This window comes from Odocoileus virginianus, chromosome 6 (genome assembly GCF_023699985.2).
Source record: "Odocoileus virginianus isolate 20LAN1187 ecotype Illinois chromosome 6, Ovbor_1.2, whole genome shotgun sequence".
Taxonomy (NCBI): Eukaryota; Metazoa; Chordata; class Mammalia; order Artiodactyla; family Cervidae; genus Odocoileus; species Odocoileus virginianus.
In genome coordinates this window covers 14,708,239-14,777,925 of record NC_069679.1, presented here as the reverse complement: position 1 = coordinate 14,777,925, position 69,687 = coordinate 14,708,239, and the positions used below count along the sequence as shown (strand labels likewise).

The 69,687-nt window shown below is 47.4% G+C and overlaps 2 protein-coding genes and 2 non-coding genes across 4 annotated transcripts; 2 read left to right on the top strand and 2 right to left on the bottom strand.

Moving 5' to 3' along the window:
• Positions 1–5,060: 5,060 nt before the first annotated feature.
• Positions 5,061–6,689, bottom strand: CEBPE (CCAAT enhancer binding protein epsilon). The gene is made up of 2 exons (XM_020909995.2): positions 6,180–6,689; positions 5,061–5,605 (listed from the first exon to the last, which is right to left on the bottom strand). Exons 1-2 carry the CDS (start codon positions 6,687–6,689, stop codon positions 5,270–5,272), a joined length of 846 nt encoding a protein of 281 aa, XP_020765654.1. The 3' UTR covers positions 5,061–5,269.
• An 8,215-nt stretch (positions 6,690–14,904) lies between these two features.
• Positions 14,905–68,892, bottom strand: SLC7A8 (solute carrier family 7 member 8). Its single transcript, XM_070468852.1, has 12 exons — positions 68,804–68,892; positions 68,208–68,391; positions 53,552–53,756; positions 52,395–52,546; positions 29,181–29,306; positions 27,437–27,590; positions 26,706–26,829; positions 24,717–24,820; positions 21,381–21,477; positions 19,420–19,569; positions 17,498–17,675; positions 14,905–17,061 (listed from the first exon to the last, which is right to left on the bottom strand). Exons 2-12 carry the CDS (start codon positions 68,347–68,349, stop codon positions 16,910–16,912), a joined length of 1,584 nt encoding a protein of 527 aa, XP_070324953.1. The 5' UTR covers positions 68,350–68,391; positions 68,804–68,892; the 3' UTR covers positions 14,905–16,909.
• LOC139035746 (U6 spliceosomal RNA) lies at positions 34,178–34,283 on the top strand. Its single transcript, XR_011488465.1, has one exon. It is a non-coding gene; the product is annotated as a U6 spliceosomal RNA (small nuclear RNA).
• LOC139035756 (U6 spliceosomal RNA) lies at positions 46,320–46,421 on the top strand. Its single transcript, XR_011488474.1, has one exon. It is a non-coding gene; the product is annotated as a U6 spliceosomal RNA (small nuclear RNA).
• Positions 68,893–69,687: the final 795 nt, after the last annotated feature.

Below are 69,687 nucleotides of genomic sequence, written 5' to 3'. Positions count from 1 at the left end.
CTACTAAGTCACTTGCAGTCACTTCTTCTATCATAGTGAAAACAGAAGTGCTGAGAGGGGAACAACCTCAGCGGACTGCAGACCTGTTTGGGTCTGTGTCTGCCCCTGTGTTTCTCCTCTTTCACCTTAGGAGAGAGGAAATGTATTCTTCCTTTGGAAGGTGGTTCCTCCCCATGATGCTCTGCATCCCCTCGGAGCGAGATCTGGCCTCAGCTCTTCTTGGACCTCACCTCTCCCTCAGTCTAGTCTGTTTCCAACCCCACCCCCTGTCAATGAGTGGGAAGGTCCTGCTTGGGGAGCTCGTACCTCTGCTGGGAGCCCTCAATTTTTGCCACAGTGATTCCTACTCACCTTCGAGGTATCTGCTTACATGTTACTTCCTCCAAAAGCCCTTCCTGACCCTCACATGTTAATCAGATTCTCTTGTAAGCATCTGTCACAATCACCCTTTATTTCTGTCCCATAGCACTGCCTGCAATTTAGAACCATCTATTTATTGGTGGGGGTATGTTTGTCTGTCCCCTTTGTGAATCTGTAAACCCCACAAGAGCAGGGACTGTCCTTCTTGCTTATCCTGTAGCTCCTATAACAAGCAAAATGCCTTCAGGGTTGTAAGTATTGTTTGAGCAAATGAATGAATGAGAGTGATGAGAAAGAAGGGAGGTGGGAAGGTAGATGGAGAATGAGGGGAAAGGATGCTGATGAGGACAGGGTGCGAAGGTGAGGCTGGGGATGAAGGGGAGAAGAGGTGGGAGAGGACAGGCAGAAGGGGTCATCATGCTGGGTCTGGTTAAGGCTTCCAGACCCTGAGTAGGCTTCCCTGGAGCTCTGTCTCTTGGCCCCGCTGCCTGTAAGGTTTGAAGGCAGAGCCGGTGGGCGGGACTAGACTTTTATCTTGGGGCGCAGCCCTAACCTCAGATGGTGACAGAGCTGGAGCCAGCAGGCGTTTTGCAAACCGTCCCGATTGCAGCAGGCCAGCAGTCTCACTCGGGACGGCGGGTGGGGCCTGGGCTTATCTCCTGAGCGCAGTCCTAACCTCAGATGGTGACAAAGCGGGAGCTACAGGCGTTTTGCAAACCGTCCCGATTGCAGCAGGGCTGGATGGTCTGGCCAGGGGTGACAGTGCTAGGTGTGGGGAGCAATCGGGTTTTGGACAGTTTGGGGCTTTGGGGTGAAGCTTGGCTTGTGGGGTGTGGGGGATCCATGCTATGTACAGCTTGCCTCTACCTAACTCAGATCTGGGTTTCTGAAAGAGAAGGAGAGGTTCCAGCTCCACAGCAAGGCGAGGGGGGGGGGGGGTCCTCTCCCTAGTAGGAAGCCTTCCTTCTCCCAAGTCCTAGAACTCTTCTGCTGCTCCCTGAAGTCAGAATTGATGGCCAGATGCAGCCATTTTCCTCTGAAAATACCCATCATTTCCCCATGGGGTAGCCTCAGGGAGTTTCTGATGGGCCTCCTCAGAGAACTTCTCACTGGTGCTTCTTTGGGGCCAAGCCAGGTCTGCTTTTGGGGGCAGCTGACAGGCCAGCCTGGAGTCCTGTCCAGGTTGGATCCTTCCCATCGGGGACCAGCTCCAGCTGAAAGGAAAGATCTGCCGGCTGGTGGTGATGGAAAGTGACCGTCCCGGAGGAGTGCACAGGCCCTGGCTACTGTCGCCTCAGCATATCCCACATAGCCCCCTCCATCCCATGGTCCCCTCACTGGCTTGGGGCAGGGTAGGGTAGGGGGTGGAGGTGAAGAGGCCCCTTTCCACCCCCACAACCCCAACCGGGATCTTGCAACACTGGGATGGGGGCCCTGGGGGCCCAGGCATGTGGCAATCCATGGGGGGTGGGGTGGGGAGGTGTGCACCAAGCAGGGGGAGCAGCTTTCACAAGCAGCCGCCACCTCGGACTGACCTTGGCAGGCTCTCACCTTGGACAACTTCCTCCCTCTTGGTGTGTCCAACATCCTCCCTTCTCCCCCTTCCTTGGGGCCAAAGATCTGGGCTGTCAGCTCAGGACTCTTACACTGGTCCCAGTTTTGCTCATGAAGGAAAAGTGGGCCAAACTGTGGATTGTAAAGCCAAGGGAATGCAAGTGTGTGCTGTTTGGATCTTGATTTGCTGGTTTTCAAAGTTCCCATGCCCTTGCCCCAGGACTTTGTACTTTCCCCAGGCAGGGGTGAGACTAACCACCCTTCCCAGGGGTGCCTTTCTTCTGCCACCTCTGGACGCAGGCATCTCTGTGGCGGGGTGGTGGGGGAGGAGGGGCTCGGGGGTGCAGGGAGCCTGCTCCTTCAGAGGGGATGAAGGCTGTCCTGGAGGGAGGGTGGTGCAGTTCTGGCCTACTCTTCTTCCACGTTTCCATTCCGTCAGCCTCACCTGCTCTCCTTGCTTCTTCTGGACCAGGAGAGCTCACGGCCTTGGCCTTTGCTCTCCCCCTGCTCCCCTTCCCCCCAGTTTAGCACATCTGCCTCCTCTAAGACATTTTTAAGGTTTCAACTTCAGTGTTACCTCCTCCTGCTGTGTTACCTGCTGCAGGAGTGGTAAGCTCCAGCAGCAGCAGAGAGCCTTCACCCTCCCAGGCTATAAGGCAGCTGCAGAGAGTCCTTGTCCTGTCCCCAGGCGTTAGGGGCTAAGCACTTGACTTCACTCTCCTGCGGCCCACAATCTCCTGCACTGCCTGAACACAACAGGTGGAGGAATTATTCAGCTAAGAGTTGGACTTATCTTGGTCACCACAGTGTCCTCAGAAACTTGCAAGGGCCTGGTATGAGAAAGATGCTCAACAAATACTTGTGGAATAATTTACCAAACCAGTTGAAAAACCTCATTCTGAAAGTGTGACTTCTGGCTACCTGTCTTCTCCCCGGGATGCAATCTACCACAGGATTGCAGTGTGCCCACCACTCTGCATCAGGCAGGGCCCAGGTATGCGCTTCTCTCACCTGGGGCTGTGGCTTTCCTCCAGACCCCATGGCAGGCAACTGCCCCGAGGAGCCCCGGGTGCTGGGAGCTGGGAGGAGACATGATTCAGAACTGTGGGAAGGAAATAGGACTGATACTGAAGCAATCCAGGTCCCATCACCCAGAACCTTGAACATCAGTCCAGGGGCAGTGGTCTTGAGCTGAGAGGAGGATATCCGGAGGTTGAGTCACTTACCATGCTCTGTACAAACCCCCCTTATGCAACCCATCCCCTTGGGCTGAAAGGAAGGTGTGGGATTCTCCCAGGCATCCACTGAGATGGGCACCTCCTTCTTCCCAACTCAGGTAGACTAAACCATCTAGTGAGGTCCAGATCTGTCTGTCCAAACCGGACCTGGGGCAGGGGGATCCAGGGCACAGATGTGGTGGAGATGGTGCCTGAGCGGCACGGAGGCAAAGGCAGGAAAGAGACTGAGTCCTGAGGCAGGCACGGTGCACGCAGATGTCTGCAATGTGGAGGCTCTAACCTGGGGATGTGGAGGAAGGGGGAGAGAGAGGGGACTGGGAGGATCTACACCCCAGACTCTCTCCCCCTCAGAAGGTTTTTTCCTTGATGTCTAGCACTGCTATCTCAACAGTGGCCTGTAAGTCATTGGTGACCTAGGAGAGACTGTAACCAGCCTCTATAATCTCTCATGTTTCTGATTCTATCCGACAATCCTTGATTACTGACTGAACGGGACCCGTGTGCCCTGCACTGTTCCATATGCCTCCAAGGCGAGGGTGTGAGTGTAAAGTAGAGAGACAGGTGTGTGTGTGGAGCCAGCAAAGGGCCTGGGTGAGCTTCCGGAGAATGCCTCTTATCCCTCTGGTCCTCAACTGCTTTATCTATCAAATGTGGCTCACACTATCTTCTTGTCTGAGGGCAAAGCCTACCAGATGATCTCTTGAGGTTGCTTCCAGCCCCTTTGAGATCTGTGATTTTATGGAGCTAATTTTGGTTCTGCATCTAACTCATCTCATGACTCTATGAGTGAGTCCCTTCCCTCTCGGAGGCCTCGGTTTCCTCACCTGCAGAATGAGAAGTTTAGATGAGATCTCTGAGGTCCTTTCAGTTGTAGCAAAAGGAAACAATAACAAGTATTCGTGCTCACTGTGTGCTAGGCACTGTCTGTGAGCATATAGCATTACTACTCCTCCCATTTTGCAGATGTGGAAACTGAGGCACGGAGAGAAGTAACTGGCACGAGGTCTCACAACTAGCAAGTAGCAAAGGGAAATTCAAACTGAGGCTGTCAAGCACTGTCATATTATGCCTCTCAGGCTAGAGTTCTACGAAAAAACTGCTTTCCACATGGGGTTCACTGCACGGGGTGGGGGTGGGGGTTGTCATCCTCCTCATTATCAATTTTCTTGTATATGAACAGGTCTCGAGGCCTTTCCCAACTAATATGTCCCCCAAACACTCAGATTCTTTAAGAAACCTAAGCGCCGAGGAATGGAGGACAAAGGTGGGCACGGGTGGGTTGGAAGCATGCGGGTCTGTCAGTCTGGTAGACTGAAGTTTGGGAACTGGGGAGAAGGGATTGAGTCTCAGATCAGTTGCTAATGTGCTCAATTGCGGCTGACTCTTTGCGACCCCGTGGACTGTATGTAGCTTGCCAGGTTCCTCTGTCCATGCAATTTTCCAGGCAAGAATACTGGAGTGGGTTGCCATTTCCTTCGCCTCAGATCAATTGCTGAGTGACCATAAATACATCAGAGCCATCTGGAATTTTCCCTTGGTCTCCTGGGGCAGGAAGTCCCAGAGCTACACGTCAAAGTGAGGGAGGGCAGGGCGAGAGTCGGCAGGCCTGGGCAGGAGGGCCGGGAGATACTGGGATCTCCCGGCAAACCACAGAGCTCTGCTAATGGAATGTCCAGAGGCCACTCCAGGTCCTCTAGGGTGGGAGTAGAGTAGGCCGGGTCCAGGAAGAGAAGAGCAGAGGGACAGATACCAGGCCTGGCTGTGTGGTACGCTGGGGGACAGCTATGTGCAGCTTGTCTGCTGAATTTCCCAAGTGTTTATTTGGGCCTGGAATCAAGAGGTATACAGACTTAGCCTCGTGCATTCCCTACCCCCACACCCCCACACCCCACACTGTCCCAGGCCCAGTGCACAGTCCCAGCACCGAGTCATAAGCAGTTTTATTCAGCCACAGAATCATCATGCCGGGCCTGCCCTCCTTGCCACCCGCTGCCACTTGTCCATGGTCTCTGCCTCTGGCTGGGCCTGTGAGGGGCTCTGGGGCCCCAGCGAGGTCGGGGGTGTCCGAAGGGTCAGGCTGAGCTCGGGAGCTGGGGCCCACAGTCTTCCAGGTGGGCTCAGCTGCAGCCCCCCACGCCCTTGATGAGGTTGGCGGCCTCAGGGATCTGGCGGAAGAGGTTGCGCAGCGTGTCTAGCTCCTGGGTCAGCTGCTCCACGCGGCTGCGCAGGCGCTCGTTCTCGGTCATGTACTCCAGCACCTTCTGCTGTGTCTCCAGGATGCGCCGCTTGGCCTTGTCCCGGCTTTTGCGCACCGCGATGTTGTTCCGCTCCCGCCGCAGCCGGTACTCCAGGCTGTCTTTGTTCACCGCCTTCTTGCCCTTGTGTGAGGGGCCCGCGGGGGAGGGAGCCTTGAGGAGCGGGCTGCAGGGGGGCGCGGCAGCGGCCAAAGGGGCCTGGAGGGGGAGGCATGGGCGGGGGTGGGGGAAAGGAGTGAGGTCTGTGGGGCAGGGATCCCACCAGCCGGAACACAGGAGGGGCGTCTGAGGAGTGTGGGATTCAGGGCTAGCTCCTGGCCCCGTCAGAACAACCACTGCCCTGCTAGCGGCACAGGATCCGCTGCTTGGACCCAGACTGCCTTTCATGTCCCCCACACGCTCTGAGGCCATTTTCCTTCCATCTGTCTTGAGTCTCCAGTTCTACCCTCAGCAGGCATTTCCTCTTCTAGAAGCAGGAGGCCGCACAGAAGAGGAGGGGGCTGGTGGGCAGCAGAGAAGCTGGAGGGGGATGCCCTTAGATCAGGGCAGGCCAGCTGGTCACAGGTCGACTGCAGGACACATGGGTTCCGGCCACACAGTGGGGTCCGGGTGGGAGTGAATTCACAGAGAGGCCAAGCAGGGTCGTGGCTGGGTGGCGAGCACAGAGGGCTTGGGTGGGTGGACTCCACACAGCAACACCACACACGGATCCCGTCCACACGGCCTCCCTCCAGCCCCTGGGTGGTGGCGGGGAGAACTGAGCTGTTCTTACCTTGAGGACGCGCAGTGGCTGGCTGGGTGCCGCCAGGGCCGGGGGCAGGTGCATGGCTGTCTGCCCACAGTGCGCCACTTGGTACTGCAGAGGGTTGTAGCCGCTGCGGCTGGCCCCCCGGCTGCCCTCGGGCCCCCTAGGCTCCTCCTTCACGGCCACAGCCCTGGGGTCGTAGCTCCCTGGGCTGCTGTAGATGCCAGGCCCCAAGGCCTTCCTGTCGGGGCCGAAGGTATGTGGGGGATAGGTGAAGGGCCGTGGGTCAGCCGGCAGGTAGTGGGGGAAGGCAGGGGTCCCGGGGCCCTTAAGGCCTCGGGCCTCAGGGGCCGGCTTCACGGCGAAGAGGTCGGAGAGAAGCTGTTCTTCCCCAGACTCGATGTAGGCAGACAGGTCGATGGAGGCCTCATGCTCACACATGTCCCCCAGCTCCCCAGGCCCCGCGCGGGCCCCTGAGAACTCCAGTGGCTGCTGGCCGGTGCGGGGCTCGCACTCGTAGTAGGTCCCGTGGGACATGGCCGGCCCGCCCCCTCGGCTCCCCGCCCCTGGCCGCCCTGCTCTTGGGGCACCCTCCGGGATGCTCGGCTGTCTGTCTCCCCCTGCCCTAGATCTGCCCTAGATCTGCCCTCTCCGATCTCCGCCGTCACCCACTCCTGTGTGGCTTCTCTCCTCCCTCCTCTGCTGTTTCCTTTTCCTTCCTCTCTAGTCAATGCCTCTTTTCTCTTCCCTTTTTTCCCCTCTCTCCCTGGGGTGACTCAGGGAGGGGCAGGGCGCACCCAAGAGGGAGGGATGTAAGCCTTAAGAGAATCGGGGCCTCTGGCCTATTTAGCAGGTGGGGGCTACCCTGGTCAGGCCCCAAGACAGGGTTTCTAAGATGCCTGGGAGCCGATGCTTCTGGGAATGCCTCCCCCTCCCCGTCGAGTCCGGGGGGTTCCAGAATCCTCGTTGAGGGCAACACCTCACTCTGAGTGTCCTCCTCCCTCTGACTTCCAAATGTCCTGTGCAGAATGAGGGCCCAGGCAGAAGGAAGAGAGGAACCCTCTTCCAGTGCTGACCCCCAGCCTGATCCGAGCTCCTCCCTGGACACACCTCCTTCTCAGTACCCCCCCCTCCCCGCCCCCTCAACAGTGCTGGGCTCCACCTACCCCCAGAGCCACTCAGTTCCTTTTGTAGCCCTACCTCTCCAAACGACTCACCTGGGTGCAGACCAGGGGTGTTGTTTGAGGGGTTTGGGAAGTAGTGATGGGCTTCCTAGATGGCTCAGTGGTAAAGAATCTGCCTGCAGCGCTAGAGATGCAGGAGATGTGGGTTTGATCCCTGGACAGGGAAGAACCCCTGGAGGAGGAAATGGCAACCCACACCAGTATTCTTGTCTGGAGAATCCCATGGACAGAGGAGCCTGGTGGGCTACAGTCCATAGGGTCACAGAAAATCGGGTAAGACTGAACACACCCACACACACACCCACAGGAAGCAGCGATAAGTCTGGGACCAAGCCATACACTAGGATCTGTCTTCTGGAGCAAGGCAGGCTCTTCTGCTAAGTTTTGCATGGGGTCTGTGCGATAGCCCAAGCTTGCACATGTTTCCAGCCCAGGTTACCTCTGGCAACCTGGCACTGTCCCTGACTGCCCTGTCTTGGCAGGGCTGGTCAAGGCTTGGGCTCCATGCCCCAGACCCGGCGGCCTCAGCAACAGCTGCGCTCCTCTGGTGGCTCCAGCGCCTGGCCTGTGCTGCCAGAGCTTCGGGCTGGCGCTCTGCCCTGTACAGGTCCTGAGGGCTCTGCCCGTTTCCTGTGGCCGGGCCGCAGGGCTCAGGAGCTCGCTGCAGCTTGGTTTGCTCTTTTTCCTTCTGCATGGCCGTTCTCTGACCTCGATGCGTGTCTCTTGGGTCCACTTCCTCTTGTGAGGCTTGACAAAAGCCTTCTCTTTTGTCATCACCTCTTCCTGGGGCTCTGTTTCAGGGTCTCAGGGAGAAGCCCACGGCTCGCTTTCTGCACGTTTGGTCTCAGACCGGGCCCCCTCTCCCTTCCCTTTTCTCTTTTCTCTGGGAACTCCCTACTCCCTCCTGTCAGAGACACTGGCTTTTACCTGTTACATTTCATCTGCAAAAGGGACTGTGTTGTTGTTTAGTTGCTAAGTTGTGTCTGACTCTTGCGATCCCATGGACTGTAGCCCATCAGGTTACTCTCTCCATGGGACTTCCCAGGCAAGAATACTGGAGTGGGTTGCCATTCCCTTCTCCAGGGGATCTTCCCGACCAAGGGGTTGAACCTGAGTTTTGGCAGTTCAATCTGGCAGGCAGATTCTTTACCACTGATCCACCCAGCTACAGTGAAAAGGAAAGGACACACAGAAATGTGTCACTGATTCTTTTGTCACCAGCAAGTGCTGTGAGTGCCCTGTGGAGGCCAAAAGTTTTCGTAAATTGGGCACAAGGGCCAGACCTCAGTGGTCAGATATAGAGGGGCTGTGTACCATATTGTAGTTCAGGTGTTCAGGTGTGTCTCACGGACTGGAGCACGGCAGGCTCCCCTGTCCTTCACTGCCTCTCGGAGTTTGCTCAAATTCATGTCCAGTGAGTCAGTGATGCTATCTAACCATCTCATCCTCTGCCACCCCCTTCTCCTTTTGCCTTCAATCTTTCCCAGCATTAGGCTCTTTTCAAATGAGTCAGCTCTTCATGTCAGGTGGCTAAAGTATTGGAGCTTCAGCATCAGTCCTTCCAATGAATATTCAGGGTTGATTTCTTTTAGAATCGACTGGTTTGACAGTCCAAGGAGCTCTCAAGAGTCTTTTCCAGAACCACAGTTTGAAAGCATTAATTCTTTGGTGCTCAGCCTTCTCTATGTTTCAACTCTCACATCTGTACATGACTACTGAAAAAACCATAGCTTTAATTATACAGATCTTTGTCAGCAAAGTGATATCTCTGCTTTTTAATATGCTGTTTAGGTTTGTCATAGTTTTCCTTCCAAGGAACATCTTTTAATCCCATGGCTGCCGTCACTGTCCCCAGTGATTTTGGAGCCCAGGAAAATAAAATCTGTCACTGTTTCCACTTTTTCCCCTTCTATTTGCCATGAAGTGATGGGACCAGATGCCATAATCTGTTTTTTTAATGTTGAGTTTTAAGCCATCTTTTTCTCTCTCTTTCACCGTTATCAACTGTGTACCACATTGAACGCTAAAATAAAATGTGCAGATGTAGGGCTCCCTGCAAGTCAGGCAACTACCCCCTCTAGTTAGAGTGCCCCCCGTTTCTGTGCATAGCTTGAGGCACTTTCTCCAAAAGCTCTGACCTAGCATGAGGAATCTGCTAGCGTCCAGGAGACAGATCTCCGGTCCCTGACAGGGAGATTTCTACTTTCTCTTCATTTCAGAGGATCCTGTGGCAAACACTACCAGAGGGGAACTGCTTCAGTTTTTCAGCAGTGCCTCAGTTAGCCACCAGGTGGTAATATTGGTCCAAAATTCAGGACTTGAGTGGCTTCTTTGCTCAGGAACCAGGTGAACAGTAGAGGGCAGGCTCCCACAGCCCTGGCAAGGGCAAGACGCCCAGAATGAGGAAGAGGAAACATGGCCGAGATGGAGGTTTGCAGGTCGGTTGCAGGGAGAGTGGGCAGGCAGAGAGGGTTGTCTCAATGAGGAGGCATTCTACCCCTCCACCCCCACAATGAAATAGTCATGATGGTTAGGGCATTGCATTTTCTGGTGTTATGCATTTTCAATAATTGAAACATACACTCTTCCTTGCAGACCATTTCCGTGCAGACCTGTGAATTAAATAGGCAAGTAAGCAAGACAGATGGTATTTTTTTTTTCTTGTCCAGTTTTATTATTTTTTTTCCCATTTATTTTTATTAGTTGGAGCTAATTACTTTACAACATTGCAGTGGTTTTTGTCATACATTGAAATGAATTAGCCATGGATTTACATGTATTCCCCATCACGGTCCCCCCTCCCACCTCTCTCTCCACCCGATCCCTCTGGGTCTTCCCAGTGCACCAGGCCTGAGCACTTGTCTCATGCATCCAACCTGGGCTGGTGATCTGTTTCACCCTAGATAATATACATGTTTTGATGCTGTTCTCTTGAAACATCCCACCCTTGCCTTCTCCCACAGAGTCCACAAGTCTGTTCTATACATCTGAGTCTCTTTTTCTGTTTTGCATATAGGGTTATCGTTACCATCTTTCTAAATTCCATATATATGTGTTAGTATACTGTAATGGTCTTTATCTTTCTGGCTTACTTCGCTCTGTATAATGGGCTCCAGTTTCATCCATCTCATTAGAACTGATTCAAATGAATTCTTTTTAATGGCTGAGTAATATTCCATGGTGTATATGTACCACAGCTTCCTCATCCATTCGTCTGCTGATGGGCATCTAGGTTGCTTCCATGTCCTGGCTATTATAAACAGTGCTGTGATGAACATTGGGGTGCACGTGTCTCTTTCAGATCTAGTTTCCTCGGTGTGTATGCCCAGAAGTGGGATTGCTGGGTCATATGGCAGTTCTATTTCCAGCTTTTTAAGAAATCTCCACACTGTTTTCCATAGCGGCTGTGCCAATTTGCGTTCCCACCGACAGTGTAAGAGGGTTCCCTTTTCTCCACACCCTCTCCAGCATTTATTGCTTGTAGACTTTTGGATAGCAGCCAGACAGATGGTATTTTTATCTCTGCTTTATAAAGGAGGAAAACGAGGCTGAGAGGCTGAGCTGCCCAAGGTCATGTAAGGATGCAGCTTTGACCCAGGTAGGGGGGCGGGAAAAGCAGTGGTCTAGTTCTAGGAACCCCCCTACCCCCCACCCCCCAGGGGAGAAGGGATAGGGAAAGGCCGAGCTCAGTGATTCAGCGAGAGCTCCTTTGCCCTCAGACGGGCACCCTGTAGGAGGGGGAGACTGCGTCAGGCACGGGCGAGTCGGCCCTGGAGGAAGCCGGGAGGTGTGCAAATAGGCCGGCAGGAAATGAGAAAGCTCGGGAGCTCAGCCTGGGGGCGAGATAAGCGGTCTCGGCCCCTCACCTCCCCGGTTGACGTCGCCGTGTTTCCTAGTAACGGGGCGCTCTGGACGTCTCGCGCCGGGTGGTGAGGGGCGGGCGCTGGACGGGAGGCCGGTGGGGAGGGCAGTGGCAGCCCAGCGCCGGGGGGCGGGGCGGGGGGGGGGGGTCTGGGATTCGGCGGAGTTGAGCAGGAACGGATGGAAGCCCTCCGTGGCCAGCTGGAATCCTTTTCTCCCTGCTGCTGCAGTTGCTACCTGGGTGCCTTGACTGAAACAATGCATCTGTGCTATCTTAATGACTTTGTATCAGGCTTCAGTTCAAACACCACCTCCCTCAGCCAGTCTCAAAGCTCCTTCTGTCACCTACCTCTAGGTGACCTTGAGCGAGTTACTTAATCACACTTGTAAAAAAGCAGTAGCAATGCCTTTGTCGGCTGTTTAAACTTTGAATAAGATAATGTATAGAAAGCAACTGGGCTTAGCCGGTCAGTCTCCTTCTAACCCTCCTCTGACCACCCTCTAGTGGGGATTTCTCTGTGTCTCTGTGTGTGTTAACTGGCTTCAGTTAGCTGTGCGACCCCATGGACTGTAACCCGCCAGGCTCCTCTGTCCATGGAATTCTCCAGGCAAGACTACTGGAGTGGGGTGCCATGCCCTTCTCCAGAGACATGCTTCTGCAGCCTTGTCTGAAGCTTCAATTGGACAAGATTTTTTTTTTCTAATTTTATTTATTTAAATTTAGACTTTTTAACTTTCCATTGGGGTATAGCCTGTTACCGATATTGTGATACTTTCAGTTGAACAGTGAAGGAATTCAGCCATACATATATGGACAAGCATTTCTGACCTTGTAGGTCCCAGGCACCGCACAAACTTCAGGGAACTGGCCGGTCCAGTCCTGCCTGTAGAAGCTCAGAGCCCAGAGGTGTGGGCAGTGATGCTGTGATGTGCACATACATGTACCATGTGCATTCTTGTCTTTTCCCCATAAAGACTATTTGCTCCTTAAAGGAAGGTCAGACACCTCTTCAGCTAGGGTAACCAGGCTACCTGAACTAAAATTAGGGAGAGGTGGGTTGACATATATGACTGTTCTTTTTTTTTTTTTTTAAATAAAAAGTTTTATTGGAGAAAAATAGAACCACCACGTACACAGGGAAAAGAGCACAAAAATTCAACTGATACAGAACTGAAAGTCACAACTACCCAATGTTGTTTGCGATTACTTTTCAATTTCTTAAATGGCTCCATCAATTTTTTAAATAGCTTTGCCAATTTTCAGCTGAAATAGAATCAAGTTTTCAAAAAATTAAGAGCCTCAGCGAAGGGACCAGCTTTTAAGATAACAAAGGTGACACCAAGAGTCTCCTAATAGGACCAATTCTACCGAAAAATTCCTGAAGCACATAACTACTGAGTCTGGTAGAACAGTAGCTCAGAGACCATCAGGGATTAGTTAGAACACTGACTCAGATGGTCCAGTATGCAGAGAGGGCAAACAAAAAAGCTGCATTTCCCTGTCAGATGAGTTCACATAAGAAAACCAAGGAGGTGCTAAGAAAATACAGGCAATGGCTGCTCAAAATAATTAAGAAGGCATTCTAAATACCACATATTATTAGACAACAGTATGTAAAGTGATGCAATTAGAAAACAGGCAACTTAAAAAAATTATGGTCACAGGTCTTTGAGAACTCAAGAAAACAATCAATAGCAAACACAAGAGCTGAAAGTCTCAGCTGAGGGTTGAAAGTGAAAGTGAAGTCGCTCAGTCATATCCGACTCTTTGCGACCCCGTGGACTGTAGCCCACCAGGCTCCTCCGTCCATGGGATTCTCCAGGCAAGAATACTGGAGTGGGTTGCCATTTCCTTCTTCATATATGACTGTTCTTATGGAGACAATGAAATAAAATAGTTGAAGTCTGTGCTGACTTAGAAAATTCAAGGGTAAGTTTGCTATTCCCACGGCGCATAGCAAAATCTTGGATACTGTGGTTAGAGAAATATTTACTGACTACATTAATAAATGAATGCATAAATAGCTGTGATTTCAGTGCTCTCCAAAGGCTCCCAAGTTCCCTAAGGTCAGAGCATCTGAAATTCCCCACATTAAAGTGACTGACATGGTTAAGACAGCATAAAGGCCCAGGTTAAAAATAAATGCATGTTGCCTAGGAGGAGACCCACATTTGCCCTTTTGAGCAGGTTGAAAGATCAGCAAGTGTCACCTTACAAAAGAGAGGGGGCTACCAGGGACAGGTGTCTCTAGGGACTGAGAGGGCTGGACTTGCTGGAATGGGGTGACATGAGGAAGCCTTGGGCAGCCTGGGAAAAGAACAAGCGTGTGTTGGGGAATTGGGGGCTCCCCAAGGGTGGATATGAGGCTTGGAGAAGGGCCTCTTGCACAAGACTGGCCTCTGCCCAGTTTGCCCTCACTCTTTTGGGACAGCTGTGGGCTGGGAGATTCAGGAACCCTTTGAGATTAGGTTCGATCTTCTTTTTTCATCCCTCTGAAAGTGCTAAATAAGCTAAGCGACGTGCCCAAGGACACACAGCTGTTTGGTGGCTGAGCTGGGCCTCAGAGCCAAGAGTCTGTACCGCTGTGAATGGCAAGCCTCCAGCCTCAGTCTAGAATGCCAGCCACAAAACAGTTATGTTGGGGCTAGGCCGGGACTGGGAATGGAGGCATCTTGCCTGCCAGTGTCCTCACAGCGTTCCAGATGGTGAACAGTGATGTCCTAACACCCCCGTCTCCGCCCCACCTCCGCGTGTCTGTCAGCAGTGCCAACTCTGGAATGATGCAGTCTCAGGACAGGCCGCGGGAGGGCTGCCCGCAGAGGAGGGACCGGATCTAATCCTGTCAGCTTCCTCCAGAGATTAACCCAGAGCGCCAGGAGGTACTTGTCCTTACCTTGACTGCTTCCTCCTCTTTCCTGGTCCCTCAGTCCTCCTCTTCTTCTACTTGGATGACTGAGTGGACCCCACCTCACCTCCCAGTCCCTCCCATCAGACCTCTGGCATCCAGATGGGTGCTTTCCTAAGCCTCTTCCACTGGAGGGGGGTTGTTTCTCCACAGGCTTAGCCTGTTCCTTTCTGATGCCTTTCCCTTTGTTGACTGGGCCTTGGGAGACCACCCCTGCCTCCACCTCCCTCCACTCAGCTTGGCGCTGTCTGTCCCTCGCCCACTGCACCCTGGGTAGGGATGAGGTTCTTCCCATATAGTTTGCTGGCTCTCAGCACAATACGGGCTTCCCGGGTGGTGCTAGTGATAGAGAACCTGCCTGCCAGGGCAGGAGATGTAACAGACGTGGTTTCCATCTCTGGGTCAGGAAGATCCCCTGGAGGAGGGCATGGCAACCCACTCCAGTATTCTTGCCTGGAGGATCCCATGGACAGAGGAACCTCGAAGTCTACAGTTCACGGGATTGCAGAGTCAGAGACGACTGAAGTGACTTGGCACGCATGAACAGTACAATACATCAGTAGGAACAATAATACTCATGACTTCACGAAAGTAAGGAGTTTTTGGTTCAAAAGGAGAGGGAGCTGCTTGAATGTGCTAGCACTGGGCCCCAGGACACCTCAAAGCTATGGAATGCAAGGGCTTTCAGGAATGCCATCCTGGGAGGAACCTGCTAAACAAAGACCTCCCTCCTGACGAGACAGGGAGTGCCTGGCCACTCTGTCTTGGAAGGTCATTGAATTATCAACACCACCAACTTCATTTCCATTTAAAATTTTATTACATCAACAAAAAAGAAAACAAAAAACCCTCACAAAACAAAATTCTAAAACCTAAACAAAGACAGAAGACTATTATCCAGGTATAACTAAAACCCTTCCTGAAGGGGAGAAAAAAACCCCAAAAACTTAAAAATCCCAAAGAAATAGAAATGCCAGCTTCAAAAATATTTATCCAAAAAGTAAGGCATCCACTTTACAAAAAAAAAAAACAACAAAACAATAATTGGAGGAGGTTGGACGAATGACAAGAGGGAACAAGAGGATGGTCCCCTGATCTTCCAGGGGCCAGCCCCAGTCTACCTGGAGTCCACTCAGAAGGGGCCACAACTTGGAGCAAACCAGCATCTCACTGATGCAGGTTCAGGCAGGCCAGGTGAGGAGCCAGAGGCCAAGTAGGCCAGAAGGGCTCCCCAGGTATTCCAGTTGCAGCAAACTGTATGAGGAGTTGGGGTGAGGGGGACTTCTGCCTGGGATAAAAGAATCCCAGTCCTTAGCCCAACAGATGAGGTGGGGAGGCTCCAAGGGCCCCGGGCAAACAACAGTACCTTCTCTGGAGCATGGGGAACAACAGTACTTTCTCTGGAGCAGGGGGAATGGCAGCCCTGCCTGCAGGACAGGATACCTGCAAGTCTGCAAACCACAGAGAAAGGGTTTTTCTGAGCCCTCCACAGTGACTTTTTGCCATGGCCCTCTCATCCTGACCTGGAGGCTGTCCAGACAGAACCTTGATGGGAGCAGGAGGAGGGACGGATGATCTGAGTTGGGGGAGGAACTGGCCTTCAGAATACACTTTCTTCCCAGTTTTCTACAAGACAGGCTAGGCACCTCTGGGGAGATGGGAAAAGCCCTCCCCCCTGGGAAGCTGTGACTGGAGGGCTAGAAGCAGGGGGTATTTTTAGGTTCCAGTTCTTGGATGGGAGGTGACTTAAGGCTGATTTGGCTCAACTTTCAGGCATGAAGGGCTTGGGGAGCCTTCACACCATCAGTCCTGAAGCTAAGGTCCAAAGAAGAGAAGAGCAGGATGGGGGTGCCAAAAGGCAGGATGGGGGTGCTGGCATTGCTGGCTGCCTGGGGCTGTGTAGGGGCATTGCTGTGGGGGGGTTACAGGGTGGTGGGCTCCTTTCCATGGAGGTGGGAGGGAGGAGGAGTGGAGCTGCTTTGTCATTAGGAGAGAAATGTCCACTACACTGATAATAAGCAAATTTCTGGCTTCAGGAAGCTTTGGCACCGAGTTGGGGGGAGGATACAGGGGCAGAGGCAGGGCTGGGTTTCTGCAATCTGAGCCTTTCCCAATCTGTTCCACAGGCCTGGCTGGGGGAGGGGGAGAAGGCAGTTCTCCAGCCCATTGGTCCTCAGCTCAGTGGGGACCTGCTGTCCCGAGGAGCCTTACTTTGCACAGGGGGCCCAGGCCAGGGTGGTGGCCGGGAGTCGTGGGGCAGAGGGAAGTATCACCTCTGATTTCTTGGGTCCCTGGTGAAGGGAGGGGGACTTGGGTCTCTCCAGCTGACCTTTCATGGTGACAGATTTGGTTGGGTCTGTCCCGCCCAAGTGACTCACTATTGCTGCCACTTCTCTTGGAGCTGAGGCCTCCCTTGGGCTCAGGAATGGGGAGGGAAGGCAGTACTGAACTCGGGTTCCTGAGGAAGCGACTGAGGGTGTGGACCCCGGAGGGAGGGCTGTGGAGGGCACCCCTGGCAGCTCCTCTAGCAGCCGGAGCTTGGGCAGCTCAGGGGAGGGGGGGCACTCTAGGAAGGGAGAGGTGGCTTTAGACACAGGCCTTGGGGGTGAGAGGAGGCTAGATCTTTGGGTACAAACGTCAGTATCTTTGTTTACAGTTTCTCACCACCCATATCCAGGTCTTGTGTCTGCTTGACAGAGGCAGAGGTGTGTGTGAGTTTGTGAGCGAGTGTGTGTGTGTGTTTGGGGGACCTGGGCAGAGGGCAGAAAGGGAGAGGAGGGAGGCAGCTGAGAGGGGAGGGTGGTCCTCAGGGCTCCACGTCCTTGTCCTTGGAGGCAGGGGGCTGGCAGATGGGCTGCTGCTGCTCCATGTCCTGGTTCCTTTCCTCCATCTTCGGATCCTTATCCCCCTTGGGGTACACAACTACACACATCTTCTGACTCACCAGGGTCAGCAACTCTGTAGGAGGAGGCCACGCAGAAGCCAGGTCAGTGCTGAGCATCCCACGAACCCACCCAACCAGGCCATGGCCCTTCCCACTCTCCTGCCTCAGCGTCTGGCCTCAGCTAGGCTCCTCTAGGAGACTCCCTCTCCAGGAGACGGCCACCCTGCCTGCCTCCTCCATTTCTGGGATGCCTATTTGCTGGCCGCTCCACCTCATCAAGGCCCCAGGCCCACTGACCACCAGTTCTGGGGTCTCCACCCAGCCCATGCCAGCTTCTCCAGGATGGCCACTCTGGCAGGCCTAAGGTCTGTGAGACCTTTCCTGTGGTAACCCTTCCTCCAGTGCTCTGTAGACAGCCTCCCGATCCTGGTGGGGCTCTCGAGCCAGACCAGTGACCACTATACTCCAGACCAGGGGCCCTCTGGCTGCCCATAATCTTCAGCAACTCACCAATGAACTTATTGAAACACCTGGGCTTGTGCTGCCAAGAAACACCCAGGAAGTAGACCGGCACCCCTGTCAGCATGATGGCCAGGCCAATGCCACACACCACGGGCTCTGACCACAGGCTGAAGACCAGCAGGAAGGCCCAGAACAGCAAGTAGATGATGGGGAACAGCAGGCTGACCTGTGGATCAGAGTCGCTGTTACCTGTGTGGACCCTGTGGCCCCCAAGATCAGGACATCTTCCCTCTTCTTCCCAAAGGGAAGCATTTGGAGGGCAAAGCTGGGCTTCACTCAGCTCTGTGGCTCTCCCACCCCGAGTCTTGGCAGGGCAAGTGCTCTGTCGAGAGATGTTGGTGAACATGGGCAGTGGGACAGTACGAGGAGTTTGGGCGCCTAGGGAGGGGGCATTCCTCATTGTTGTCCCAGGGGGGATCAAACAAGGCTTCATCATGCAGCTGCATGCCCACGGTAGTCACAGAAGCCCATGGGGGTTGAGCTAGATGGTATATTGGTATAGGTCTGCTGAGGGCTGAAGGTGAAGGAGAGCAGAAGAAATGAATGGGGGCAAGAAGGAGAGCTTCTGTCAACCAGACCCCTATCCTCTCCCAGCTGGCAGGATGTGGGAAGTGTCCCTCCTCTCACCAGAGTCAGTTCCAATTTGTTTTAAGCCATTTGAGAGGATAAACCTCAGACCCAAGAAATCAGGAAAGCTAGTACGGTATAAGGCAGCCCGGGACCTTGTTTACTTCAGGAAGAAGCAAATTCTACAGGCCCAACATCCTCTTGTTGACCACAGGTGGGAAGTCCCCCATAGAGTCTTCTTCAAGGTTCTAGACTCACTGCCTTTCTCCTCCTTGTCCTCTCCTCTCGGAGGGTATGCAAGTGGTAGGGAGATGGCGTTATTCTGCTTCCTTTTCCCTCTAGCACATTTTCTAAGCATGGCAGGAAAGTGGCAATGGAAAACAGAGATGTGAAGAGCATCTAGTCTCCCTGTGTTTCCAGAATGTGTGTTAGCTGCTCAGTTGTGTCTGACTGTTTGCAACCCCAGGGACTAATGTAGCCCGCCAGGCTCCTCGATCCATGGGATTCTACAGGCAAGAATGCTGGAGTGGGTTGATGGGCACTCCTCCAAGGGGTCCTCCTGACCCAGGGATTGAACCTGGGTCTCCCGCATTGCAGGCAGATGTTTTTACCACCTGAGCCACCAGGTAGGCTCATTTCCAGAATAGGATTGTTCAAATAGCTCAGGGATATGTCCTCTTCTTCCAAGTTGCAGGAGAACCTACAGCACTCTAGTGTATGTTGTTCTGAACAATCCCATTTATTTCTATCACAAAATTATTTCTTGCACAATCAAGAGATTTAACAGGCACCCTACTATGTGCAAAGCTATAGTAGTTTAAAAAGGGAGAATCATGGAGTGCTGAAGGGGACTGGGGAACTTCAAGAAAGAGAGGCTCTTGAGTATGGAAAATGGTTAAAATTTGGAGAGGCAGATGGGAGAAGGAAATGCATTCTGGGATGAGATGGAGAGACTGAATGAGTAAAGCCAGTCATGCGGAGGGATAAGGAGGAGACTGGTCAGATTAGAAGGTCCAGGAAAAGTCAGCTGACTTTTTAAAGACTTAGAGCCATAGGAAACAAAGGAATGACATGATGGAAGGAATGACATGATGGAAGGAATGACATGATGGAAGTTATCAGGTCATCGAATCTATTCCTCCAGCTGCAGTTTGCTCTGGTCCCGTGGAGAATGGAAATGGCTGCCCCCTTCACACATGGCCTTTGCTTCCCAAAGGGTCTCCCACCATCATGGAGATGATGAGGCTTGGTCAGCAGTGAGAACAAGGTGATTTAAAAAAATCTGAGCTCAGCTAGAAGCAAGTGGAGGAGGAGGAGGGGGCCCCACAGGGAGGTTCTAGCACCTTAATGGGGCGGTTGATGTCCGGCTTCTTCCAGCGAAGAACTATCTGTCCAGCAACCGTGACGCCATAGAAGAGGTAGTTGATGAAGCCCACGTAGTTGATGAGCGTGTATATGTCGCTGGTGACAAGCATCAGCAGGGTGGAGATGCACTGGGGGGTGTGGAAGAAGTTCATCAGTAATCAGAAAGGCACTGGGAGACCAGAGGAGCTGTTTACTGGTGGCGGGCTGCTCCCCTGCCTCTAGGCAGACAATGCCATTCCACAGTGGATCTCTCAAAATGGAGACTTTATAGCTTCTCCTAGAAACCCACGTCATTGCTAACAGCTTCATCACCAGGAAGTTCTTTCTTACTGCAGGAGTGATAATCAAAACATTTAACCATGGGTACAACATGGGCACTAACCACTCAGAACAGATGCTGGCTGTATACACCTGGACTGGCAACGCTGGTGGCACCCAGCTCTATGCCACTCTGGTCTCATTTATATTTCTCCCTGGTTGTAGCTCAAGCTAATTTTGTCTTTTATCCCTTAGGGAAGACTGTTAACTGGAGATTAAGGTTTATTCTTGCCCTCATCCTCTCTTACTGGTTGAGTCATCTAATTTATTTTTCTTCCTTCCTTTTTTTTTTAATTAAAAAAATGTTATAAACAGTTATATAGCACTTCCTAAGTATCAGGCTCTATTTTTAGCATTCTACAAATATTAACTCATGTAACCCTCATAACGTCCTTCTGAAGTTTTCTTGACAGAGTTCACTTCCCAACTTCAAAATCATCTCAGTGGCTCTCTCAGAAGCATATTCTCTCCCTCTGCTAATTTGTTAAGGCCAATAGAAGGCTCAGTTCTCCTGTAAGATATGATGGTGAAAATAATCAAGAATTTAAGGGATAAAAAAGCCAGATTCTTACTGTAGTTGCCTTGTAGTCATAAAGAAAAGAAAGAAAGTGAAGTTGCTCAGTTGTGTCCAACTCTTTGCGACCTCATGGACTGGAGCCTACCAGGCTCCTCTGTCCATGGAATTTTCCACGCAAGAATACTGAAGTGGGTTGCCATCATAAGCCCGCACCAATGGCGAAAACTGGGAAAAAGCTTGTGGCTTACTGGGAGTACTGAGTCTTCTCCAGCTGCCTTTCACCACTGACCAATCAAGATGACCTTCTTCCTGTATCAGAACATTCTGAAATTTCCCCTAATGTACAGTGAATGCCCTTGACTCTTGAGAGCTCTGCTGTCTGGTTTAATTGCTTCTCTGTTATACCAAAGTCATTTTTGATATTTTAGTTGGGATCTAGAAGAAAAAAAGAAAAAAAGAAAAAACCCAAAGCCTCACTGGGGATAATAAGTCTTTTCTCCTTCTGTATGCTCTGTATAAATGATTCTACTCTGGTGTAATTCTGCCTCCATTTACCAGACACCCCCCTTATTTCCTTTTCTCCACTTTCAGTTTACCAGTCTTCCCTGCTGATTTTTCTTATTTGGTGTGACCCCAGATTTGGTGAACACCAGATTTATTTCAGTGGTGTTTCCCCAGAGACTGGCAGAGCCTCCTCGGGCAAGAGGATTGATGGGGAGGGGTGGGAGTGTGCTGTGATCAGCCAGGAGCAGAGGCCCAAAGCTGCAACCCTGTGGGTAACAGGGGCAGGAGGAGCCAAGAAAAAAAGCTTCTTTGTGAGCTTGTAGAATCTGGAAGCAGCTACTTCAGTCTGACTCAAAAAGATGGAAGAATGAGATGAGCCAGCCTGGGAGCCTTAAGACATTTCAGGACTCAGGCTCCTTTCTTGCTATATCTCCTGATACTAATCAGGCCCATGTATACCATTTGCTAGATCATCAGAGACCCCGAGAATCCTAGGAGCACAAGGGTAATAGCGGCACGTGTGGGAAGTATGAACTCCCAGTTCAAAATAGCACAGAGAGGGAGGGCGTGTATAGGGCTGGCAGAGGGAGGGACTCTTACTGTGAAGAGCAAGGCTGGGATGGGGGTGCAGCGCTTCACGTGGATCATGGCCAACACGCTGGGAAGGTGGCCCTCCCTGGCTCCAGCAAAGAACAGCCTGGCAGAGAGAAAAGCAGGTCAGCCCGGGATGGCCCATGGACCATCCAAGGATGCTCCCTCCCGAGCCCAGCTCCCTCATCCAGGTCCACCTCTGCCTGTACAGGAGCATCTCCACTCTAGCCAGGTACTTCTCGTGCATACCTTCCAGCCCACTAGTCAAAGGACCCACATTCACAAATGCAGGTGCAGGCAAACCAGAGGCAGTCAGTGGATACGTGGATGGATTCAGGGGTGCAGAGACCTTGAGTGTGGTCTGGGGTTCCTGATGATGTGCTGTCACTCTGAGATTCTCTCACAAAGCTTGGAGAGCTGTAGGAGTAGCCCCTTTCCTTTGCTTAATGCCTTAATTCCTTAAAAAATGTGCCTCCTCCCTCAGAGGATATAGGTTCTTTGGGGCATGGGGAATAAACTGTACATGAAAACATATATCCTGGTCAAGAAGCAGTTGCCTTTGTTGGGAGTGGGGAATGGATATGGATGAGGAAGGGACACATGAGAACTTGGGGGGGGGGGTGGGTGGGGTGGAATATGTGGAAATGTTCTATATCATCATGTTGTGGGTGCTAGTTACATGGTTGTCTACAATCGTCAAAATTCATCAGTCTGAACACTTATGATCTGGGTATTTTGTGGTATGTAAATTATACCTGAAAATTTATATCCTTAAGCTATTTATTCTAATCCCAAAAAACCATCCTAAAGAACTGCATACAGCTAGTAAAAGGAGTACATACAAAGATATTGTAAGATAAAAAAGATTGAAAAAAAAACAGACAAGAAACTTAAACTTTTTTTTTTCCTGCACTGTGCCATAGCTTATAGGCTCTTAGTTCCCTGACCGAGATTGAATCTTGGGCCCTTGGCAATGAAAGTATGGAGTCCTAACCATTTAACTTCCAGGAAATTCCCAAAAAATTATTTTTTAAGTTTAAAATAATGATAAATTTTCTTTTTGAGATACTTGTAGGCTCACATGCAATTGTAAGAAATAACGTGACCTTACGTAGACTTCATCCAAAACTCTCCCATTGGTAATATACCGCAAAACTATACTACAGTATCATGACCTGGATATTGATGTTTACAAATTATTTTTAAAAAGAGATTTTAGGGAGTTCCTTGGTGGTCTAGTGGTTAAGAATCTGCCTTCCAATGCAGGGAACACAGGTTTGATCCCTGGTTGGGGAACTAAGATCCCACATACTGTGGGGCAACGAAGCCCACACACAACTAGAGAAGCCCATTTGATGCAGCAAGACCCAGCGCAGCCAGGATAAAAAAAAAGAGAGAGAGAAATTTTAACATGAAGAGCAGCCCTTCCTCCTCTTTCCTCTCCCAAGAAAAAAGAGAATACTGTAAGCTGTTAGGAGTCATTTACATATTAGTAGAAATCAGACCACTTTTTCTTTTTTCTATGATTTTGGAGGGAAAGGATCAGCTAAGGGGTGAGAGGAAGGGGATGTGATGGCGGGGGGAAGAATGGCACAGAGTCAGCACGCTGGGTGGTCTTAAGAGAACTGTCACTTTGTCATTTGGGTATGGGGGAGAGTGGGGCTATCAGCAGCGGCTCCTGAGGAGTGTAAGGGTTGATTATGGCCCCCAGTACCCATATGCACACCATCGTTGCCACCATCAGCAACCTCACCCACGTCATGGTTTCATGCAGCTACACGGCATTGCCTCTGCAGGGCAGCCTCATGCACCCAGCGGGGCCCCAGGTGCTCTGGGGGCCTCACCATGCACAAAACCAGGGTGTCATGTTCACATGTCTCCTTCACATGCAGCCAGGACCAAGGGAGTTGACAGGTCCAACAGCACTGGCAAGTCAAGTTCACAAGAGACAATCGTTGCCCGGCTAGCCAACCACGGAGCAGACGTGACATTAAGTGCGACACACGCCTACTCCTCAGGAAGAATCATCTTCTCCCTTCCACCAAACACAAAGGAGTAAGAGAGAGGAGGGAAGGGAGGAAGGAACTGGAAAGATGAGTTGAGGAGGCCTGCTGGGTGAGCTGTGCCTCTGACTCCGAGGCTGAGCGCACCGGGCCGCCGCCTCTGCATGCACACACAGCTGGACTACATGCACGCAGACCGCTGCTCAGCCTGCCCGAGGGACAAACCCCACTCTAAAGCGACTGGGGCCAGTCACTCTCCTCCAATAGATCCCAGAGAGCCTCATGGGTCACTGATCTTCCACCGCTCGCCCTCGGCTGAGGCCTCCAGGTGGCCACTGCTCCTGTGTAACACGCATACGAGGTTGCCGCGGGTGAGTGCCAGAGGGTCCTGGGGTGCAGGGGACGCCCACACGCCCTCTTCCCTGCCCTGCCCTCTTCCCTTCCCTGTCCTGAAAACACGACACTCGTTTGTCATTTCATGGGAACTCCTCCCTGATGTGACTGGTGGCTTGGGAAGCAGCTGAACTCAGGGGCTCACTGCTAGCGAGTAGGACTGTGCCCTTGAGGGAGAGGGGTTTCCTAAGAACCCTGGGAGGACCCTGAGCCACAGCAATGGAAATCGTCCAGCATCTGCTGGGCCCAACTGCCCATTCTGGAGACAACAAGACGGGACATCAAAGAGGGGGCCAGGTGTCCAGGTGTGCGGAGGTGGGGGCTGGGGACTCCTGGGCCCACTCACACCTTGGGCTTCCCTGAGAGTTTGGGGTGAGGGATATGGCTTTGGACAAATGTTTCCCTTCCGTTCTTCCCTAGTTGTCTCACTTCACACCCCTACCCGAGTCTCATGGTGGCCACACAAGGGCCTCTCACAGCTGCCTGTCTGTTCAACAGGGAGGAGCCTGCACCCTCAGGGCACTCAGAGATGAGCCGGTTCCACCTGCAGTCTGGACCCAGGTCTTCCTCGGGAGGTCAGCCCAGAGGCCCCAGGCAAGGGTCCCTCCTGGTCCCTTTCAGAGTGGGGTTCCTTTCCAGCCAGTATGGCCCGTTTCTAGGCAAGTGGAAAAGGGACTCCGAGGCTGCAGGCAAGACGCTGTCCTGCTGCCAAGCACACAGCCCAGGCCTCCTCAGCCTTCTGCTCCTCTGGACATGAGGTGGGAAGGCTGGTTCTTCTTGCCACCGCATGTAAAGCCACACACATCGTGCGTCATCACATGAGCAGCACAGGCTCCTCCGCCAGGCGCCCACACAGAGCCCCGTTGATGGAGACAAGCCCCCCACATATACAGAGCAATACGCACGGCAGAGGGGTCCCTGGCCCTGGAAGGGCCTGGATGGCACTCACCGGGAGGAGGTGAAGAGGGACCCATTGACTCCTCCAAATGTAGACAGGGCGACAGAAATGGGCATGATCCAGGCCATGACTCCCAGGAGTTTCTCTCCAAAAGTCTAAGAGGGAAAACAAGAGGGTGAGTAGAGAAGGCGAGCTCACAGCCTCCACATGCGTGTCACTGCTGAGAAGGCTCCATCCCAAGCCCACTCCTGCTGAGTCTCTCGGGTTAAAGTCCTGGGAAGGAGGGACAGCGGAGTCCGTGTCCTGGCCCCTCATGCACCCCCAGTTCTCTTGGTGATGACTTCACAGTGGGGAGTCAGTAATGTTTGGGACTGAATATCGAACAAGTCTGTGTGTGGTGGTGATAATAAACATTTGTTATCCTTGCTGTATGGATAAGGAAACTGAGGCACAAAGCAATTAAGTAGTTTGCCTAAGATCACACACCCAGAAAGTGGAGGGTGAGGACCGGAAGCCAACTGTGTGAGTCCAGGCCTCGCGTACAAGGTACGCTAGTGAGTCAGGCGGGCTGGGGTTCAAATCATAGCCTAGCATTTAGGAGCTATGAGATCTTCAGCAAAGTTCTTAATTTTTGAGCCTCAGCTTTTCCATCTGTAAAACAGAAATAAATCTTAATTCATAGAAACAGAAGATATTGCGGGAGGGTGGGGGGTATAAGAACAAACCACTACGTAGGCTAAGGAAGAAAAGGTGGTGAAGCTATACACTAATCTTCATGTATTGAAAGGATATAAAATGTTGGGGGAGCAGCTTTTTCCACATTCTCTGAGCCAGGGACATACTTGAGTTACAGCATTTGTATTTATATATAATTTATAGCAATTTGGGGGAGGGGTTGTTTAGAAGAGCTGTCCTATTGGGGAGGGTTGGATGTCTGTGAACTGACTACCGCCTCTTTCTTTACGGTCTTCAGAGATGAGACATGTGATAACAGTGGCGGGGTGGGCCGTGGTCCAGGTGAAGCCACATGAGGGAACTACATGGTTCCCAGGTCTTTCCCAGGTAACAAGGACCACAATGCCTTGGACCTGCAAGATCTCTTTCCCCAAAGAACACAAACTGCACACGCTTTTCCCTGATGAGGGAAGGAGTCAGGATGTCCAGGTGCGGTTATAGAGGCAGAGGGAAATGGCCTGTCTTGTGAAAGATAGTGACTTTCTGAGGAGGAGCCTATCTCCTTTACAGTCATCACATATCGAGTTTAAAGTGTCCTCGGTCAGCAGTTAGCTCTTCCCAGCTGGCTCACTGGTAAAGAATCAGCTTGCCAAGGAGACTCAGGAGATGCTGGTTCAATCCCTGCGTTGAGAAGATTCCCTAGAGAAGGAAATGGCAACCCACTCCTGTATTTTTATCTAGGAAGTCCCGTGGACAGAGGAGCCTGGTGGGCTACTGTCCATAGGATTGAAAGAGTCAGACACGACTTGGTGACTAAACTACCACCACAGATCAGGCGTTGGCAAACTTTTCTGTCAAGGGTCAAATAGTAAATATTTTGATTGCTCCTAGGCACCTGAAGATGTGGCTTCTGCCCTGAGGACTTGACTTCCAAACCCAAAGTCATGGATCAGGGGAAAGTGAGTGGGACTAAAGCAATGAGGCTATGTCACCGTTCCTGGTTTGAGGGCATATGAGAGTTTTTGCTTTTAAATTTTTATTGGAGTATAGTTGATTTACAATGTGGTGTTAAGTTTTGAGGACATGTAAGTCTGATTTCTATCCTTTTCTTAAGTTGAAGTATAGTTGACTTACTGTTTCAGGCAAAGCAACTCAGTGATATATATATATGTATCTTTATATATATAAATGATATATATATATCTTCCTTTTCAGATTCTTTTCCATTCCAGGTTAGTACATGATATTGAATATATTTCCCTGTGCTATACAGTAGGTCCTTATTGTTTATCTATTCTATATATAGTAGTGCATCTCTGTTAGTCCCTATTCCTAATTTATCCCTCCTCAAGTTTAATTTCTTACCACAGCGACTGCATTTGATGCCAGCAGCTCCTGGGGCGACATCGCAGTGACGTAAGCCACATTGGCAAAGACATACACAAATGTGACCAGTGGGATGGAGATGAAGATGGCTCTGGGAAGGTTCCTGTGGAGGGAGAGGAGGTGAGAGGGGCAGGTCTGGCACCTGGACCACCTGCCTCGTCAGGGGGTCCGGGGAGTGCCTTCCGTCTCCCTGCAGGAAGCTGCCTGTGCAGGCTTCTGTGATGTTCCCTCTATTTGGGGAGTGGATTTTGTCTCCATATGGGCAGGACAGTTGAAAGGAAACTAGACAGCTTAGGCTGGAAATACACTCCATACCTGTTTATCTCTTCCTGATCAGAGTCTTCACAATGCACTCCCCCACCCCCCATAATTCCTACACCTCAAGACAAAGACCTGCCTGTTGCAAGACAGGTGAGTAAGATGCCTGGAATTCTCTCAGGACACATTTCATTCTCTAAGGCAGTGGGGTTATCTCAGCACCACTTTCAGCTTGTAATCTCCTCCAGGGAAGTCACTGGATTGTTTTTCTCCTGCAGGGTGAGTGATAAATGGTCTAAGTTCCTGGAAAATGAACCATTTCTTCAGGCTAGACCAGGTCATGGTTGGAAGGGGGCTATGGGGAGAAGTGGGCGCTGGGCACCTGGCTCCCTCTTTCCAGTGGCAGGTGCCTTGGATATTGAAGGGGGAGGGGGAGAGCTGTTGTAACTCACTTGTAGGGATCGACAAGCTCCTCAGTCACGTAATTTAGAAAGTTCCAGCCTCCATAGGCAAAGGAGCCCTGAAGGAAAGCCAGTGCGATGAGGCCGATGTCCGGTTCTTGGAAATTATCAAATGCATTCTTTGGCTCCAGCCAGAAGTACTGTCCTGTGGACACACGGACAGGAGGCTGCTCAGAGAGACACATGTCAGCGCCCGGCAGCCCCAGGTCCCTGGTCTCCAGCTAACCCCACATATTTTTGAAATGGGGCCAAAAATGGGCCGAGAAGTTCAGGACCCCCCAGAACATGATAATGATGAGTCCAAATCAGGGCTCAGGTCCAAAGCACAGCTCTGAATGTTCCTTTGTCAAAAGGCAGGGTTCCTTGGAAGGAAAGACCAGGAGAGGTTACTGGGCAGGGCAGGGCAAATGGAGCTGGCTCGCTAGGACTCAGAGATGCAGGAGTGGAGTCACTGGTAGTCTTCTGACCACCCTCCCTCATATCCAAGTTTGTACATTTTCATGGAGAAAGCAGCAAGAACAACAGACACTCAAACATAAGCTTCTGTGATGCTATTAGCTCAAGCTTGCTGTGCTTTCTTTGTCAATATCCTCCTGCCTCTTCCTAGGGTGTGTATTTGGTCTATCTTTTCATGGAATAAATCTCCTGAAGACGGGGAATCTTCAGTGGACAGCTTTCCAATTGCCTTCTCACCCCTCAGCACAGTATCCTGTACACAAGGGGTCCTCAGGAAAGGCTGCTGACTAAGACTGCAGTGAGATACAGAGTAGCTGACCATACTTTATACCTGCACCCATAATCGAGCATTTAGACAGGAAATAATGAGATGGGAGTGATCCGGAGAAGGCATTGAGACCAGATTAGGAGAGTCTCATATCTTGAAAAGATAGCCCAGCGATTTCCTTAAGTCTCAACTCCTGAAAACAATACCACCTGCTAAAGAAGTGAATCCAACGGATGAAAATAATTAGGCCCATTATATAGCTGAACCTTAATTCTGTTTCCTGGAATCAAAATCCAGACACACCATACCACCTCTAGGGCTTGTGGGCGGGTGGGAGGTCCCCCTGTTTGTCATCTGACTTTCTCTAGGAGGTAGTGACACTAGGCAAAATCTAGTGCTGCCATGGGAACCATGGAAACCAAATACAGACTCAGGCGTGGAAAGGGCCAATCCAATGAGGAATGTTGGCAGGGGCCCCAGGAATGTAGAGCTCTTTCTTGTGGAGCTGAGTAATTTCTGAAATGTGTAAAAATCTCTGTCTCCCATTTTAAGATACAGACAAGATAAAATATAAGATACAAAGAGCCTCCCTGGAGCTGGGACATACAGCAATGTCTAGAAATCTGGAATCTTCATCTACCTGTGCTGGAACCATGAGGTCAGCAAGGGAGGACAGAAGTTGGCACCGCAGGGGGTGCTCAGCTCCCAACCATCCTGGGTAAATTGGCTTCTTGTCCCCTTTGTCAAGCAAGTGAATAAGAAAATTCATTCAAGGACTTCCCTAGTGGTCCAGTGGTTAAGGCTCCCAATGCAGTGGGCCCTAGTTTAATCCCTGCTCTGGGAAAACTCAATCCCGGATGCCACAACTAAGACCTGGCATAGCCAAATAAATAAATAGTAACAATACATAAGAAAAGGATAGAATTGGGACATCTCAGGTTGTGTGCACATCCAAAGACAGTGTGAGGGTGTGTGTACATGCAAGGGTTGGCACGTTCTGATGATACCCACCTTTGCAGATCTGTACAATCCCCATGATGATGATCAGGGCCAGGGCCAGGAGCTTCCCAGCTGTGAAGATGTCTTGAACCCGGGTGGCCCACCGCACACTGAAGCAGTTGACCCATGTGAGGAGCACTGCAATGACAGACCCCCAAACATATTCTCAGGGCCATAAGGAGAATACCGGATCCCTCTGGACAGAAGTAGCAACGCTCCTTGGTCCTGATGAAGAGACTGTAATAGGTGAGCCAAAAATGCCGCAGGCTCATCACCAGCATCTGAAACTTTGGTGGGGTTAGTAGGTGGGGTTCCAAATGGGGATTGCATGCCACAAATTAGACCTTGGTCAGAACATGCCCTGCTCAGGTTTAGAAGTTGGAAGTGAGCATGGAAGTGTGGGCACTGACTTTGGGGAAAAAAATCAGCCTCTCATCAGGCCATGAATGTGGGCTCAAGATATTGTGTGCTCAAGAGCAGCCCTGAGCAGCTGGTAGAATCCTGGATGTTGTCTTCCTAAACCTGATTTTAGGGTAACAAGGTTTAGGGGAATCTTTTGTTACTCAGCTTTTTCAAGTTCTAATTTACATTTAGTAAAGCTCACTTTTGTAAGTGTACAGTTTGATGAGATTTGACAAATGTATTCAGTTGTTTAGTCACTATGACACCCTCTGTCTAGAACATTTCTAACACCCCTAAGAGTCCTTTTATATACTGTACTCCTGTGAGGTCAGCCCCTTTCCCTTACCTCTGGAAACAACCAATTTAATTTCTGTCCCCAGAATATTGCTTTTTTCAGAATGTCACATAAATGGAATCATACAATATGCAGCCTTTTGTGTCTGGCTTATTTCACTTAAAAAGGTGGTTCTGAGATCCATTCGTGTTGCTGTATATATTAACAGTCCCTTTCTACTGTCAAGCAACATTCCATTACATGAATGTATTAGTTTTCTATTCTATTGAAGGCAATGGACATTTGGGTGGCTCCCAGTTTGGGGCTATTATAAATAAAGCTGTTATAAACCTGCATAGAAATTTTTGAGTGGATCATAGAGGTCTTTGAGGGGAGTTTTCATTTCTTTTAAGTAAATTTCCAGGAATGGGATTTTGGGTCATATGGTGAATGTAGTTTGACTTTATATGAAATTACTGAACTGTTTTCCAAAGTGATTATATCATTCTGAATTCCCACCAGGAATGTATACTCCTGTTGCTCTGCATCCTTGGCAGCATTTGGTATTGTCAGCTTCAAAAGTCTGACCATTTCTAAAGAGTGTGTAGTGACATTTCATTGAGGTTTTGATTTGCATTCCCCTAGAAACTAATGCTATTGAGCATGTTTTCATGTTTATTTGCCACCATCCCCATATCTTCTTTGGTGGCATGGGGGGCTAGGAGTCACAAGGATCCCAAAGAAACACTAACAACATGGAACCTCCAAGGGCTGGCCGAGAGCTCAAAAGCTAAGCGATAGGATGGTTACTGCCACACTCCTTAAGCAACTTAGGGGAGCACAGGGGCTGCAGTAACCCAGCTTCCTGATGGTTATGAAGTACTTGAGAATATGGGAAAAAAATTAAAATCCCCTTGTTTCCCCTTCCCCTGAAACAGACAGGAGGATGTGCCCTCAACCTCTCAGGGCACAAGCCATACGTGTAGTGAGACTCTCTCCTCAAGCCTCTAATCAGGCCTCTGATTTTACTTGAACAGCTGACCAGGTTCTATCAACACCTTCTCCTGAAACTGTGCTTCTACTTTCCAGGTATTTTGCAACCTTACTTGATTCTGAGAACATCTCCTCAGGGTAAGGACCTGACATCTCCCTCCCCATGCTGTTTCTACCTAGGAACCTCCTTATCTTTCAAGATCCAGCTGAAATGTCACCCGCGCCATGAGTCTTTATTATTTTATTTATTCCTAACAAGGTGCCTGCCAGGTAAGATGTATCAGCTGCATTTTGTAGACAAGGAACAAAGTTCATACCTCCTTTCTACTCCCAGACCACTTTGTTAATAAGGCTGGTACTTATTTCTTTGTATTACAATTATCTTTTCTTTTTTTGTGTGTCTCCTTGTAGAAGGGCAGGGTTATGACTTTTTCATATTTTTAACCCAGGGCATATCATTTGTCATTGTAGTTTAATCACTAAGTCATGTCCGACTCTTTTTCAACCCGATAAAAAAAATTGTAGCCTGTCAGGCTCCTCTGTCTGTGGGATTCTCCAGGCAAGAATACTGGAGTGGGTTGCCATTTCCTTCTCCTGGGGATCTTCCCAACCCAGGGATCAAACCCAAGTCTCCTGCGCTGACAGGCAGATTCTTTACCGCTGAGACACCAGGGAAGCCAGAGCATATCATTGGTGCCCGCATATAGTAGGTGCTCAACAAATACTTAATACTTGAATAAAAAAATGCCACAATTCATCAATCCTCCAGTCTCATCTCAGTCTACACATTCTACAGTGGGCACCAATCTCTCCAGCTCTCCAGGAACCTTCTCAGTTGGTTTCACAGCGTCAAAACAGCTGCAGGACGCAGAACTTCAAGGGCAGGAACTCTTGATTCCTAGTGGAGGAGCTTTTATCCAAGATGGTGTCATATAATGAGAATCAAAACATGTTTTCAGAGGAAGGATTTCATGTGCCCGAACTAGGAGAACATTTTGTAAATGTTCCAGATGGGCTGAGATGTCCTGATACATACACATGATCTTGCTCAATTCAATAAGGATTTCAGGATCACATGCCTGCTAACAAGTAATTAGGCCTGTAATCTCAACTCCTCCCTAGGCCCCTAGGTACAAGGCTGGGCCCCTGGGCCCCTGGAGTTCAAGCAGACACAAGCAATAATGACTAAAGGATAAAGGAGACTGATATATGAAAGGAAGATTAGGAAACAAAACCCTTGTGACTCCAGGGGAGGTAAGGATTACAGAATGAGGAACCAGATCATGATGTCATCATGCAGAGATCATCCTTGCCAAGGGGACAAGAGGGTAAAATGTGGTCACCTCCCCATGTGCCGGCTTAACCAGGCAGCCAGAAAGGCTTCTTCAGTGTTCCTGGGGACACGGAGAAGTTTGAAGGAAAGGACAATTTGTCAAGTTAACTTACTGTGCCTGTCTCCTGTCCTTCCTAAGCCTATCCCCACAAGAAGCCAGCCCTTAACTAATCTTTAACCTCTAGCCTTTTCAGAGATCTTTCAGACATAATAGAGAAATCTTGAGAATAGGGTGGGGGAGATCGCTGCCTGTGACACTAATCTCCTTGGACAAAGGCTGCAGCCCCCTCCCCACCCCCGTCTGACCCTTGGCCCTACAGGTGATCACAGCCTGTGACCGAGGGGAGGGAAGGTACTTTCAGTCTCCCGGTACCCCAGGTTAGCCTCCCTCACAGCAGGCTGAAACCTGAGCTTCCATCCCAAGAGGAAAGGTCAGTGACGAAAGGCAACACTTGCCAAGACCCTGCCTTCCTCAGGCATCCTGTTTCTGTCTGTCTATACCCAGAGCCCTTTCTGTTGCTGAGGGCTATGTCCCCACTCTCTTCCCGGCCAGATCTTGAGTTCTGCATGCTTGAGATACAGTGACCTCAGGGAAGCCATATGTGGATGGGGACGAGGGGAAATTGCAGCTTCAGATGTGAGAGTCTCCATCCATCCTTCCATCCAACCATCATCTACAAAGAACCTTACTAGATACCCTGGTGGGGGGAGTTATAAATAAGACACAACTATGTACCTCTTCATTTCTTTAGGAAATTCACACTGGAAGAGGGGAGAAGGCTGAGCTAAAAGATTACAAAGCAACATGACAACAGTACAGCTCTTCACAGAAGCTTGGCAGGCATCCACACAGAGCCCCTAGGTCAGCCCAAGGAAATCAGAGGTGCTTCCTTTTTCTTTTGGCTGAGCCCCACAGCTTGTGGGATTTTAGTTTCCCTTAATCAGGAATCAAATCCGGACCCTCAGCAATGAGAACTCAGAATCCTAACCACTGGACTGCCAAGGAATTCCCCAGAGATGCTTCTTATAGGTGAGGAAGATCCTAACATTAGAGAGAATTTTTATAATGTGGGGCTAGCTGGACAAAATAAACAGGAAGACATAGATGGGTTCTTGTGCATTGTAATCTGACTGTGTGGAGGATTGCTGCTTCTCTAGAGGGCCCCATGGAATCCCAGACTTCTCTGTATTTCTTGGGCATCTTCTCCTCTCTTTTTCTTTTGTTTCCTGGCTTATAAAAAAAGGGAGGGTGAAAGGTTATCAAGAAGATGAGACTTCAAGAAGATGCTGAAGTCAGGCGTTGGTTACTTAATCTGCCCAGTTTGAAAACCTTAATGTCAAGGTAACGGTAACAAGCAAAAAAATGAGGCAGGCAGGAGGAGGGGACTCAGAACCCAGTAATCTCTTACCCTGCCCAGAACCCAGGGCCTGGTATCTGCCAGGTAGGTGGGAAAGTGGGGCTCAATGCTTTCTGCAGTGGGAAAGCTGTAGGATCAGCAGAGAGGCAGAATCCTTGTCAGACCCATGACAATGCCTGTACCGATCTGGAAGGTCCACTGTGAAGAGGGTAGGTAAGCTCATGCTCCCTAAGAGAAGGTACCCCTTGCCCTAGGCCAGTCCTGATCCTCAAACTCTGATCCCCTCACCCCAGACCAGCCCTGATCTGCACACTCTGATCCCCTCACCCCAGACCAGCCCTGATCCACACACTCTGATCCCTGGGGAGTCACAAAGTCTGTGCTTCACTTCTACGCTTGACAAGACACCAGAACTCCTGGGGCCTGTGGTGGGCAGACACACCACCTCAAAGGTGTCAACATTATAATCTTGTGAATGTTGCCTTACAAGAGGAATTTCACAAATGTGATTAAGTATCTGCAGGTGGGGAGATGATCCTGGATTATCTGACTGGGCCCCGCCTCCTTATAACAGGGAGGCAGGAAGTTCAGAGTTACAAAAAGAGACGTGATAATGGAAAACAGAAGTCAGAGACAGAGAAAGGCTTGAGTGCTCACTTTGGCAGCACACACACTAAAATTGGAATGACCAGAGAAGATTAGCATGGCTCCTGTGCAAGGATGACAAGCAAATTCATGAAATATTCCATATTTTTATAGAAAAATTTATGGTTATCACAGGGGAAAGAGGGGAGAGGGATAAATTTGGAGTTTGGGATTAGCAGATACACAGTACTATATGTAAAATAAACAAGTTCCTATTGTACAGTCCAAGGAACTGCATTCAGTATCTTTTAATAAACTATAATGGAAAAGAATCTGAAAAAGAAAATATGTAACTAGATCACTTTGCTGTATACCAGAAACACAACACTGTAAATTAACTATATATATATTTCAATTAAGAAAAAAGAGAGAGAAGGAGAGATTTGAAGATGCTATGCTTTTGAAGATGAAAAAGGAGCCATGAGCCAAAGAATACAGAAGCTGGGAAGGGTGAGGAAACAGTTCTCCCCAGAGCCTCCAGTGGGGCCTCAGCCTTGTTGACACCTTGAGTTCAGGACTTCTGACCTCTAGAACTGTAAGGCAACACATCTGTGTAGTTTTAAGCCACTAAGTTTATGGTAATTTGTTACAGCAGCAATAGGAAATGAATACAGGGCCAGACACCACAGAGAAAGACAAGGAATTAGGGGCATAGGCATGAGGCAGCACATGTCGGGGCCCCAAAGGAGTGCCTCGTAGGACACCAGGTGGAGGGAGGGAGGGGGAGCACTGGGAGCAGGCAGTGAAAGTGAGGTCAGCGATGTGCTGACCTGGTTGGCGAACTTCCACATCACATGCACCACATGATAGCATCTCAGCTTTTCCACAGGCCCAGATCCTATAGCTGGAGGGTCACTACCTCCTCTTTCTCCTCTTGGTAACTCAATACAGTAGTAAACAGGCTCGCCCTAGGGTAACTTTAGCTGTGCATTTCCTCTCAGAAAAATTCAGGGCAGAAGAGTCACACTCCTCCTTCATCAATCCTGGCTTCTCTCCCAACCTCCTCCATAGTCCATACAACTGCAGGCCCATGTGCACAACCCAGACGCACAGACACACAGGCCCAAAGAGTTACAAACCTCTTTTGAGGCCAGTGGAGTGCTGAGATATTCACAGACACGAGTCCTTTGTTCTCTGTTCCCAGAGTTTGGTTGGTCTCCTAACTTTACGGACCAGAGGCTACAATCAAAGGCCATAAAAGATGTCACAATGGAGAGCCAAGAGATGTGTGGACTCAGGAGTCCAGAGTCTAAGTTCATTTTTCCCGGCAGAGGGGAAAGGGTGGTCCCACTGTGTGCGATCTTGTCGTGGACAATGCCTCAGCTCTGCGGCTTCCCCAGGCAGAGTCCACCCCAACTGACTCAGGGAATTGAGGTGTACAAGATCCAAGGGTTACGAAAGTTGGAAGGAAAGAATAGGAACAACATTTGGGGGACAATTTTACCTTAAATTAATACATTATAGACTATCGGTAAAAGAAGCAATTTAAAATCAATCTCTCTCTCAAAAAAAATCAATCTCTCTAGTCCATTTTGAAACAGAACATCAGTGAATCTTTAACATAAATAAATAAATCTTCCTTCAGAAAATCCCCTAAGGATGAATTCGGGGATTGTGGGGCTGGTCTTAAGTCCCTAAGACCATCACAGAGCCAGGGCTGTGACTTTACCCCTTTCCCTCAGCTCTATCCAGCAACACCTTGCGGGTAGAGGACCACATGGGTTTCTGGTGTCTCTGTCAAGTACAGATCAAACCAGTAGAGCTCAGAGCAGCTTGTGTAAGGAGTGAAATGGTAGCAGGGGGAGTGGGGTTGAGCAGGTCTGAGGAAGAGGCAGAGATGGCTCCCTCAGAGGGACATGGCAGCCTGGGCAAACTAAGAAACAGACAACTTAGAACCTGAAGAACCCAAGGCCATGATGCCCTTCCCAACGTGGTCACTTACTCTCTGGACAAGCCAGTCAAGCTCTTTGAGCCTCCCTTCCCTATCTGTAAAATGGAAAGAAGTGTGGTCCATTTTAATGCCACGAGGATGCTCTATAACCTGTGTATGACTGTACAAAAGGTTACATGGTTATCCTTATTGTTCATAAGCTAAGAAACTGGAACTCAAAAAGAGGGCATGCTTTGCTCAGGATAATGCTGACAATTGGCGGCAAAGCAGAGAAGATGGGAAAGGGGATGGTTTGGAGGGTTCTGGAGCCAACATATCACATATCAGGACCTACCCCTCACTGCTGCATTGCTTCTCCCTTCTTGCTTCCTCCTCTATCCCTGATCCTGTGCCTCAGTTTCTCACATTTCAACCTTTTTTGTTGGGAGCCACCGGGATGCACCAGGTCATGACAAGGTCGTGGGACGAGAGAGGAACCTGCAAGGCAGCTCTCCCTCACATGGGGCTGCCCCGGGGGCCCAATATGTCCCCTCCGGAGCTCCGGGACAAGAAAGGAACCTGCAAGGCAGCTCTCCCTCACATGGGGCTGCCCCAGGGGCCCAATATGTCCCCTCCGGAGCTCCGGGACAAGAAAGGAACCTGCAGGGCAGCTCTCCCCCTCGAGGTTGTCCCGGGGATAAGGTCACAGGACTAAAAAGGAATCTGCAAGGCAGCTCTTCCCCTCGAGGTTGTCCCAGGGGCCCGGTATGTCCCTTTCGTCCTTCTGTCTTACTGTTGTTGGCCTTTCTATTAATTTTTGGAAATGATAATATATAGTAATAAGGCCTCGTTGGAAAAGTCCAAGCCTTTTTGGAATGCTCAAGATTGCTCTGGCTCAGGACATGACCATAAACATCAAGTCATAAAAGAAAAGGCCACAGATATAGTTTGGCTGCTTGCTTAAAAGATTATAATGTTCTAGAATTGAAAAGAGTAGAGGTGTTTAGATTTAGAAGTAGATGTATTGCTTTAGTTTACTTGCTCCTTTGTTGAAAGGATTTTTACTACTGCTACTTCCTTGCTATTTGCTCATTGTTTCCCTTTCTTTAAACAACATGGGATATTATGGGTATTTTTGTAAAATTAGAAAATGGGGTATATAGGATTTTAATAGAAGATTTATATTAACCAGCTTTACTGCCATTAACTTACTATTAATAGAGGTGTTTTGCTGCTTTAGAGGTGTTTTGCTGTTTAATAGTTAATCGTTGTAAATTGAGATTTTATGGTTTCAGGTAAAGAAAAATATCAGGTTTTTCTCATAGTACTATTTTCAGAAATGTCAAACATGTTACTGTGACCCTTCCCATGTATTGTTTTATTGTCCAAAGAATTTACATTATACCTGAGACTTGTGGAACATTGTTAGAGTGAGAATGTTAGGCCATTGAGGCAAGAAGACTATGTATGGGACATTTAAGTATAAACTCTGTAATTGGAAATGTTCTAGATGAATGCTTAGGGGAAAAACATGGGGAAAAAAATATTGACACACTCTCCGACATAAATCACAGCAGGATCCTCTATGACCCACATCCCAGAATTTCAGAAATAAAAGCAAAAATAAACAAATGGGACCTAATGAAACTTAAAAGCTTTTGCACAACAAAGGAAACTATAAGCAAGGTGAAAAGACAGCCCTCAGATTGGGAGAAAATAATAGCAAATGAAGCAACAGACAAAGGATTAATCTCAAAAATATACAAGCAACTCCTCCAGCTCAACTCCAGAAAAATAAATGACCCAATCAAAAAATGGGCCAAAGAACTCAACAGACATTTCTCCAAGGAAGACATACAGATGGCTAACAAACACATGAAAAGATGCTCAACATCACTCATTATCAGAGAAATGCAAATCAAAACCACAATGAGGTACCATTACACGCCAGTCAGGATGGCTGCTATCCAAAAGTCTACAAGCAATAAATGCTGGAGAGGGTGTGGAGAAAAGGGAACCCTCTTACACTGTTGGTGGGAATGCAAATTAGTACAGCCACTATGGAAAACAGTGTGGAGATTTCTTAAAAAGCTGGAAATAGAACTACCATATGACCCAGCAATCCCACTTCTGGGCATACACACCAAGGAAACCAGATCTGAAAGAGACACGTGCACCCCAATGTTCATCGCAACACTGTTTATAATAGCCAGGACATGGAAGCAACCTAGATGCCCATCAGCAGACGAATGGATGAGGAAGCTGTGGTACATATACACCATGGAATACTACTCAGCCATTAAAAAGAATTCATTTGAATCAGTTCTAATGAGATGGATGAAACTGGAGCCCATTATACAGAGCGAAGTAAGCCAGAAAGATAAAGACCATTACAACATACTAACACATATATATGGACTTTAGAAAGATGGTAATGATAACCCTATATGCAAAACAGAAAAAGAGACTCAGATGTATGGAACAGACTTGTGGACTCTGGGAGAAGGAGAGGGTGGGATGTTTCAGGAGAACAGCATTGAAACATGTATATTATCTAGGGTGAAACGGATAACCAGCTCAGGTTGGGTACATGAGACAAGTGCTCGGGCCTGGTGCACTGGGAAGACCCAGAGGGATCGGGTGGAGAGGGAGGTGGGAGGGGGGACTGGGATGGGGAATACATGTAAATCCAGGGCTAATTCATATCAATGTATAACAAAAACTACTGTAATGATGTAAAGTAATTAGCCTCCAACTAATAAAAATTAAAAAAAAAAAAAAAATTGACAGAAGCACAAACCAATATCTGATGTAATATGTGGTGACTTAAGGGGGAGGGAACATTCAGTCTATAAAAACTGAGCTATCCTAAAAAAAAAAAAAAGCTACCTCTTCTACGCAACCGTCTGTGTGTGTGTGTCTGTCGTCTGTCTGTCTTCTTCCTCGCCAACGCCACTCATCCCTTGGGTACTCCTGGTCCTGCCGGGGCTGGACCTCGGCACTTTTTCTCAGCAGGATGCTCCCCCAAAAGTCACCTGCTCTGGGATCCTTCAACCCAATCTGTCTGGAAGAGTGGGCACAAAGGTGGATTAGGGGGCTATGGGAGTGATAAACATGAGGTCAAGGCACTGAACAAGGAGCCCAGATGTTCAAGCTTGTCATGTACCTTGGTTGAACCACCCATTCTGTACAGGAAGGAGTGTCCTACAGAAAGCAAGGAAAGCAAGGAATGCTGTTGCTGCAGCTGCTCTACCCATCAGGCCCAGGAAAGAAGGAAACTTCCCTGTTCTTCTTCAGCCAACAGTGCCCACACAGCCATCAACAACACTCTGCTGCCTAGGGTGATCCTGAGATCCTGTAACGGTCTGACGCACAGCAGGTGTTAATTTGTACTGAATAGAGGATGGCTAGATGGACAAATCTATTCAGAAAATGCTGAAGGTGCGCAGGGCCACTGTGCTTCTCTGGAGAGTAAGCATCAGGGGACAACCTCATGAAGCAGGGTGGGCAAGTACTGCTGATGCTAGACAAGACATGGGGGAGGGCACATAACACGGCTGTTTCTCCCTCCCCCAAAAAGCTCACAAAGCACAAGCTATCCCCACCATGACCACTGGATGACTGTCTTTAGGACCTCCCTTGCTTTTGGACACAGGATTCTGGTTTCTTGCTCAGCTGGGCAGGCAAAGGGTCATTTCGTATCTTTAGGAGAGGGCTAATGAGCACTTTCTCACATGGATTCCCCAAACCACTCTCGTTCCTTTAGTCAAGCCAGCTTCTGCTCCATGAACCACACACTGCTCTGGTCTGATGGGTGAAAGTCAGGAAGAAGCCATTTGGCTAGGGGTCTGGGTTGACTGTTTTAAGAGCAGTGCTGAGAATGATACAGTTGGGGCTCACTTATAGACAGGTCTTGGTACTGAAGGGAGAGGCCTGTACCCTACTACCCAGAAGCATGATTCCAACCTCAGGGGCAGTCAGAGAGACCCATAACCTCATCTTATATGTGAGTGAAGTAATATTCTAGCCAAATAGTGCCAAAGACAGGACTACCCCCTGGGTCCCCGTCCCTCCAATTCCTAGCTGCTTATTCTGCCACTACACCGGCCTTTCTTATATCACATGCACGTCACTCTTCTCCCACGCCCACATTCTCTCCCTTGCTCCTGTCAATGGTACCCACGGCCACGAGGGGCTCTGGGTCTGTCACCTGAAGAAGCTGGCCAAGTTGCTTTCTGGGCAGCAGGAAGTAAGATGCCAGTGTGAAAAGGGGGGAGACTAGGATGGCTCTTCCTCAGAAACCAGCGGTGTTGTGTTTGCTGGTCCCCCAGGGCTTTGGAAAATTATTTCCCACAAGCAGACTTCCTTTTCTGCCTTGTGTTCCCTCCTCTGGTCCCTTATCAATGTCACATTACATTTCTCTCCAACTCCGGGAACTCCACTTGGATTTCTTGGTATTGCTGGCTCATTCCTTCCTCAGGGGTGAGCAAAGAAGCAGCTCAGCAAGACTTGTTTTCCTTTAGCATTTCCGGAACGTGGGCTCTCTTTGTCTTTTCAGATACGAGAAAGCGGGCAGTAAAAATGCCCAGAGTGGCCAAAGTCCATAAAGACAGGTGGTGAAGGAGAGAGGGAAAGATCAAGAGAGACACAGCGGGAAGGAAGAAGGAGGAGGAATAATACACATCATTACTAGTGAGAGAGAGAGAGCATGCGTGCATGAGCAAGCAGAGGAACAGAATAAGAGAGAAGGTCAGGACAGAAAAAAAGAAAGATGGAATGTACTAAAGCAGGCAGCTGCAGAAAGGGAAGCTAGTGACGCCACTTGGTAGAAATCAGAACACCCTGTTCTCCTCCAGAGCTTCAAAATAAGCACCTTTCTGGGATGGAGCTCCCCAGCCCTCTGATACAGCGGTAAATTTCACCTGGGTCATGGGCCTGCCAGAAGCGCTGATTTCCTAGCCTCACCTTTTGCTGGGGCATGCAGCCTCCTGCCATGTACTGGCCTGCTCCCCTACTCCCTCCCTCTGGACCAGAAGCCAAAGGGGTAAGGTGATGCCCCTCCGACAGGTCCTCAGTGCTGGTGCCCCCAGCCAGTGAGCACAATGCCTGCCGCAGGGGGTGTGGCTCCTCTTTGCTCTGTGATAGGCTGGACCCGGCTCCTTGGATGGGCCTGGGCACGTGTTTCTAATCGTGGAAAAGCTGCTTCCCTTGGCCTGCCTTACTTCAGCCGTCTCCAGATCCAAGGAGGTAATCAGTGCCAGCTGCCAGAAGGCACTGATAGGCAAAGACAACACCGCAGTCCTGTTTGAGTTCTAAGGCACCAGACCCCGAGACTTGGATAAGATTCCAGCTCAGCCCACACAGGCCTGCCTATATTTCCTCCTCGCGGACCTCAGAGAGGATATTGAGGTAGGAGTACAGAGACACAGAGCCAGCTCTCTGAAATCCTGGGCTCACCCCGCATCAAGACATTTTTCATACGGGCTCAGGAGCTATTATAAAATCTCACGTCTCTGCCTACTTACCACAAAGATTGGTATTATCGCAGGAGTGAATGACTGGTGAAAGACAAAAACGTCAAAAGGAAGCAACAACAACAACGTCAAATGCAATTCTTTCCTATCAACAAAGCTTTGATTCCAGCTCTGGTAAGGTGCATAGTCGGGCTTTGAAATAGATCTTGCCTATCATGCTACAGCACGTTTTCCCTTCTCCAGCCCTTTTCACCTCGAAGCACTGGCATCATTTTGGAAATCTCAGCAGCCCCTTTAAGGATAGACGTGCTGAGCCTGTGCAGGGCTTCTCACCTCCAAGGACAAACAAGCAGCGGAGGAGGGGTGCACTCCTGTGCTGGAGCTTGTGGACATCCTGATTCACACAGCTCTTCCTGGACACTTCCAGCTGAGGTCCTGCCCATGCTGCCCCACCCCCATCCCTTCCTTTCCTGGCTCCCTCTTACCCTTCCCTCTTATTCTGATCCCTCCCCGCCAGTTGTTGGACCTGAAGTTTCTGCTGAATCACCATCTAGTACTTAGTTCAGCCAAGAAACCCAAACACCCAGCTCAGCAGTTTACAAGAGCTGAGTAATTCTTCAGCGTTAGCTAAACATGGCTCCTGAACTGGGGTGGGGGAGAAGAGAAAGACAGAAGATACAGGGAAAGCAGGGAAGACAGAACACACTGTGCTATGCTACCTGGAGGAGCCCCATTTAAGTCCTACCCAGTAAAGAATACACAGAAGAACCATGAGAAAAAGGTCTTCATGACGCAGATAACCATGATGGTGTAGTCACTCAACTAGAGCCAGACATCCTGGAGTGTGAAGTCAAGTGGGCCTTAGGAAGCATTATATGAACAAAGCTAGTGGAGGTGATGGAATTCCAGCTGAGCTACTTAAAATCCTTAAAGTTGCTGCTGTGGAAGTGCTGCACTCAATACGTCAGCAAATTTGGAAAACTCAGCAGTGGCCACAGGATTGGAAAAGGTCAGTTTTCATTCCAATCCCAAAGACGGGCAATGGCAGAGAGTTGAAACTACCGTACAGTTGTGCTCATTTCACATGCTAGCAAGGTAATTCTCAAAACCTTCAAGCTAGGCTTCAGTGGTACCTGAACTGAAAACTTACAGATGTACAAGCTGGGTTTAGAAAAGGCAGAGGAACATCTACTTCTGCTTCATTGATTACAGGAAAACTTTTCATTGTGTGATCACAGCAAACTGTGGAAAATTCTTAAAGGTATAGGAATACCAGACCACCTTACCTGTCTCCTGAGGAACCTGTGTGTAGGTCAAGAAGCAACAGTTAGAACCAGACATGGAAGAACTGACTGGTTCAAAATTGGGAAAGGAGTACATCAAGGCTGTATATTGTCACCCTGCTTATTTAACTTGTATGCAGGTGTGTGTATGCATGCATGCTAAGTCACCTCAGTCATATCCAACACTTTGTGACCCTATGAACTATAGCCCACCAGGCTCCTCTGTTCACGGGATTCTCTAGGCAAGAATACTGGAGTGGGTTGCCATGGCCTCCTCCAGGAGATCTTCCCAACCCAGGGATCGAACCTGAGTCTCCTGCCGCTTCTGTATTGCAGGTGGATTCTTTACTACTGAGCCACAGAGGGAGCCCTTATATGCAGGTACATCATGCAGAATACCTGACTGAATGAATCACAAGCTGGAATCAAGATTTCCAGGAGAAATATCAACAACCTCAGATATGTAGATGATACCACTAACAGCAGAAGTGAAGAAGAACTAAAGAGCCTCTTAATGAGGGTGAAAAAGGAGAGTGAAAAAGCTGGCTTAAAACTCAACATTAAAAAAACAAAGATCATGGCATCTGGTCCCATTACTTCATGGCAAATAGAGGGGGAAAAAGTGGAACTGTGACAGATTTTCTTTTTTTGGGCTCCAAAATCAATGCGGATGGGGACTGCAGCAATAAGATTAAATTAAAAGACCCTTGCCCCTTGGAAGGAAAGCTATGACAAACTTAGATAGCATATTAAAAAGCAAAAATATCACTTTGCTGACAAAGGTCCATATAGTCAAAGCTATGGTTTTTCCAGTAGTCATATATAAACGTGACAGTTGGACGGTAAAGAAGTCTGAGCACTTAGAATTGTGGTGCTGGAGAAGACTCTTGAGAGTCCCTTGGACTGCAAGATCAAACCAGTCACTCCTAAAGGAAATCAACCCTGAATATTCATTGGAAGGACTGATGCTGAAGCTGAAGCTTTGGCCACCGGATGTGAAGCGCTGACTCATTGGAAAAGACCCTGATGCTTGGAAAGATTGAAGGCAAAAGGAGAAGGGGAAGGCAGAGGATGAGATAGTTATCTAGCATCATTGACTCATTGGACAAGAATTTGAGCAAACTCCAGGAAATAGTGAAGGACAGGGGAGTCTGGTGTGCTGCAGTCCACATGGTCAAAAAGAGCTGGACATGACTCAGCAACTGAATAACAACAACATTACAAAACATCCCTCCTGGCCCACTGGTTAAGAATCTGCCCTCCAGTGCAAGGGACACAGGTTCAATCCCTGGTGGAGGAATTAAGGTCTCACACTGTGGAGCTACCGAGCCTGAGAGCTCAGGCTACAACTGGAAAACAAGTATACACCAACTATTGAAGCCTGTGTGTTCTGCAGCCCATACTCTGCAACAAGAGAAGTTTGCGTACTGCAATGAGAAGCTCTGGTGCGCCACAACTAGAGAAAGCCCTCAGGCCACAATGAAGAGTTCGTATGCCACAACCAAGACCCGGAGCAGCCAAACTGAAAATAAATAAATAAAATGAGTTCTAAAAACTCATTACTTTTCCAGCCCAGGCCTGAAAAATTCAAGCTATCTCATTCATACCCCAATTCTCAGGGCCAAGAACAGTATCAGGCACATCTTGGCCCGTGATAAATGTTTGCTAAATGAACAAAGGATTGTGATTCTCATTTATATAAGGCTGCCCCAAGGTCTCAATCCCCTTCAGTTCCAGAGAAGGCTTTTGAGCAACATCCTGGGTGGATTAATGCCCCGAAGGAAAACTTCCAACCAAAGACCCATTCAGCATCTCAGGGATTTGGCAAGGATGTGGAAGGCAGAAATAGAATACATTGTAAACTGCTCATCACAAATGCTGGAGACAGTTAAGTAGAAACATATTTCATTTGAATAATTTTGATTTGTAGATAAACTATATTTCTCCCTCTTAGCAGTCAATCAGTCACATGGCCAGCTGACTCTACTTCTAACTCTTCCTTGTTTTTGTCACCTTGTAACTTTGTTTTTATTTTGGGCCACCACCTATTTGGCCTGGAAAAATGCTTAGCCTGCTAACTTGTCTCCCTGCCTCAAGTGTCATGCTCTTTTCTTCACTCAAATGTGAATCTAATCATGTTACTCCTCTGCACAAAATCCTTCAGTGGTTCCTTGGATGTAGTCTGCTCTTCTCTGTACGATATCTCAGGTCCTTTAAGATCTGGGTCATGCACATTAAAATCTGGCTCATATGCACCTCTTCTGCCTTATTTCCTGTCTCTCTCCTAGGCTCTACCCGTACAAAAGTACTCATTTTTCTCCAAGGAGTCATTTGTTTCTCAACTCCAAGTCTTGACTACGGTCTTCCCTCTACTCGATATTCTATTGTTTGCCCAGATGGAGACCGTCCGTTTACCCTCCTAGACTTAGCTCAACCTGGAAGCCTTCCCCGGCACCCCTCTACCAACTTTGAAGCAGCTTTCTCTGTGTGGTACACACTTTTGTCATCACACTATATTGTAATCAGTTGTAATTCCATCTTTTCACTAACCTTTAATATCTTCCAAGATTCGGTATAAATAATGTCACTTAAGATAGGAGCTCAGTATGATGATTAACTGATGGATTTGCAGTTTCTTCTTTTCTTGGAAATCCACGTGAACATGATTTGTTCCATCTGCCAGAAGTCCAATTAGGTGGGTTTTGTATTATTATACCCAATTCATGGCTAAAATTTTAGATTGGGACTATGAGGTCTCTGTGTCTGTCTATTTGTATATGTCTATATGGGGCTTCCCCAGTGTCTCAGTGGTAAAGAATCTGCCTGCCATGCAGGAGTCAGGGGTTCGATCCCTGGGTCAGGAAGATCCCCTGGAGGAGGGTATGGCAACCCACTCCAGTATTTCTTGCCTGGAGAATCTCATGGACAGAGGAACCTGGCAGGCTACAGTCCATAGGGTCACAAAGAATCAGATATGACTGATGTGACTTAGCACACATGTGTACACATATGTCTAAACACGTATGTTATAGATGTGTGGCATTTCCTACCTCCAAGTGGTACTGCCAAAATTAATTTGTAAACGAGATCTATTTAACTGACTTAAAGAAATCAGGTGCTTATTTAAGTTCTCAGAAATATAATAGAAACTAGCCCAGATGAATTTCAGCTTCATGTGACATGGGAAAATACTCAGTATTAAAGCTAGTTTATGTTTGTTGGTTTAATTAATACAGACATGTCTTTAGAGTTATCAAAATTAAGAATAATCTTTCATTGTACCTAAGTTACTAAAGATCAAACATGATCATGTTACCTCTGTTACAAAATTGGTCAGCAAGAAAAATAACTTGAGACGATTGACTTTGTCTAATGTCTCATCAAGTTTTTATGAGTAATTTAAACATTAATTGTTGGAACTGCTAAATTAAATAAATGTAAATAGGACAAGAGTTTTTAGATAAACTCTTCAATGATCATTATGTTTTCTGGTATGCCTACTTAAAAACAGTCTCTCTAGTGCTTGCTTTGGCAACACATATACTAAAACTGGAATAATACAGAGAAAATTAGCATGGCCCTTGTGCTAGGATGACAAAAAAAAAGTTTCTCCAAATCTTTTAGTAATTTAAAACTTTGGAATTTTGCTAAGTTAAATGATGGGGCTTCATTGAATGTCTTTATCACTTCCAAGTAAGATAAAATACTGAAACATTAACTGCTAAACAAGTCTAAATCTTCTGTCTTATTACAGAAAAACTAAAGAAGTTCGTGTTTATTAAAAACATGCCTTGTACCACATTGAAAAAAAGCATTATATTATGAGGTAATATATGTTTTTAGAAATTATGGTATGCATTCATGAGTTTGCCAGTCCAAAAAAATAAACAGTTATAACAGTTTACAATTGCTTAACAAAGATGAGAGTTATCTTTTTTTTTTCTCCCTATCTGATGTCTCCAATATGTGCAAAGTTAATGAGTAGTCTTATTTTCATGGCAATATAGCTAACTGTATAAATTCAATAAGAATCTGTTCTCCCTATAACATGATACAATTAGAAACATTGGTTACATTACTTTGACTGGATTGTCACATTTGAGAGAGACACCCATAGAATTAGATATGACCAGACAGCTTTAAAGAACTAAGATTGACTTCATGGAGCCATAAAGCTCTTAGAAAGACAAGCTGGTACCTTGACTTCAGGGTTCCCATCAGCTTTACCTGGTGAGTAAGGAAGATTCCTTCCTGGGAGGTGCAAGAACCTCGGAATAATTTTAGGAACCTCAAGGAGAGAAAAATTCACCCAAATTCATAGGTATTATAGGTGAATCTAATGTCATGTTCAGTGTGGCTTCCTGGTCCTGAGAGGCAATTAAAGTTCAATCTGGTGATTCCTTATGAACAAGTTCCAGCAAAACATGTTTTAAAAAGCCTGGACTTATGTAAATAATCAGGCAAAGTTTAATAAGACTAAATTTATCTTATAAACAAATTAGTCTTAATTTGGTTGGCTATCTTTGGTAAAGATGAAGGTGATTTTAGAGAAAAAAACTATGTTCAATAGAAACTATAATACATACTTATGGACATTAGAATCTAATTCTGTTAATCACTTTTGAGGTTTTGTTTTTCTACCTGTAAATTGGACTAGATCCTGAATTCTTCTAGTTTCCTCAAATACTTGGCTACAACTCCCCAAGTAAGGTTTTCAATTTTTCTCTCATTTCTGACTTGAAATCACTGAGAACTAAAGCTGTTGTTTTCTTGAAAATTATGAACTGGAACTGAACAACCTGATATACACTTAAGAGAGCTCACATTTAGATAGTCTTTGTACCTGTTGCTTTGAAAGTCATTCAGAAAGTTTACCTGAATTCCAGATAACATCACTGGAGACATTTCAACCTGCAAAAAATGCTTAGAGCCTAACATCTAGGAATCTCAGCTGGTGATTCTCAGGACTCAGACACTGGGTTTATATTCTGCTCCAACCATCAATCTCTTTTTTTCTTTGTCTCCATAGAAATGCTTCTTATTAAATACCTGGTTGCTTATATTCTGTAGGCCTAACTTTCAGTACCCACCTATATCATCGCCTCCTGAAATTAGTAACTGAACCTACCTATTGTTAGGATTAAGAGATTGGTTCAATGAGATGTCAAGCAGTCTATCAACTCTGGACTGTGAAAATTCTAGAGAAAGTTTCAAAGGCAAGACTGCAGGGGACCAAGATGTGCCGCCCTAAAATGTCTCTGGCATGCAGATTAGTTCAAGCTGCAAAATGATCAGGGCCCACAAGACCCAGGAAGAAATTCTGCCCTTCCCCCCAACTGCTTAAAAATAATTTAGATAGAGGACTGTTCCTGGAACAATGCTATCACCAGAGATCCTGTAAAATACAGGTTGGGCGAGGGGGAGATTAGAGATTAGAGATTTCTGACCCGTTGTCTCCACAACCCCCAGCAAACATTTACTTTTCATTTTCATGTCAATTACTTTCCTCCCTTTGAAGTCCTAAACTTCCGTACCAACATTCTTTTTTGTTTTTAGCTGCAGATGGTATTTAAGGTGAGGGTTTTGGCCATTTGGGCGTATACTCAATTTTTCTGGGTCTAAGTATACATGTTTCTTTTCTTTTTAATCTGTCTCATGTCAATTTGGGCTTCCCAGGTGACACTAATGGTAAAGAACCCGCCTGCTAATGCAGGAGATATAAGAGACATGGGTTTGATCCCTGGGTCAGGAAGATCCCCTGGAGGAGGGCATGGCAATCCACTCCAGTATTCTTGCCTGGAGAATCCCAGGGACAGAGGAGCCTGGAAGGCTACAGTTCTTGGAGTCGCAGAGTCGGACACAACTGAAGCGAATTAGTATGCAGCACGCATGTCAATTTAATTCTTAGACTAGCCAGAAGAACCTGGAAGGGTAGAGGAGAATTTCTTCCTTCCTAACACTCCCAAGGTTGATAAGACACTCATAACCTTTGGGGACCAGAGAAGGGCAAGAAGGCAACCCTGGCCAGTTAACAGAGGTGATGTATATAGTGCTTGGGGATAAGACGTTTGGGGCTGGAGAATATGAAACCTCAAAGGAAAATGAACTGAGAATAAGGGATTTAGAAGTTAGGAAGGACTGCTGAATCTTCTCATGTCAAGGGATTAATTTGCAAGAGATTTTCAAAACAACACACACAAGTATCTATCAAAGCATCTGGAAACTTTCTGAGGAGGAATCACAAAGCAACTCAGGGTTAAAAGTAATACCTACAGTGAAAAGGCCTTAACCTTTCAAATCACTCAAGAAAGAAGGATGAGAAATCTGAAGCCCTGGAAAACTAACTTCTTAGGAATCACAGTAGACAGACAGAAAACAAGATAAAAAGTTTTTTTTGTTGTTTTTGCTTGTGAAATGCATGCAAGGTACACTTTTCTCCTCAGTGGGAAAAAGAAGGAGCTTCTTTTGTACAAGGCATTCAGGAAGAGGGGGACTTGACTGAGAAGAAAAGATTCCAATTCAGATGCTGCATGTAACCCCAGCCCCAAAAGAGAGGAAGGAGGTCAGGCGCTGCCTAAGTGAAAGGTGGCCCAGTCCCCAAGAGAGAGGGGACAAACAAATCCTGAAGGAAAAACCACAGGGAGGAGGATGTACAAATGAGGTACCTTAGAACACCTCACATTCCTTCTGTTTCACTGGGACCACTTTGTTTATAACTAGGGACTCAGGCAGTAGCCACCAAATGTGGCTAGATGAAGAAAAACACAAGTTGCAGAAGTCACCTGTCAAAATGTATGTATGTACACTCACATGTGAGTGTGGAGAGATGCATTTTACTTAGAATTATAAGGATACCTGTCCACTGCTACCAGGGCTTTGGGGCAGAGAAGAGGGGTAAAGACAAGAGGAGCCTTTCCTGGTCAACTCTCTTTGCATACTGACTCTTTTACTTCGAGAAGATGGTCATTTACTTATAAAATAAGAAACGAAGAAAAGAGGGAAGGAAGGAAGACAAGAGAGAAAAATAACCAAGCCAATCACAAAAGGAAGGTACCAAAACCAAGTTTTAATCCCTCCCATTCCCGTTAACTCCCTACTCCCACTGATATGCTCGCTCTAGAGAAGGGAGAAAGGCTTTTCATTTAATTAAAATATAAAAGATTTTCTTTTTTTACTGCCTGGTGGCTAGGGCTATTCTGCTGACTTAGCAGTGAATAATCAGCTTTGACCTAAATAATAGAGTAACTCAAAGTGGCAGCTGCAGTTGCATAAGCTTGAGCCAAATCTGCAGTTTCTTCTCTCTCCCTCTCCTCCCCCCATCACTCCCTCCAGGCTCTGAGCAGGCAAGCCAGTTACAGCAGATTGTTTCTACCTCTTCAACCGCATCTGGTTATTCCTTCCATCATTTCTCATCTGATCTTTTCCAAAACTCTAGAGTGTCTTTGTGCAAGGAGCCACCCACGTAGCCTTAGTGAGTTTGGGGAATGCAAAGAAAGCAGTGGGGTCTGGCTGCCTGAGGAACTCTATTCTGAGGCCAAGGTTCTCTCTGGGGGAACAGACTGAACAGTCTCAGGGTTCTGGACTTCTAGATGAAGGGTAAGGGTGGCCTCTAGTCTGAGACACTTAAGCAGTATCAGCAGGAAAAAGGAAGCCATGTCTGTGTGTACAAGATGCTGACACAGCAGTGGCCAGCACTCTGTGGTCCCCCTTCCCACCCCCACTAACCTGTCTGATGGCAGAAACAGCTACTCTTCCCGCATTCCCACACCCCCTTCCCCCTCCTCTTACCTCCTGCAGCTCCAGATCCAGCCAGCAAGCAAGGACCAAATGACTATGCTTGTGACTATCCTCAGTGACTAAACAGGACCGCGAGGTGCCCACACTGTGGTAAGAACACTCTTGTCTCAGGCAATCCTTGCCACAGCAACCTACAGCACATGCACGATTGCACCCCCATCTCACAGGAGGCAGCTGGTGACCTGGTCAGGCACTGGCTGCACTTAGAAAGTGGTGTGGAGATGCAGGCTCAGGCAGCATGGTTTGGGATCCCACATCCCTCTGCCCCCAAATTCATGAGCACAAGGAATATGCTCCAAACAAGTACGTTGACCTCACAACACCACTTGCCTAGATGTGGAGTCTATTCCAGGGCTGAACACCACTGCCAAAGAGGGCACACCTGCCAAGAAGACCACCACTCAGGCCCCACCCCAGCTCCAGGGTGGGTGAGTGAACCCCTCCTTCCCCTCCCCACCAGCAGGACAGAAGAAAGTATCGAGATCTGGGAAAGAGTGTGACCAGGATGGTCAATGCCTTTAGCTAAGTGACGTGTGTGGGAAGGTATGGGAAGACAGGGACAAAGCTGATTCTAGAAGAGGAACCTCTGAAATAGTCCAAATATTTACTTTAGAAATTAGGTTTTTTTTGGTTAAAAGATATATCCCAATCCATTGAGATCCCTGATGACCAGAGATTAAGTGTTGAGACTTCTAGAAATGCAGATTGCCAAGCTTCTATAAAACCTCTCTAAGAAACTTCCCTGGTGGTTCAGTGGTTAAGACTTTGCGCTTCCAATGGAGGGGTCATAAGTTCAATCCCTGGTCGGGAAAGTTCTGCATACTGCGTAGCACAGCCAGAAAAACAAAATAGCCTCTCTAACCTACTGCAGCTCATAGGGACCTTTTCCCCTTCTCAGATTTTTTGCTGCAATTGAATTCCAATCATGGAATCTGCCTATATGACTTTTCTACCTACTTAGAAAACTCATGAAAGGTGGAGACCATGGGTGCAGCATTTGTTTTCTCCCAGCTCACACCTTTACACTCTCCTTACTGAGAGGTTTAAGATGTGAGCTGGCAGGTGGAGGTAGAGGTGGAGAGGCCAGAAAAATCGTCCCACGAGTGGCAGGGAGCCTCCAGCGTGGTGCGTGTGCTGTAAAGAGAAGGAACAATGTTGGCTAATTCACTTTCCTGGCTCCACTTCCTTTTCTGCTCAAGGAAAATGTAGCACTGGCCCAGCTTACCTTATGGATTTGTTGTGAGGCTTGGATCAGATAATACATATGTAAGTGCTTCATATACAAGTAAATCCTGCCAGTGAAAATTACACTTCTTCTGAACAGCTACTTAAGTTTCTTCTTTTTTTAAAAACCAGATAATCATATATGGAGGGCTTCCCAGGTGGTGCCAGTGGTAAAGAACCTGCCTGCCAATGCAGGAGACATAAGAAACACGGGTTTGACCCCTGGGTTGGGAAGATCCCCTGGAGGGCGGCATGGCCACCCACTCCAGTATTCTTGCCTGGAGAATCACATGGACAGAGGAGCCTGGTGGGACTCGTAAAAAGTCGGACACGACTGAAGCGGCTTAGCATAGCACAATTATATGTGGAATCCATTTGTCCACAGCAGGCGTATTGGAAATTGAAAAGTAACAAGGCATAAAAATAAAAGGAGCAGAGGAAAATAAATACATAAATAAAAGGAGGAGAGGGAAAAAAGTAAATAACTAAAAGGAGAGGAAAGAAAGAGGGAGAGAAGGGAGAACCAGATCATGAGGAAGACACTGTCCTGAGCAAGGCCCAGTTGGTACTTACATAAGCAGAGGGCAGCGAGGAGGCGAAGGCCAGACTCTGGGGGGAAGCAGGTGGGGAAGAGCGGTTGCAGCACGTAGTTGGAGAAGGTGAGGGCGATGACAGCCTGGTTGGTGGGGTAGATCACCAGCACCGCGATCCACAGCCTCAGGAACCTGCGGGGGAACCAGATGGAACTTGAGCTAAGATAGGAATTAAGACTCCCGCGTGACCCCACCGCCAGGCATGGCAGGGATTCAGAAGCCATCAGGGAAGTCTGGGCAAGTCATCGAGCAGTGTTAAGAGAGGCAGGTGGGCTAAAGGGATGTGTTTCCTTGTTGTTTTCTGGGAGAAACAACAAGGGGCTGAGGAGATCAGCCCCCGCTTGAACGAGACACCTAGCTCTCTGTGCTGACAGTAAACTGGTTTAACAATGAAGCACTATTTCAACTAGTTCCGACCCATGTCTTAGCGTTCCTTCTCTCCTTCTGCTCCTTTCATCGTTTCATCATCTCTTCTCTACCACCCTGGCCCCCAGAAGCCACTGGTGGAAAAGAAAATCTGCAACCCCAGAATCTTCACAGTCAGGGCACACTAAGAGTGTGGCCAGTTACATGAGTGTCAAGAAGGTGTAGAGAGTGAAGTTTGAAGGGGAAGTGTCCCCATACCCTTGGGCTCCTTGGTTAGAACTGAGCTCTTCAGTATCTGGGCTGTGGGGGCTGAGAAAATCAGAGACACCACTCACTTATTTTTCAGGATAAAAGGGCTTTGTTTTCGTGATGTGCTTTCCCTGGGCATCTCCAATCAGAGTTGTCCTTTAGTTCTACTTGTTCTCACTCATAGAATCTTGCTGTCTATGGTCAACAGAAATTAAGGGAATTCCCTGGTGGTTCAGTGGTTAGGACTCCACACTTTCACTCCCAAGGGCCCAGGTTCGATCTCTGGTCTGGGAACTGAGATTCCGCAAGCCACAAGGTGCAGCAAAGCAGAACAAACAAAAACCCTAAACAGAGATTAAAACTACAGCCTGGTTCCTCTGCCACTCTGAGGGGGATCAAGGGTACTCAGGATGAACTGGCAACCGTGACGTGGAGGAACCCCAAGCTCGCACCATCCTCAGCACACTGGACAGCCCTGGCCTTGGCTTCCCAGACCACTTAGCCCCCCCAGTATTCTCTTACCCAGCCAGGCCTCCAAAGATGTCCTTGACATAGGAGTAGTCACCTCCAGATTTGGGGATGGTGACCCCGAGCTCAGCATAGCACAAGGCTCCCACAGCTGTGATGAGGCCTGTCACAATCCAGATGATGAGAGCCACGCCCACAGAGCCGGCATTCTCTAGCACACCTTTGGGTGAGACGAAGATTCCAGAGCCGATGATGTTCCCTGTGAAAAGCACCGAGAGTAGTGGGGAAAAAAGGGAGTCAGCACAGTTGGCAGGCCGCAGCACAGTGGAGGTGCTCTAGCCTTTGATCTGAGGCAAAATGCCTTTGGGGTGCACAAATCCCCTCCAGGTTAGCAGGTATATCTAGCAATAATTCTCCTTAGCAGGGGAAAGAGCAGCAGACAATGGACATGGAGATCAGGAACTTGTCAGGTATTTTACATGTGTCATGTAAGCGTCAGGAGAAGCGGATGGAGTCAGACATCATTTCTCCCATTTTACAGAGGAAAGTGCATTGCCTAAGTCTACACAGTAGTAAATGGTAGTGCAAACTGAACTTCCAGGGCGCTCTGACTGGGCCAAACGTAGTCTAACCAGGGTGGTGACAAATGCCTTACTTAAGGCTGGCTGGAAAAGGAAGAGCTATAAAATGTGCAATTAGAAAGCTTTAAAAATGAGCTGAAGGGTAAATACCTTTGGACAGACTGTGGTCATACCCTGTGTCTGGGGGTTTCCAAGACCCACAAGTATGGACAGCACTCCTGGAGGCTGGCCTCTACCCGACACAATAGCCCCACCCTTGGTGAAAAGCATGAAATAACCCTAAAAAAAAAAAGCTCTTGTAGTTTAGAAGTGGTTTGTCTGGACACAATACGTGCAAAGCCTTAGCTCTACATTCTTCCAAAGGTCATTCCCCTCCATTGTTTCATGTGCCTCTCACAACAACTTCACTGAATTCAGGAGGAGAAAGGGCAGGTGTTCTTATTACACAAACCAAGAGACTAAGACACAGAGGAGTTAAGTGGCTTTCTCCAAATTCCACAGCTACTGATGGGTAAAATTGGATCTAGAAGGCAGTCTCCTGAAGCTTAATCCAAGGGTTCTTTCCACTAATCCACATCGGTTCTGTGTATAAGGGACTGGCCTGCTCTCGACAGGTGAGGCTGGCCCCAGGGACTGAATGTTGGCTGCTGGGACGTGTGTTGGGGCAGGGGAGGAACAGGAGTGTGGGGGCAGCTCCGGGGACGTTTCTTCCCAAGCTCTCCTCCGTCAGTATCTTATGATTCCAGGGGTCAGGGTCCAAAGGTCGGGTGCTTTGAAAGCTCCCTCTTCCTCTTCATGCCCCACCCCGCTGCACCAATGAGGGCCTGGGGGGAAGAAGTAGACACTAAATGGATCCAAGTCAAAATGCAGAGCTGGAGTACTAGAGGCCAGTTGGATTTGACTGCTCTGAATTCCTACCATCTCTCTTTAGTGGTCTGGAACCAGTTCTGGGCTGATTGAGATGCAGACTATGAGATTTTATGCTCAAATTTAGAAAACGGACTTTTAGATCTCAATCACAGCTCAGCCTCATTCCAGTCCTGAAAACTTTCACTTCTAAACCAAAATTCAATTTTTAATTCCAGACTGTGCATCCAGGTTATTTTAGTCATAGAGAAAGAGAATATTCCCATCCTGAAAGCAGTAATATTTCATTCTTTGGGGATGTAGAATATGCTGCCACAAGCTAAAGAACTGCTCCTTGAGATGAGTAACAAGGGAGAGGAGGGGCCAGGAGAAGACTATCAGCAGCCGGGAGGCTGAAATACCAAACTGGAGAGCCTAGGGCCACAGCTAGATTGAAACGCAAAGGCGGCACATTACGACTCAAACAGGCCTTTTTCCTCCTGGTGTTAAGCCATCCGAACAGAATAGGGCTACGTAGAGAAGTGAAAATAAAAGAAGAAACAATCCCTCATGTTTAAATTTGTGATCTGAACATCAGGCAAAGAGAGAGACAAAAATGAAATCCTGGGTGCCCCCAGTTCTTAAAGGCGTTTCCTTTTTTTTTTTAAGTCCAAGACTTGGAATGAGAAGCTACCTCTCAACCCCCTTCTCAACTCATCCCCCATGTGTGCTATGCATGAATGCTGGGTCAGCAGAGACTAAAGGCCTCCTGGTAGCATCCTAGGACGGTCAGCGTCAAACGACCCTTCACCTGCCACAGTGAATGTGAGATGGGGTTGCTGATAGTGCTGCAAAGTAACAGTAAACTCCTTGCCTGGCAGGAATTTATCAGAAGAGTCATCTGTAGGGCGTTTTAAAGCCAGCCAAGAAGAGAGCAATAGAAGGTTATAAAACTAGCTCAAGGGATTGGAAAAATAATCAGTATGGGAGAAAAACAGGCTTTGACTTTGGTTTTTAAGATGCCAAAAGGGGTTGTGGGGCGATAGCCAGGAATTTCTCAGGACCAGGAAAAGGCTGTGGATGTTACTGAAAAGATCTCATTTTCTCAGTAATGAAGAGTGTCCAAATTCTACTTCAGGGTTCTTAGAAAACACCCCAGTGGAGATGCGTGAGCACTTTGGTTCTCCTGCTTTTGCTCTGACATTTCCAGAGCACGTGCCCCACCCCATCATCCCAGGTGGAGGGTGGGCGGTTCAAGACCAACAGCCCTTTCTGGGGGTCTGACTACTTCCCAGCTCCACTGGTTCTTGGATAATGTGTCCTTCCATGGAGCTGCTATAACAGATGGTGAGGCTTGGCACTGGGACAAGAGTTCTCCCCATCAACCATCTTGATTTTGACCAAATTAAAATGACAAAGATAAAAGTAGGGGAAATAAAAAAACAGAGACTTTCTTGGCTGTCCAGTGGTTAAGACTCCATGCTTCCACAGCAGGGGGTATGGGTTTGATCCCTGGTTGCTGCTGCTAAGTCACGTCAGTTGTGTCTGACTCTGTGCAACCCTATAGAAGGCAGCCCACCAGGCTCCCGCTCCTGGGATTCTCCAGGCAAGAACACTGGAGTGGGTTGCCATTTCCTTCTCCAATGCATGAAAGTAAAAAGTGAAAGTGAAGCCGCTCAGTCGTGTCCAACTCTTCGCGACGCCATGGACTGCAGCCTACCAGGCTCCTCCGTCCATGGGATTTCCCAGGCAAGAGTACTGGAGTGGGCCGCCAGTAGCTTCTCCGTGATCCCTGGTAGGGGAACTAAAAATCCCAAATGTCTCATAGCATGGCCAAAAAATTTTGGGGGCTTCCCTGGTGGCTCAGTGCTGAAAGAATACACCTGCCAATGAAGGAGACTCGGGTTCAATCTCTGATCCAGGAAGATCCCACATGCCTCTAAACCCGTGCACCACAGTTATCAAGCCTGTGTTCCAGAGCCTGGGAGCCGCAGCTACTGAGTCTGCATGCTGGAACTGAGTCCATGTGCTGAAGCTATTGAAGCCCACGTGCCCTAGAGCCCATGCCTCACTAGAGAAAAGCCCATGCAGCAACGAAGACCCAGCACAGTGAAAAATAAAATTTTTAAAAATAAATAAAAAGTGAAAAAAAAATTAAATTATGTTAACCAAAACCGAGAACTGGGGGATGGGAAGGAGAGGAACATCTTGCCCTGATTCTAGGAAGCCATTACCTAGAAAATCAGAATCAGATGTCTCTTCCTTAGCAGCCTCTGGAAGGACTACAGGAAGACGAATGTCACTCAAAGCACAGCTATGTACTGGAGCCAAAAGAATACTCACACTACATTTACTTAAAGTCATGCCTTTTATATACAATCTTTAGTGTAATTATTTGATTAATATATATCTTCCTCACTAGTCTGTAAGTTCCATGAGGCAGACACTGTATTGTTTACACTGTATTGTTTAATGTCACAAAGTATTAATAAGTACTCTATAAGTATTTATTGAATAAATAATGTTTGATGTCAATCTACAGCTTACCTCCATGGAGCAGTTTAATACACCTGTTTATCTGGAACCTCCAAAACCTGTGAAATATGTCAAGTGTGTATTGTAGGCAAATCAGTAAAGCAACCCATTGCTGAGAGTAGACTGGCTGGTATTACCATCTCTACTTTATAGGGAAAGAAACTAGGGCAACCATTATTCTCATTTTTCCAAATGGAGAAAATGAAGGAGGTATTATTTTCCCTATTTTACAGATGAAGAACCTGAGATGCAGAGAGGTGGTTATTTGCTTAAATCACAGGGTAAATTAGCAGTCACAGTCATAGCCTCAAGCTTTTCCCTGAAAATTGTCAGTTTTACATGCTCCACCCTATAGACAATGAGAAAGGTTCATAGAAGTTGCTTATTAAAGAACTGGAACACAGATCTGATTCTTTCCTTCTATTGCAATACCACCTTCAGCGATGAGTTACAAAAGATTCATGCCTATTAACTTACTTGATTCTCACAACTACTTTCTTGGGTGCACAGGTCAGGCACTCTCATCCCTATTTACTATTGTGAAGACTGAGGTTCAGAGAGGCAAAGAGCCATGATCAAAGTCACATATTGCATTGGGTAGCAAGGCCTGGATGAGAGGCCATGTCCTTGGACTCCTGGCCCAGAGCTTCTTCCTACTGAGCTGCCTCGCCTTGAGAAATTACCCAACACATACCTTAACTGCAGGGCTTTTATACTGTCCAAGTGAGGCTTTTCTGGAACGGCTTTGAAAAAGGAGAACAGGGGAAAGGCTTTTCTACATTTGACTATGAACCTTTCTTGATGAGAGGTTGGAAGAAAGTTGATTACAGCAGGAATTTTTTTCTCCATTGTTTTACTCTTAGACTCATCATCTACAAAGCCACTTAAGAACAAGATGCCTGGAGAAGGAAATGGCAACCCACTCTGGTATTCTTGCCTGGAAATCCCATGGACAGAGGAGCCTGGCAGGCTATAGTCCATGGGGTTTCAAAAGAGTTGGACATGATTTAGCCACTAAACAACCACCATCCATCCATAGTCCATCCATAGTTAGAGGTAATTTGTGTTACTCTTTTGGAGTGATGCTAAATAACCTGTTTGTTAACATGTGAATTCAAAGCACTAACTGATTTGCTCTTGGAGCATCTGAAGCTTCCAGTCTGAGGAATTTCAGGTTTCTCTAGGAAGAGGCATGAAGTCAAGTCAAGAAGTCCCCCAAGGGCCAAGGTCAGAGGGGTCAGAACCACGAGAGAGGGATCCTTGAGCAGATGCCCAGGATGGAGACAGAGCCAAAGGGTGGACAGCACCCCTCCCCCAGCTGTGGCCACTGCAGGAAGGTTCCTGAGAGTCACAGGTCCACTAGCCTCCTCCCCATCCAAATGACTGCTCTTCAACTGCTTTCTGTGAGAACAGTCTTAAATGCAGTCTCTGTTTCACAAACGATGGAACTCTAAAAAAAAAAAAAAAAAGAACAAGATGCCCAACCGTCTGGTAGAGCCAGGGTTGGTTGGGTTTTCAATCCTCTCTTTCATCGACCCCAATTAGGGAAATAACCATCTTATCACATAGATCATCTCTAGTAAAAATGGGCCCTAGGATGCCTGGACAATGAGGTCCAGCTTGGCTTGTTCTGTCAAAGAAAAGCCAAGTGAACCACTCCATTAAGAAGGAGCCAAGTTGTATCAGTGGGCAAGTCATCACTAGAAAAACTGCTGGAATTGAGAAAATCCACATTGGCCGTGAAAAATTGCTGACTTCCACCTGTGGGCCAATAGCCATGTGATTCTTATTAAGGCCTTACTCACTTCCAGGCCTGTCCACGCTAGAATGCTGCAGCCATCACAGAATGTCCTAGGGCATGGAATTACAGATTTCTACTGCCCAACAGACCCTCAAATCCAAAAGGCTTTGGCCTTCTCTACTGACTCATGCCAGTCTTGGAATCTAGCCAGGGCTTCTCCTGGACCTTGGAGGCTCTGTCCATTTCCATGATGTCCAGACAAAGCCAGGGCAAATCTTTCTGCTTCTCCCACAAAATGGTTGGAAGGGTCTCAGGATTTTCAGGACTGCAAGAACAGAACGGAATGGGGTTGGCACATTGAGGCCAGGCTTTGATCCTCACAGCAGGCCTGAAAGCTCACCATGCCTCTCATCCTATCTCCACTTTCCGTCAGGACGGCACAAACAGCCACCTCAGGGTGATGGCAGGTCAGGACTCCAAAACACACCCTGTGGGGTTGCCGTCTCTTGTGGAACAGAGATGGGGAAGGAGCTTTAGGACTCTGCTGGTTTAGAATCCTTGCTGAAGAATGAAATGGGTGCTAGACTTAAGAGTCCGAGGAGCCACTGAGTCCTTGCTTTGCCACTCACAAGTTGAGTGGCCTGAATTCTTCTTAGCGTCCCTACACCTGCTGAATAGGAATACTTGCTCCTGCCTTGCCTACCTCACAAGATTGTGGTGAGGATCAAAGGCGAACATACATGCATGGAAGCACTTTATAATCTGCGTAATGATCACAAATACAAGGAGTTGCTAGGATTTGCAATAGTAGGGGTAGAGACAGTCTCTATAAGATACCAATAATGGTTTCACCTTGGAAGTTTGGCTCTGAAACAGCACTGCAGGGCCAGGGCCATGAAGCATTCTCTGAGCATCTGTTTACTTGTCTAGGTATGATTTTTAGATGCTTCAGGTGGGCGGCCAACAGGTAATTGCATCTCAAAAAGTATTTATTGAGCACCCACTCTGTACATTCTTGCTTTAAAACGTAATTGGGAAGAACTAGTTCACACAGACTTTTAACATAATAGATGGAGCCAACCACCACCCACCAATCACTGAAAGACAGGCATCCTGGCCTCAGGGGCTAAGACTGCTGAGCCCTCAAAAATGCCCATTAAGGATTCACAGCAGGTGTCCAGCGTCTCACTGTCTGATTGGGAAACCAGGCACCAACAGTAAGAGGCTTTGTCTTCCTCAGTGGTGCTCTTCCAGGGACAATTTTGCACCATCTCCCCACCTTCAGGGGACGACTGGCAGTGTCTGGAGACATTTTTGGTTGCCACAGCTGGTGAGGGGGTGCATGGGACGGCCTCCCAAAACAACAAAATATATGACCCAAAATATAATAGTGCTGAGGCTGAGGTAAGCCTCAATGTTAATTTCTAAAGTCTTTTTCAAATTTGAACTTAGATGACATTTAGTATGCTTTGTATTTTGCTTGTTTTTTGCTACATGTAAAAATTTGTTTACAGGAATAACTCGTTTTTAAGCTAACACTTTTTTTTTCAAATGCAACACTAAATTTACCACCTTAACCATTTTTAAGTGTACAGTTCAGTAAGTTCAGTTTGTTAAGCATTTTCAGGGTGGTCCAGTGGTTAAGACTCTGTGTTTCCACTGCAGAGGGCACAAGTTCGATCCCTAGCTGGAGAGCTAAGATCCCACAGGCGGCCAAGAGAAAGCATATTCACATTGTTGGGAGGCAGATCTCTAATGGACGATTTGGCTTAGATGCTGTTATTCAACAAATACTTTCTACGCACTTACGCAAGCCAGGCTGAATACATGAGGATATGAAAATGAGAAAGACTCAGTCCCTGTCCTCAGGGAATTGTGGTGACATGATGCACGTGGACACAGAACTGACAACACCAGGGAAAGCAGAAGCCGCATGAAAGCAATCGCAATACATGACAAGATATTAGGGATGCACAATGTCACTTGTGGGGGCTGCTCAGGAAAAGCTTCCTAGAAGAGGGGAAGCACAAGAAGCTGATGAGTAAGTAGACTCGAGTCAACAGAGAAAAGGAAAAACACTGTCTATTTGATAAACAGGTCAGACTTGGGCTGAATTGGCCAGTTCTTCCCATCACCCGATCAATCTAATCTGTTTTTGAGCCAAAATGAATGAGTGTGGGGGTGGGGTGGGGGGAGGGATAAGGGAAGTGGGGGTGGTGGAGGATGAGCTTAGGAGAGAAAGAAACTAATATTTATTGAATATAAACTGCTGGATACCAGCCAGTTTAACATTTCACAAGAAATTTCTATTTTATTGCCAATAAACTTATTCCAGGTTACAAAGCTTGTAAATAGGAAAGCAGTTTACAACCCCAAGACTATCTCCAAAGCCCTTCCTTTTCTGATATCAACAATGGTTCCTCCCTGTTTACAACATAATACAAATCATGGGAAAATTCATCATATGCTTTCTACTCCCAGCATCAGGACCCACTTAGCAAATGTCTCCTTATCCCTAGACAACCTGACCTGCCTGTATCAGCTGCTGATTAAACATGCTATGCAGAACTGTACTCTAAAGAGGCTGCTAAAGCATTTATGAATCTCACAGATGTACAGGCACCTTGAAACTCTATACATAATGAGAAAAGTACACTAACAATTCTGCAGCAATGAAACACCCCCTGGGTAATCGGCCTTCACAATATGCTGCTCAGTGTGAGGTTGCCCAGAACATCTCAAGGCACATTATGAAACCCTCTACCCAGGAGTGACGTCACTGGTAATGCTGAAGATATTAACTGCAGGGAGCAAACCAATGTAAAGAGCTGTGACTGTGACAATGGATGAGGGATGAGATGTGATTGATAAAGCTTTTCGGCTCAGACTTCATTCATTCTATAAATAAAACAGCTTAAAATAGACTTGAGAAAAAAAAATAGACTTGAGGCACAATTTGGCTTCTTAGAAATAAAATTCACCAGTGCTTAGCACAAGGCCTAGCATATAAAGTTGAATGAGTATTTGTTAAATGTTAAAATATGGACGATCAGAATCCTGTGACCAATAGCCCCCATACCTGTGCCAGGGAGTAGCCTGCACTTTGTCATTTACAGATTTCCAGGGAGAAGAGCCCAGGGGGCCTCCTTTGCAGACATGTTCTGGGAGGGGAACAAGGCATGGTCTTTCTTGATCTGCACTCTCTCAGCTGGGAGTTAAAAATTAGAAGGGATGAACTCCTTTTGGTTCTTTTGGGTAGTTCAGGATATATTCTTGGGGTTATTTGCTCATTCCTGCTTTTTTGAATCCCTCTCACCATCTTCAAACAATAATAACCAAACAAGGACTTCCCTGGTCGCCCAGCATTTAAGAATCCGCCTGCCAACTCAGGAGACACAGGTTCAATCCCTGGTCCAGGAAGATTCCACATGCAACTAAGCCCATACACCACATCTACTGAAACCCTCATGTTCTAGAGCCCATGCTCTGCAACAAGAGAAGCCACCACAATGGGAAGCTCTTGCTCACTGCAACTGGAGAAAGTCAGCATGCAGCAATGAAGACCTAGCGCAGTCAAAAACAAACAAACAAATAACAATAAACAACAAGAACAACAACAGACATTCCTAAGGCTTTCTTGGTAGGCAGCTCTGCTGCTGGATTAACCCGCAGAGGAAAGCAGAAAACCCTGGTATCTGGGCAACCTGAAAGTCTCACCCAGTATGCCCATACCACCATGCCACTTCAATAAGCCAATTTAATTCAGAAAAAGTGGTATATGTGGTGCTGGCCTCTCTGAGGTCATCTGATCTGGGAACGGGGTGTTTTTGTGGTTGTTATTGCTTTTCTAAATAGAATGGGTTGTTTGATTCTGTTTCTCTGGACATCTTTCTTACCTGCTGGGTTTCTATTTTCTTTCCTCAACCCTAAGTGTCTCCTGCTAGTCATTTATTCTGCGTAACTCTGCTCTTTGAGACAGCATATTGGAGCCCTGCCAGCAGCCCTGCCTCAACTAGATTACTCCTTGAGCCCCCTGGTTCCTGGAGGTAGGAAGCAACAGGATCCCTGGTTCCAGCCACCCTGTGGAGCATTTTGATTAAGCCCAGTGGCTTCAGAGTTCAATGACTTGGGTGGGAATCCTGGCTCTGCCACTGCCAGTTATTTACTCATTCAATTCCACCCTTTCCATAACAGTACTTATTTCATGGGCTTAGATGAAAATACTCATAAAGCACTGATCTGCTATGTGGTAGTGCTCAGTAAATGGTAGTTACTTATTATTATTACACCACTGAGTATAACCTCTCTCTGTTTACCAAGATGTGTTTGTTTTGAAAAGTATCCTACTTGGCTTCTGTCTCAAAGTTTTCTTTGAGAACAATGAGAGTTTTAAACATGTTTTCATCTTGAATGAACCAAATCCTAAACCCTCTCATGTTGGAAAAAAAAAACAAACAAAAACTAAAGTACAAATTTGAGAAGAATTTTCACACTCCAGCCCTCTGGTTAATATCCAATAGACATTTGGGGGATTAGAAAGCTAATACATTAAATCAAAGACTAAAATGTAAAATCTTCTAAAATGGTGTCAAAATACATGGGTCTGAAAATCTTTTGGACCTGAAATATTTCCAAATCAGCCCAGTGCCATTTCAGTATGGTTACACCTACAGTATACTTCTTTGTTGACAAACAGCCTTTTAAAAAAGTTTTCCCCCAACTTTTCCAGTATCAGATACCAAAGTCCTTTCCCAACTCCAATGTCAGGGTTATGGTCCTGCATGGCCCACTCCCCCACCACACAAGACACATCAGCCTCCCTCCCTCCTCTCTTGGTTACCAACTAGAAACAGGAAATGGCTAAGAGCTTTGACTCTGGAGTCAGAAGATCTCAGTAGTCTGTCCTCCAGGGTCTGTGACTCCATTTCCCCATTTTAAAACAGAGTTATAATATCTATTTCCACAGAATGGTGGTCAGGATTAAATAATGTAATATATATAAAGAGTTTATGTAAAGCTATGGTTTTTCCAGTAGAGAACGCTGGTCCAGAAAGGAAGAGTGAGCATGTGGGAGAATCAGTGGAAGCATGGTCTGTGCTGACCACATCCTGCAATAGTGGAGCCAGCACACCTTAGGCTCCAACCCCCCACCAGTGTCTTCCTGCAGCTATACTGGTACTTCAGCTCTCAACTGACTGCTCAGATCTTGTTTACATTGGGACACTTCCTTGCAAGGAACACAACACTGAGTGCTTCGTCTATAAAAACAAATAAGGACCTCTGCACAGGATCTGAAGGCAAACACCTCTTTTAGGACATGACAATTGAGAGTAGAGAATAATGCTTATGAGTTTCATTTAAGATTTAGACAAGCTGTAGGTCTGAATCTTTAATATTTTTCAGCTGTGTGACCCTCACCAAGTTTCTTGTCTCTCTGAGCCTGTATTTCCTTATGTGGAGGAAGGACTAAGAAGTGCTTACCACATGGGATTATTGTAAGGGATAAATAAGACAATGCAGGACTTCCCTGGTGGTCCAGTGACTTCATGCTCCCAGAGCAGGGGCCCAGGTTCGATCCCTGTCCAGGGAACCAGATTCCACGTGCTGCAACTAAGACCTGGTACAGCCAGATAAATACTTAAAAAAAAAAAAAAAAAAAGAATGTATGTTTGGCAATTGGACAAGTGTCTGGCATATAATAAATTTTTAATAATAACAGTAGCTTTGATAGCATTAATTAATGAATTTTGTGGCTCCTTCGTAGTTTCTTTAGATTTTGAGGGGGACTCCACATTCATGGAGAAATCTAAGTTCACCTATTGCCAACAGGTTTCTTTGGCCAAATATGTGGTGAGCAATAGCCTGGTTAAATTAGGGCAAAGGTGACGTTTAAAAATTAAAACTGGACAACCTCATTTCCAAGTTGATGAAACTATTCCTAGCTTAAAAGATTTTCAAGTCAGGTTCCCAACAGCCATTCAAATAAACACTTTATTACTACTGTCTTCACATTTTTGTCAAAGGGTCAATTAAATTCAACAACTATTTCAAGTCAGGGACTCTGCTAAGCACTAAAGATTCACATTTTTTTGCTCAAGGAAATAACAGTTTAGTTGTTGTCCTTCTACCTACCAAATCTCCCAGAATTATCTTCTCTGTTCTATATTTCTCCATGTCCTTCAAGAGGCTCTAAATCTAGTTCTCAGGGAGAACTTCTATCTTTGTGCTTCTCACCATTCACCTAACTTTTTCCTCCTTAAGTAACTCAATCATATCATAAATTTCCAATGTTCTTTGTCTAATGCATATAAAACTTATCTCTCCAATCAGATTATAGATAATTCTAGAGCCTGCATCTTCTATTGGTTCATTTTGTATTTCTGTAACACTGACCATCTTGTTATTCCTATTTTATTTTAAAATTGTTATTTATTTCTTTATGGCTGGACTGGGTCTTTGCTGCTATGAATGGACACACCCTAGCTTTGGCGAGTGCAAGCCACTCTTCCACGTAATGCACTGGCTTCTCATTGCCGTGGTTTCTCTTGTTGCAGAGCACAGGTTCTGGGTGCTCAGGATTCAGTAGTTGTGGCGCACGGGCTTAACTGCCCTGAGGTGTATGGGATCTTCTCAGTCCAGGGATGGAACCCATAACCCCTGCACTGGCAGATGGATTACTATTTTTTTTCTTTTGGCAGACGGATTCTTAACCGCTGGACCACCAGGGAAGTCCTTATTATTCCTATTTTAAATTATTGATGCTGATTGTGAATGAAACTTTTGTAATGTTTTATGAAACATTGTTTAACTTATCCCTAAGTTAACTGGATATGACATCAATTTGGGGCAGTTGCTATTTTTCCATACCTCGTGATCTAATTCACTTAGGAAATTTCCTTTCTCTTTATATCTTCGAATTCTTTCTTCCACAGTGTTGACACTGAACACTAGATCACTGAATTTCATGTGCAGAATGCCATTTCTATTTTTGCATTTGGTCTTGAAAAAACCTGAATCACTGTCATCTACTCGGAAACCCCTCTAGAGGACAGGGCAGCTACTCAGCACTTTTGTAAATCAACAGCCACACGGGCAGGGGAAGTGGAAAGGATTTTGCCCCAACACCCTAAAGGGGAAATGTGTGTCTCAGCTTAAATGGAGATACAATCATGACTATTAACTCTACAAGGATTCTTGAACTTTGGAATAATACCCTGATTTCTCTGAAATCATATATTTGGGGCCTCTTTTCACCATAGAATACCAGAGTTGTTATTCTTCTTGCTACAATACCAGTAGGAACACTGGGACTATTCTTACACTGAAGTGCTATCCACGAGGTTGTGGACAAATCATTAGCAGCATTCACCCAACTAAAAGCCATAGCTCTTACACCTGGACACTCCCATTTCTTCACAGTCTTAGAAAAATACTAAAGAAAGAGACAAAAACAAGCCCATTATATAGGAAAATATCCTCAACCCTTGAATACTTGCACATATATAGGGGTGGGTGAGCAAGGTTGAGGCAGGAAGGAGGTCTGATTGTGCTCATGTGTATGTGGGTGTAAACATCTGTGTATGAATCAGAATCTTCTCAAAGGGAGGAAAGTACTCAATCCTCTCAGTCAAACTGGTGAAAGAGGTAACAGCTCTGGGCTATTTATAGACCTTAAATTGGCATGTGCTGTACATATTGAGGATTTTGCTGATCTCATTTTTTAGAGCAGTTGCAATAAAGGCGAGATAGAGAAAAGACAATGAGAGATTAAAATCCTGACTATAATATTCTAAAATAACATTACCGTACTTGTAACTGTAGATGCCTGGAAACCTACCAGAGTCAGAGAATTAGAGCAGCATTCCACCTTGAAAGCTGAATGGAGATAACACTGAAGGTTGGGTGCAGAGGTGAAGAGGATTATCTGAATACTGTGCTGATATTATTTGATTTCAAGGGTGTTCTCCAATGTCAGCATTGCTTAGTTGCCAAAATGCTTCTGTGCTACCATGAGGACCATGGGATTATTCTAGAAAAACTGGTCTGTAGGCATCAGGACAGTACAAGCCTTCAACAGGAAGTCTGCACAGAAACTGATCTGGCCTGACTGTCCTGTATCCCTTTCTCTGGGGAAAACATAAGGCCCCTTCCCAAAGACAGCAGAAGAAACTCTCACCTTCTGGCATAAAGGCAGGACACTCAGGCTTCCCAGTTTCAAAGCCTTCAGCCGGACTCCCCATTCTAATTACTCCCGTTTCCCTTCAGAACTTCACAAGGTCTTTCATGAGGTAAGGGACATGGATATTACACAACTCCACTAAGCGATGAGAGAAGCTGCCAACTACACAATTACAGAAAGGTACAATCTGTCGTGTCTTTTCTTCCATAATTTATTTCCTCACCCATGAAATGGGAATAACAGCCCTGTCACATCTACTTCACAAGATAAAGTGCTGGATAAGATGGAAAAGCTAGAGAAAGGCAAGGCATCCTTACACTGCTGTTGTGGCTATTTTTATTACACACCCCCGAGACCCACAGTCTCATATAAAGTAAAACAAAATAGCTCCTAAATATGTCTCAAAAGCCAATCCACAGCTTGGTAAGGAGATCGCTGCAGAAAAGCCTGTTAAAAATCTAGGTTCCCCAGTCCTACCTTAAGTCACTGGAATCAGCCTTCCAGTGTCAAGTCCAGAGACCTATATTTTCAAGAAGCTTGCAGGCAACACTGACCATCAGCCAGGAGCGTGTCCCCTAAGTGCTCCATTCCCCAAACACTGGACAGGACTGGTTTGGGGGAAGAGATGCATGATATACAGCACGGCCTATACCTCTCAAACTTAATCCGCTTGTGTAGGCGATAGCACAGGTGAACGACAACCCTTTTCTAAGGGAGCAGGATGCAGCAAACAGTACTTTGCGGGGCTGGGGGCCTGAGGGATTGAGGTTCTACGAGAGGACCACCAGACAGGGAGGAACGGTCGGTGGGAAAAGGAATTGGACTCACCTACAATGATACCACAAGCACTGACCAATCCAATCTCTTTCTTCAGGGCCACTCCGCCCCCTCCAGAATCAGCCTCCTGCGAACTGCTCCCACCTGGGTGGTTCTTTTCAGGGTTGTTCCGGTGCCTGGCTCCTTTTTCCATGTTTCTCAATAGGATTTCAACCTCCGAAAGGTATCTCTCTTTCTAAATGCATATGGGTGTAAATATATTTAGAGAGAGAGCCTTTCAAATGGAAACGTCCTTTTCCGTGATAAGGACCACTCCTACCCTCTTTAAAAAATAATAAAAAGACCCAGGCAGATAAAAGAGAAAGATGAAAATATTCCTATTCCGTCTTGACACTTTCTTGTCACTCGTGCTTACAAACAAGGAAAGTGTTGTTAAAATGGGGGCGGGGGGAGAGACACAGACATTTAAATGTAAAAATAGAACTGTACCAGCTACTCTGGCTGGAATGCTCCTGAAAGGGATGTAGCTCTTCAGAAACCAAGACCGTTTTGCACTGTGTAGCAGGCAGTGGCTTATTTCAGAGCTTCAAAGAGATAGTCTGGATTTCCCTCAGCTATCCCCCTAAGAAAACAGAGATTCTCTTTACCTCCCCTTAGCCTTGTATGAGGATAAAAGTCGTTTTCATTAACTGAAAGGAAAAAAGGCAATCCTCCGGTACTTTCTTCTCTTTCAGTGGACCCGAGCGGTTCTCTCCGGGTCCTGTTTCCACCTGGCGTGGGTTCCTTCCCCCTCCCGTCTCCTGCCTTCCGCTTTCTCCAGAGGTCCTCTTCTGTGTCGCCTGTTTGCTTGTCCTCGTTTTCCTTCTTCCGATCTCCGTCAGTCCTCAGGGAGCAGACCGCCCCATCCCTCGCGGTTCCAGGAGAGTGCCTCTAGCACAAACGAACGTGCTTCCCTTTTAGCGAGGGGTTTTAAGCGCTGGGCTAGCTCCGCCTCCCACTTCCAGCGTTGCTCGCCATCCTCCCTCTCCTCCCTCCTGTTCAATGTAAATAGCAGCACACCGTCCCCAAAGATCACCGACAAGATGGATGAAAAGATTCCTCATTGTAATCGATCCTCTCCCTTGTCTCCATCTTTCTCTTTGTAAGTAGTGGAAGTAAAATCCTCCCAGGTCGACTGTTCGGGAGAGTCCAGGAGCTGGTATGGCATTACAGGTCATTCAGCAGACGTGGGCTTTATAAATAAGGGACCGGTTGTGCAGACACTTCAAAGCCATCACAAATACACTGGCGAATATATTAAAATATTTATGTCTGGAAGATTTGAAGGAGAGAAGGCAGTAGAGACGTTATCTTCAAGTATCTGAAAATAGGAGGAAATCGGGGTGGGAGAGGGGAACGGAAAGAATTAAGACTAATGGAAAAGAGGTTCATTTAGTATAACTGTGAGCAGCCTTGAAGAGTACAGTGGAAACAGAAGTACCAGGAAGAAGTGGTAGCCTTACTGATCACATCTCTTACTAATATTTAGTGT

Coding starts and splice junctions, on each gene's coding strand:
- CEBPE (XM_020909995.2), bottom strand. CDS start 6,689: ATGTCCCACGGGACCTACTACGAGTGCGAGCCCCGCACCGGCCAGCAG. Junction 5,606..6,179: donor AGCCACTGCGCGTCCTCAAG/GTAAGAACAGCT, acceptor CTCCCCCTCCAG/GCCCCTTTGGCCGCTGCCGC.
- SLC7A8 (XM_070468852.1), bottom strand. CDS start 68,349: ATGGAAAAAGGAGCCAGGCACCGGAACAACCCTGAAAAGAACCACCCA. Junction 52,547..53,551: donor ATCTTTGGAGGCCTGGCTGG/GTAAGAGAATAC, acceptor GTTCCCCCGCAG/GTTCCTGAGGCTGTGGATCG. Junction 29,307..52,394: donor CCTCGCTGCCCTCTGCTTAT/GTAAGTACCAAC, acceptor CTGTCATTGCAG/TGCTCCTCACATGGGTCAAC.